Source organism: Hyaena hyaena, unplaced genomic scaffold (genome assembly GCF_003009895.1).
Source record: "Hyaena hyaena isolate Hyena2069 unplaced genomic scaffold, ASM300989v1 scaffold_16, whole genome shotgun sequence".
NCBI classification, from domain to species: domain Eukaryota; kingdom Metazoa; phylum Chordata; class Mammalia; order Carnivora; family Hyaenidae; genus Hyaena; species Hyaena hyaena.
Genome location: NW_024080650.1, coordinates 2,544,024 through 2,606,884, shown reverse-complemented (window position 1 = coordinate 2,606,884; position 62,861 = coordinate 2,544,024). Strand labels below are relative to the sequence as shown.

The 62,861-nt window shown below is 42.2% G+C and overlaps 1 long non-coding RNA gene across 1 annotated transcript; it reads right to left on the bottom strand.

The window, feature by feature from the left end:
* Window positions 1-3,454: 3,454 nt before the first annotated feature.
* Window positions 3,455-59,037, bottom strand: LOC120226340. The gene is made up of 3 exons (XR_005526999.1): window positions 58,889-59,037; window positions 58,726-58,782; window positions 3,455-3,592 (listed from the first exon to the last, which is right to left on the bottom strand). It is a non-coding gene; the product is annotated as an uncharacterized LOC120226340 (long non-coding RNA).
* Between the last annotated feature and the right edge of the window lie 3,824 nt (window positions 59,038-62,861).

Here is a 62,861-nt window from a genome sequence, read left to right as displayed (position 1 = left end):
ACTTTCTCCAACTTCCTCCTCCTGCCACCTGTCTCTAAATCGGGGCTGCCTGGTGAGCTTGTGCTGCTCCAGTAGAGTAATTAGAGAATAAATTGTTCCATTCTGTGTTGTCTTGGACCACAAACACCTGGCTGTATGTGCCAACCAGGTCTTTAGGACAGATTTTGTAAATGCCGGAGGGTGGTTGAAGCCTTTGTTCATTCACCTGTGGAGAGATTAATAATCATTGTGCTTTCAAGCCTTTGAGAAGGAAATTCTCACAGGGGGTGTAGTGGAGCAGAACTTTCTGACTCACTGAGAGTGAGTGTAATTTTATGATGAATTTTCTGGGTTAATTGATTCTTTGATGGTATATTATAGAAGTTACTTGAGCTACTTGAGACACAATGAAGAATTTATACCTATATTGTACCTATATTGACATAATTCACAAAGCAGGAGCCAGGTGTAGGAGGATTTTAGGAAGGGACTGGGTCAAGAAGCTAAGTCTCTTCTCTGATTCTCTGGGCCATTCTCTCTCTCTCTCCCCTGCCTCCTTGTATCACCCCTCTGCCCCATCCTGCAGAATGGCATTCTCTGCTTCCCTAACCCTTCCCTACACTTGCAAAGCTCCTGAGTTCACATGTGAGAGCACCAGCCTCCTGCAGACACTGACCTAGATCCTCTCTGTTCCAATACAAGATTCCAGGGAAAGAGAAGCTGATAGGTGTAGCTTGGGTCCAGCCAGCTACGAGAAGTACAAGCAAGATTTCAGGAAGATTGCTTTAGATTCTATGTCTTCCTCTCTCTCTGACCCTACCCTGAAGATGGGGGTAGTTCCCAGATAATCATGCTGTCTTAGATTGGATCCCCTGAAGGAGACTCTGAATCAAGGATTTGAGTACTAGTTTACTTAGGAGGATGTTGGGAGAACATATTCTCCCACCTCACCCTTCGTACTCCCTTTTGATCTGCTGAGGACTTCTGCCAAAGTCTCAAGCCAAAGGACAGGAAAGCCAGGCAGCCTATTGAATTTGCCCATGTTAGCCCAGCCTTCCAGGGCACAGAGCAGGGTTAAGAAGGGCACCAACTAGGGGCACCTGGGTGGCTTAGTCAGTTAAGCGTCCGACTTTCACTTAGGTCATGATCTCGTGGTTCGTGGGTTCGAGCCCTGCGTCGGGCTCTGTGCTGACTGCCAGCTCAGAGCCTGGAGCCTGTTTCGGAGTCTGTGTCTCCCTCTCTCTCTGACCCTCCCCTGCTCACGCTGTCTCTCTCTCTGTCTCCTAGAAATAAATAAAAATATTTAAAAAAAAAGAAGAAGAAGGGCACCAACTAAATTTGAAGGGGCAGATGAAGACATGATTCAGACAATTCTCTCAAGAGAATTGTGTTATTTAGGGTGCCTGGGTGGCTCAGTCGGTTAAACATCCAACTTCAGCTCAGGTCATGATTTCGAGGTTTGTGAGTTCTAGCCTCACCTTGGCTCTGTGCTGATAGCTCAGATTCTGGAGCCTGCTTTAGATTCTGTGTCTTCCTCTCTCTCTGACCCTCCCCCACTCACTTTATATCTCTCTCTCTCAAAAATAAATAAACATTAAAAATTAAAAAAAAAAAAAGAGGGTTGCCTGGGTGGCTGTCGGTTACGCATCCAACTTTGGCTGAGGTCATGATCTCACAGGTCTGTGAGTTTGAGCCCCATGTGGGCTCTGTGCTGACAGCTCAGAGCCTGGAGCCTGCTTCGGATTCTGTGTCTCCTTCTTTCTGCCTCTCTCCCACTCTGTCTCTCTCTCTCTCTCTCTCAAAAATAAACATTAAAAAAATTAAAAAAAGAATCATGTTCTTTATATACCCTAACACAGATATGAAAAACATAAACTATTCCATTCTTTAATCATAGATATTTGTAGCATTTAGCCATGTCTAATTTCATAACATTACTCATGAGACTTGAATAGTCTATTGACCCTTGGCATTTATCACTGTTTCATGCAACCTGGGGTCAGAAGTGTCAATAATTTTCTAGACAAATTTTAAGCATATTTCCATTTACATAAATATGATCCAGGTTTGTTGTAACTTAATCAGTTAAATACAATATGTTTAAATACTATATATTAAATACATTTGTCAAATATATTTATGTTATACTCCATGTGAATAGTTGTGTCCTAAGCAAGAGGAAAATTGTTTTTATAACAGTGATATCAGGGATGCCTGGATGGCTCAGTCAGTTAAGCATCTGACTCTTGATGTTGGCTCAGGTCACTATGGGCTTAGGTCATGATCTTGAGGTTCATGAGATTGAACCCCACTTCGGGCTCCACACTGAGTATGGAGCCTGTTTGGGAGTCTCTCCCTCCCACTCTCTGCCCCTCCCCCACTTATGCTCTTTCTCAAAATAAATAAACATTAAAAAAAGAACAGTAAAGGAAACAATCCATTAAACTAATAGGCAACCAACAGAATGGGAAAAGATAGTTGCAAATGACATGTCAGATAAAGGGCTAGTATCCAAAATCTATAAGGAGCTCACCAAACTCCACACCTGAAAAACAAATAATCCAGTGAAGAAATATGAACAGAAGACGATATGAACAGACATTTCTCCAAAGAGGACATCCAGATGGCATACAGACACATGAAACGATACTCAGCATCCCTCCTCATCAGGGAAATACAAATCAAAACCACACAGAGATACCACCTCAAGCCGGTCAGAGTGGCTAAAATGAGCAAATCAGAGGCCTCTAGATGCTGGCAAGGATGTGGAGAAACGGGCACCCTCCTACACTGCTGGTGGGAATGTAAACTGGCGCGGCCCCTCTGGAGAGCAGTGTGGAAGTTCCTCAAAAAACTAACAATAGAACTCCTCTATGACCCAACAATAGCACTGCTAGGAATTACTCAAGGGATACAGGAGTGCTGATGCATAGGAGCACATGGACCCCAATGTTCATAGCAGCACTCTCAACAATAGCCAAAACATGGAAAGAGCCCAAGTGTCCAACAACTGATGAATGGATCAAGAAGATGTGGTTTATCTATATAATGGAATACTACATGGCAATGAGAAAGAATGAATTCTGGCCACGTGTAGCAACATGGATGGAACTTGTGGGTGCTATGCTGAACGAAATAAGTCAGGCAGAGAAGGACAGATACCATATGTTTGCATGTATAGGAGAATTAAGAGGAACTTAATGGAGGACCATGGGGGAGAAGAAGGGGGGAAAATAGTTGGGGAGAGGGAGGGAGGAAAACCGTGAGAGACTCTTGAATGCTGAGAACAAACTGAGGACTGATGGGGGAGGGGGAGGGGAAGGGGGTGATGGGCATGGAGGAGGGCACTTGTTGGGATGAGCACTCGGTGTTATATGGAAACCAACTTGATAATAAACTATTTAAAAAATATTTCTTCATATCAAAAAAAGTAAAATAAAAAAGAACAGTAATATCAGATTTTATTATTCTCCATATCTTCCTGTGTAGCTTCTGGAAGTTACTCTCCAAGACTTCATTCGAACACCTTTCATACTGATTCAAACTCAGTCCATGAAGATTTGAAGAAACATTTCTTCCCCGAGCAGCTTTCACCAAAAGCTTCCTGTTGTTTCTGAGACAAATGATACAAGAAAAATAAGTTGTCTGTCTGTATTACTTACCTACTGCTTAGCGGTTTAAAACAAAACACGTTTATTATGTTACAGTTTGATTTTCAGAAGTCCAAAATGGATCAACAGGAATGGATTTCTTCTGGAGCCTCTAGGGAAGAATCTGTTTTCTTGCCTCTTTTAACTTCAAAAGGCTGCCTGCATTCCTTGGTTTGTGGTCCCTTCCCGCATCTTCCAGAAGCTTAGCATCTTCAACTTTCTCTCTCTTTCTCCCACCTCTTCATCCATCATCATATCTCCTTCTTGGATTCTGACCCTCCTACCTCACTCTTATAAGGACACTTGTGATTACATTGGTCCCAACCAGATAATCCAGGATAATCTCACCATCTCTAGATCTTTCACTTAATCACCTCTGCAAAGACCCTTTTGCCATGTAAGGTAACATACTCAGAGGTCTCAGGGATAAGGACATAGATATCTTTGAGGGGCCATAATTCTGCCTGCCACATTGCTATTAGGGTCATTCCCTTCATACTGCATTTTTATAAATGTCCCAAACTAATTAAGAAGGAAAACTTTTATCACTACACATTTTCAGGTGATGGTAGAAATCTAGTATTTAAGGGAGAATCTCAAGTCTACCAGAAAAATACTTTAAAAATTTTTTTAAGTTTATTTATTTTGAGAGAGAGAGGGGGGAGGGGAGGGACAGAGAGAGAAAAAATCTCAAGTCTACCAGAAAAAACCTTAAAAAAATTTTTTTTAAGTTTATTTATTTTGAGAGAGAGAAGGGAGGGGAGGGACAGAAAGAGAAGAAAATCCCAAGTATGCTCCTTGCTGTCAGCACAGAGCTGATGTGGACTTGATCTCAGGAGAACTGGGAGATCATGACCTGAGCCAAATTCAAGGGTCCCTTAACCAAATGAGCCACCTAGGCACCCCCCCCCCCCCGAGCAGAAATTTATAATACAGAAATGCAGTGGAGTGAAAGAGTGCTCTCTCCCAGAAATTTACCAGAAGTACATGCCTTTTTGGAGTTGAGATTGAACTTGGAATAATGTTGGGTGCCAGAGAAAGTAGGAGACGAAAAAGATGAAGGGGAAATGGGGGCAAAGAGACCTCTTTGGGCTACCTGCAAAGAGTGGTTGCATTGAGCCTTCTAAACACCAAATTTGGTTCTGGGAGGGAAAAAAGGATGTTAGGCATAAGCACCACATTAAACCCAAAGATTCATTTGTTAGTTTGGGATTGATTCCCCAGAGAGACTTCTTGCTTCATTGATACTTGGCTTTACCAAGGTTTTTTTTTCCCCCCAGCTTCTCCCCAAGGCTGCTGTTAATTTGATCAACCATCTTCTTTCACTCACCCTAACCCTCTTTGTTTAGTTTTAGTATATTCTTGGGTTTCAAGGAGGACTCGTGATTATCAATTATTCCCACTTTCACTATCTTGGTTTGTGTTATTTTCCATCCTCACCAGTTTACAGAGAAAAGGATACGATTACTTTTGTTCAAATTAGATTCAAGGGCCAAAGAGAACTTCATTCTCCACACTACCATATGAGAAAAGTTAAAATATATTTTAGGCCCAGTGTGGCACCTTGTATTCTCCAAATATGGCCACAATATCTCCATTCTCTCTCTTCTTAACTGGCAGTCAGTAAAACTGACATGGGAAAATGTAGCCATATTCCCTCCGTTTTAATCTGGGTGGACTTGAGACTATGGTGGAATTGACACTCTGTGTGACTTCCAAGTCTGGATCATAAAAGATAGGACAGCTTCGCCCATGTCATCTTGGGATGCTCGCTCCTAGAACCCAGCCACCTTGCGATGAGGAAGCTCAAGCAGTGACATGGAGAAGCCATGTGCTGGTGCTCCCGCCAACAACTCAGCTAAGCTCCCAGCCAGCAGCCAGTAAAGACCGCCAGACTTATAAGTCAACAGACCTTCAGACAATGTCAGCCTCAAGCTCTCAAGTCACTTCCTGCTGTTTGAGGTTTCCCAAATGAGGCCTCAGATGTCAAGGAGCAGAAACAAGATGTCTTCACTGTGCCCTCTCTTAATTCCTCACCCGTGGGATCCAGAATCATAGTAAAATGATAGTTGTTTTACGTTAAGCTTGATGCAGTCTATGTCGCAGTAAGAGTAACTGGAATATTTGGATAAATATAAATGTCAAAGGACACAGGCATTCTTGCCAGCAAACACTATAACCTTAACAAAATTCCTGAATCTTACCATTTTATTTCCTCCGGCTTGTTTCTTAAGAATAACAAATGTCTCAATCCCATTAATCTAATCCAGAACTAGCCTTTCCTTCTTCCAACACAATTCATCTTTTCCAAATTATTCATGTGGGCAGAGCTCAGTGCTCTAGAGATTTCATGAAACCTCATAGAAGCCGGAAACACATCTCATTGAAGAGGATAGACTGAATCTTTTTCTTAAAATTAATTTTTGTAAAATGTAGTCAGTAAGGCAACAACGCGGAAAGGAAACCCATTTCCTTAAGGGGCAGAGGTGGCATGGGATTGAGGGGAGAAGGCAAGAACCAGATGACAAAGGTTGAAAGTGAGATTGCAAATGATCCCCAATCAGGAAAAAAAAAATCCTATTTTTCAGTTCTTTGTGGTTCCACATTCTTAGAATATTAGTAATCCTAAATCTATTCAGATGTAGCCTTCTTTGGATCTATGTTACTAGGTTAAATCCCCCTCAAATATCTGCCCACCTTTCAAAAATATCTATACACTCAGAGTTCAGAGAGTAATTGTTTCCTAAGTGTTTTGTGAGATCAGCTATATGGAGGAAGCTATTTATCATTTCATTCAGCAAATATTTGCGTTGGCTCTGTGGACAGGAGGGATGATAAGATGAAATGATGGTGGAAATGGGCATTTGAGGTGGGGCATACATATGTTTTAATCAACCTAAAAATAAAAGCCAATGTATTCCAATGTTGACATCAAGGAATTTGCTTACTACTCTGTACAGTCATTTAAACTTCTCTTGTGTTCTTTGAAACTCTCTTTAAAAATGGGAAGTAGAGAATTAGCTTATTTAATGCCTCTTGAATAATTACATCAGGCTCTTATTCTTTTTCACATCAGCTGTTCTTTTGAAAGTTGCTGCTTTTTGATGGATAGCTCAAGAATGCCAAGGCTGGCTTGCATGTATGGATTGAGGATATAGACTGTGATTTTCATAACAGTTTGTTAACATTTGACTTCACTTAAAAACACAGCTTATGGAATGAGGAGGCTAAGAAAGCATGGATGATTGAAGTCCTCTGACATTCTCTAAACCTCAGTATTCACACTGACCGCCTCTTTACCTGAGCCTTACACCACAAATGCAATTTGTAAATTGTCTGAGTACTCTTTGACTGCCCTCCACTCCCTGAGCTGCTGCTGCTGTTATTCCACAAAAAAAAAAAAGGTGAGGCCTTTTTATGACTCGGGACATGAATAATCATCTTCATAACACACTGACATCTCTAAGAATGTTTCAGATTGTGTCATATTGGTTCTGTTCCAAGCAGGGAACATTCATTCCCTGCTTCAGAATTATTCACCCATTTAGTCCTTGTAACAATTATTAGGATTACACCTCATATTAAAGAAAAGGAAACTGAGGCATATATTGGCTAAGTAAATTGCCCAAGGTCGTAGTGAGTGGGAAAGTCAGGATTTGAACTCTGAATTCTGGCTCCAGAGTCCATGTTCTTAGCCACTACACAATGATACTAGTGAAAGTTTGTACTCCTCTTTATTTAAAAAGAAGAAACCAAAATTCCACAACAAAAATTCTAAAAGGCCAAACGGCTGATGCGTTAGTCTTGGTTCTAGACTCACCTATCCACTAATTGGCAGTCAGAAGCAAGACTTCTACACTTTTATAGTTAATTTTGACCCAAAGAGCATTAGAGCATATTGTTTTGGAGAGTCCATTCTTGGAAAGAACATGTTTATGACTAGCAGACAGCAGGATCTGGTTTGCACAACATTTCCCAGTGACACAGTCTGTTTTCAGAGGCTGCCAAGGCTTCTGAAACAAAACCTGGGACAATGGTCATACCAGAAATATGCAGAGGGCAGGAAATGGCTAACTTCTCACAAACATCTGAGGCAAACTAAAGGCTTCTTTGATCACTTATATCATTCCATCATATCTCTATTTATAAGTTCACATATCACCGTCTTTGTGGTTATGCATTTATTGCTAAGGTCAAGTGGGAGGTTCAAGGTAATCATAAGGTAAATTCAGTTCATTTATATTGTCAACATGAATTGCCTTGTTTACAACACTTTCTTTGAAAATCTCCACCTTCACACACACACACACACACAAACACACACACACACACGCATGCACAGTGTCATAGATTTGGGGAAGAAAAAGTCACAATATATTGCCATTTCGTTCATCAAGAGATGTAGGGTTGGAGGGGGTACCTCTGGCTGGTTCAGTCGGTAGAGCATGTGACTCTTTTTTTTTTTTTTTTTTTTTTTTTTAATTTTTATTTATTTCTAGGAGAGAGAGAGATACACAGCGTGAACAGGGGAGGGTCAGAGAGAGATGGAGACACAGACTCTGAAACAGGCTCCAGGCTCTGAGCTGGCTGTCAGCACAGAGCCCGATGCGGGGCTCGAACCCACGATCCGCGAGATCATGACCTAAGCGAAAGTCGGACGCCTAACCGACTAAGCCACCCAGGCGCCCCTGTAGAGCATGTGACTCTTGATCTCAGAGTCATAAGTTCAAGTCCCACTTTGGGTGTAGAGATCACTTAAAAATAAAATCTTAAAAAAAACAAACTGGGAAAGATGGAGTTAAGTTTTCCTCAAGTTTTTGGGTGACTTGAATCTGGTCTTGGCTATATAACTTGCTTTGTCCATTAAGACGCTAGCAAATGAGGGGTTCCTGGGTGGTTCAGTCAGTTAAGCTTTAGCTCAGGTCATGATCTCTATCAGGTCATGATTTCACAGTTCATGAGTTTGAGCCCAACATCGGACTCACTGCTATCAACATGGGGCCTGCTTCGGATCCTCTATCCTCTCTCCCTCTCCCCCTTCCCCACAGTCTCTCTCTCCCTCAAAATAAATAAACATTTATTTAAGATAAAAAAAGACATTAGCAAATGGAATGCAAACAGAGGCTTGAAAAAGACATTGCATTGGGGTTTAACTTGGTACTGAGGCCTCTTATGCCATTATTAGCCTTGATTAGCCTGCTAGATGATGAATGACATTTGGCTAGTTCATCCTCTCACCTCAGCTGATCTCAGACTAAGTGCCAGACATGAGAGCAAACTACCTCTCCCAACTCCTCCACCCCCAAATCAAGCAGACTCACCAACCACCAGACAACTGAGTGAGGCCGTCCTAGACCACCCAGCCCTAGTTTAACAGGCCCAGGCAAACAAAATGCCAATTTGACCAGCAAAATTGTGAGCAACTAAAATGATTGCTAATTGGAGGTAGTTTATGATATAATGCAAGTTAACTGACACCCATCCTTACATACCCATGTGGTTATGTGGGAACCTGCTTTTTTCTTAGACGGTTCTCCCTTCTTCCTCCCCTTTCTTCACTCAGCCACAGTTGATGGGCTCAAAAATGGTGACTGATCTAAATATGGCCAATTGGATTTCTTCCCTGGGATTTTTTAAACAGCATATATGAAAAAAGTACTCTCTCTCCAATAGTAGAATTTGTAAGATGTGAAACTGGGGATTTGTTCGTAGCTGTGTTTCCTAGTAGATAGACAATGCTAGTCTTCAGTGGGTAGGAATAAAGCTTACATAAAGAAGTGGAAATGAGGGATGGAGAGAAAATTCCTGGGTGACATTTAAATACTTAAGCATTCCTGATACTCCCACAGTTGGATGAGTTAACTCTTCCCTGAGTTTCATGAGCCAAAGCTTTCCACCTTCTCCCTAAGCAGTTAAAGTTGGGTTTCTATTACTAACTTCCAAAAGAATCCTAATTGATATATTCTATTCTTTTGCACATACAACTATTATTTATGCAATAAATAGATCGATGATTATTTCTTTTTTTAAAAAATAGGCTTTATGACCAATGTGGGTCTTGAATTCACAACCCTTAGATCAAGAGTTGCATGCTTTACCAACAGAGCCAGCCAAGCATCCCTTGATGATTACTTCCATGCATAGGTTGGGTAGCACTTTAAGGATTGTCTTGACTACTGCTGTATTAACAAACCACGTCCAAGTTAGGAGCTGAAAAGAACGATTTTGTCATCTCTCATGGATTTGTTGGTTGACTGGGATCAACTGGGTGGTTCTTCTGCTGGCTTCATTTGGGGACTAGTGAAGTTGGCTAGTCAGTTGGTGATTGGGGCAGAGTCATCTGAAGATTAAAGTTTCCATTAGTTGGAACAACCAAAATGACTCCTAATTTACACAAGTGACATCTCAGGCATTTCTACCTGGCCTTTATCTCCACACTGTCCACAGCTTGGCCACAGTTTCTCTCTTTCCAGCAGGATAGTTGGACTACTTACATGGTGGCCCAGGGCTTCTTGAGCATGTTCTCAGAGATTAAATTTCCTTGTGACTTAGGCTTGGAAGCCACATTCCATCACTGCCACTGCATTCTATTGGCCTATCTGTACCAGGCCAGGCACAAAGTCATTCCAGTTTCCAGGAGAGGAAATTGACTCTTATTTCTTGATGATAAGAGTGGGAAGGAGGGGCGCCTGGTAGACGTAGTCAGTGGAACATGTGACCCTTGATCTCAAGTTTCTAAGTTCAAGCCCCAAATTGGGTGTAAAGACTGCTTAAAAATAAAATCTTAAAAAAAAAAGATTTTTAAAAAACTGCAGTCATTTTAGCCTACCACAATAACTTTGGTATTTTAACAGATGTTATTTAAATTTCAGCTTCAAGGTGTGTGACATTTGGAGATTCAAGGTATAAGAAAAACTAAACTTTAAAAAAAGTTAAAGGTCAATAAAAATAATTCTCCCTACAGCCGTGAGATATGGATTTTATTCTAAAATTGGTACTTGCCTAAAAAGATCATTCAGATTTTCTATTAAATATAACTTTCCCCCAAAAGTGAGTTATATGTGTAACTGCACGTTTAATGTTGCTCCCTCACTAGACTACAAAGTTTGAGGAAGCAAGGACCACATCCCACCAGCACACTGTCTCCATGCTCTAAGAGGAGAAGCATGAAGTCTGCACCATGATAAACGCTCCTGAAATATTTCTTGGACAGATGAATGCAGTGATTCCTACCCCAAAGGTGGTTTTGCCCCTAGGGGATGATTAGAAAGGTCTGAAGACACTTTTGGTTATGACAACTGGACAGATTTCTGCTACTGGCATTTTGAGTGTAGAGGCCAGGGACGCTGGTAAATATCCTACAATGCAAGTTTAAGAGACCCTGAATGAATGGCTAGGAGGTGAAACTGATTATGTTGTCATAGCCAATCTACTGGGAGTCTACTGGGTCATAGATGTCCCCATCTTTTCTGCATGATCCCAGTTGATTACCCCTGTTTTCCATCTAATAACATGGTTCCATGGGATTAGGCCGGAGGAGTGGGGAGAGCAGCAAGGGGAGAGGAGGGAGTGGATCATAGTCAGGACTGGAAGCTCCTGCATAGCCCTTAGCAGCCACCTCCTCCAGGGGTCCTCACTGTCCTGCTGTTCCAGCCTAGGAGTGTTATCCAGAATTGGATATGTTGACCACATGATATACTGAGTATCTTACATTTGCCCCTCTGAGTCCAATCTCTGCCTTTTTCCTTTATGTCCTATGCCCTAAAAAGCTGCTAGAAGTCCTTGCAAGCTGCTTCAATGGGCCTCTTCCTTCTGATTTCCCTTTGGATTTAGCCAAGCAAGGTGATGGCAGAGGGAGAGTCAGGCTGGAGAACTTCCTGTCCTAGATTCTTCTGTGCTGGCTGCTGTGATTGCATTCTTCTGCTGGAAACCAGAGCTTCTCCCAGGAGGCTGCCACTCTTTAACTGTAACTGTGTCTGCCTGTTGATCCTTCAGGCCTGTGGGTGTGAGTGGCTTCTCACTCTTGCTAGTCTCACTGCACTGCACCATCCATTTTGGTTTCCCTTAACCTGTCCACATCTTTTTAAATAGTCTATGAAACTCTCAATTACCCTATTTGCATGTGACATCAGTTTCCTACTGAGGAATTCACTGGTTGTTGCAAGATAGCCATACGCATGTCTTTAAGGAAGACTTACCAACTACAAAGACATGTCCCTGGTCTCACCCCTCGGTTTTGATCATCTTGGACACCAACAGCCACCCCAAGCAAGCTGAGTACACCATGCTCTTTTGGATAATGAATCATCCATGGTGCTTTTCAGCTGTGAATCCCACAGTCCATCCTCCTCCCTTTCCTCACCACCCATCATTGCATCTCAACACTTTATATCCCAGGATCAACCAAAACGAAGTTTTTCCCTTTACCCAAATGCATCATGGTACTAAGGCTGGCAAGCGCCAGGGATCAGCTCCCTGATGAATTGTGACATATTGACCCTGAATGACCCATGCTTTCCTGGGTCAGCTGTCCAGCTCTGAATTCTGGCCATCTGCCTGCTGGCATGAAATGTGTTGCAGCTTTGCCAGGAATGACTGTCTATCTAGCTCGTGAGCCTCTTCCTCTCTCTGTGGCATATATATGATGTGACACTTGCTACAGTTACTTTCCAATCTGTTGTCCTTATAGATTCCCAACACAATCAGACGCTTTCTCTGGTATCTTACTATGCTATTTAAGTTTATCTGAGAAAGGAAACAAGAAAAGAACTTCTATAGCTATGTGTCTTATTTTGCTTCAGCAATTACTATTGCTGCATCAAAAAAAGCATCTCCAATTTTAGCAGTTTAAAACAATAATTGTATTCTGTTTGCAGGTACCATGGGTCAGGATTTCAGGTAGAATGGGAGTAATTTGTCTGTTGTCTCTGATGTCTGGAGTCTCAGCAGGGAGTGTGACTGGACAGCTGGGTGTGGAATGATCTGGTATTCCATTCACTCACCTGTGACCTCTGGGCCAGGCTTACTCAAAGACTGGGATCGCCAACCAAAGGGCTCACATGTGGCCTTGTTATGTGCTACCCATGGTGGCCTTGGCATTGTCAGAATTCTTACATGGCAGCCCAAGCCTCCAAGAGTGGTTTTTCCAATGGACAAGGCAGAAACTGCATAGCCTTTTATGAACCAGCCTCAGAAGTCAAACAGGAAAGGAGCCTGGGTGGCTCAGTTGGATAAACGTCCAACTCTTGGTTTTAGCTCAGGTCATGATCACAAGGTTCAAGCCCCATGTCAGGCTCTGTGCTGATGGCATGGAGCTTGCTGGGATTCTCTCTCTCCTCTTCTCTCTGCCCCACCCCTGTTTGCATGTGCTCTCTCTCTCAAAATAAATAAATAAACTTGGGAGGAAAAAGAAGTCAAACAGCATCACTTCTGTTGTGTACCATTGGTTGAAGCTGCCATAAACCACCAGCAGCACCCCATTCACAGGGAAGGTAACTGGACTGCACCTCTTGATGAGACAGTGCTGAGGTCCCACTGGGGACTGTTCAGCGAGCTTTGGAAAGTGCCATCTGCCCAAAGAACCTTAAAAGTAATTGTTTCTTTTAATCCAACAACTCTGAAAGACAAGTGGCTGTTCTCCCATTTTACAGATAAGAAAACAGAGGCAAAGAAGGTGAGGAACTTGCCCAAAGAGAAAGTGGCAGATAGGAATCGAGTCTGATCATTGAATTCTAAAGGCCACCTTAAAATATACACCATGATTGTGTGTGTGTGTGTGTGTATGTGTGTGTGTGTGTGTGTGTGTGTGTGTAAATATAAATATACACAATGTATGAATGTGTGTTTAAATTAGGATGTCTCCTGGGGGCGCCTGGGTGGCTTAGTCGGTTGAGTGTCTGACTTCGGCTCAGGTCATGATCTCACAGTTTGAGAGTTGGACAGCTCAGAGCCTGGAGCCTGCTTCCAATTCTGTCTCTCTCTCTCTCTCTCTGACCCTCCCCTGATTGCACTCTGTCTCTCTCTCTCTCAAAAATAAATAAACATTTTAAAAAATTAGGATGTCTCCTGCAAAGCAGAAGCACTTTTATAATAGTGAAATCATGTTTAGGCCTTTCCTCGACTTAAATATAGTATTAAAGATCTAGATTTTCATGTTTCCTCTGGCTTCCTTTTCATATACCTACTGGCAATTTGTATGTTTTCTTCAGAAAAATGTCTATTCAGATCCTCTGCCCATTCGTTAATCACATTGGTTTTTTGTTACTGAGTTCTTCATATATTTTAGATAATAACACCTTATCAGATATATGATTTGCAAATATTTTCTCCCATTCAGTAGGTTGTGTGTGTGTGCCTTTGCATGGTGTATGTGTGTCTGTGTACATTTAAATAGGCTTCACATCCAGTGAGGAGCTCAGTGTGGAGCCCAGTGTGGGGTTTGAACTCACGACCCTGAAATCAAGACCTGAGCTGAGGTTAAGAGTCAGATGCTCAACCAACTGAGCCACCCAGGTGGCCCATCTTTTCATTTTGTTTATAGTTTCTTTTGCTGTACAGAGGTTTTTAATTTTCATGAAATTTCTTTATGACTGAAGGCATGACTTCATTTTATGACTAAATGGCAAGGTTGATTGACAGAGTAGAAGCCGATAGCAGATTTAACCAAGTAATACTAAACTGCCTCTCATCCCAGGGGGCCACATACATATACACACACCATTTAAAAGGTGATAATATAAATATGGACAGTCATTCACGCTTATAAGGGGTGAGAAGAATCTGAGAAATTGAAACTTAAAGGCAACATATAAAGAAACAAAAATTTTTCTAACATATTAAATGTTTTTTATTTACTTTAAGAGAGAGAGAAGGAGAGTGAGAGCATGAGCTGGGGGGGGGGGGGGGGGGGGGGGGGGAAGGGCAGAGTGAAAGAGAGAGAATCCCAAGCAGGCTCTGCACTGTGAGCAGATCCTNATCATTTCAGATAGTCATCTCAAAAGGATCTACTGAATGAATCCCACTACCAGAAGCATATAAGGATATCTATGTCCCTAGAATCTGCCTCATTGTAGCCATTATCAAGCTTTTAAATCCCTCTAATCCATTGTTTTTCAGACACCATGTTTTCTAAATTTTTCTGTAAATGTTTTCTTACTGATTTTTATGAACTCTCTACACACTTAAATACCTTCTATCATATACACCAACAATATATTTCCTAAGTCTCGTGTGTCTTTCAAGCTATATGTGGCATCTTTTTCTGTATGTGAAAGTGTTCAATTCTAGTAATCACACCAGTTATTTTTCTATTTGAATCTTACATCACGTTTAAAATGTCTTTCTTTACTTCTTGATTTTTTTTAAGTTAATTTATTTATGGGGGAGGGGGTAGAGGGCGGGGGAGAGAGAGAATCCCAAGCAGGCTCTGCACTGTGAGCAGATCCTCTGCCCATTCGTGAGCAGATCATCTGCCCCAGGGTGGGGCTCAATCTCACGAACCATGAGATCATCACCTGAGCCCCAGATCAAGAGTTGGATGCTTAACTGACAGAGCCACCCAGATGCCTCTAGAAACAAATGTTTTAAAAGTCTTTGTGGAGTGAATGGTATAGGAATTCTCTCTCCCCCTGAGTGAGAGATCAGATCAAGTGGTGAAGAATTTGAGGAGCTGTGATTGCACGGATTTCCCATAGAAATCTGAATTTCTGATAATATTAAAACATGTGGAAAATCATAATATTTCCTTATATGGCATGTCCTATTTGGATTACCTATATTTCTTTTCCTTGTTATGAGAAGTGAAAGGAACAAAATTTTCGAGGTTAGTCTTTGCAGTCAACTCTGCTTTCAGTAGGCACTTAATATATGGTTGGTATCCATGTAACAACACGGATGAATCTTACAAGCATCATACTGAGAAAAAGAAACCAGACACAAAATGGCGACACACCGAGTTATTTCATTTATATAAAATTTCAGAACTGGGCGCCTGGGTGGCTCAGTCAGTTAAGCATCCGACTTCAGCTCAGGTTTGTGAGTTCGAGCTCTGCGTAGGGCTCTGTGTTGACAGCTCAGAGACTGGAACCTGCTTTCTGTGTCTCCCTCTCTCTCTGCCCCTCCTCCGCTAGCACTCTGTGTGTGTGTGTGTGTGTGTGTGTGTGTGTGTGCGTGCCCGCATGTATGTGTCTCAAAAATAAACATTTAAAAAATGTTATTAAAAGTTTTATAACAGGCACAATTAGTCAATGATGATAAAAATCAGAACTCCTTTGGTTGCAACTCTCTAACACTAGCTTTCCAACAGCAATCTGCCAGGGAGAGCATATTCTGACATTTCAAACTCCGCCTGGTTTTAGAGGCTTCTTAGTAATAGGGTTCAACTTCTTTATGGGAACACTCCCGGTTCCAGGGAAAATGCAACTGCCTGTTGTCTCTGCTGTGCTGGGTGGATATAGTGTTTCCTCTTCCAGAACCTCTTTCTGATTCTTGCAGCTCAGTCTGTCCTAATCCCTGCCTCACTTCCTCTCCAGGATAGACTTATTTCCAGAATGTCTCCACTCCAGTCTGCCGTATGAACTGGCACAGCCAGAAACTGAAAGAGCAACCGGCTGTCCCAGAACTCGGAAGTCAGGATGACCTGCAGCCCTGAATACCTATGGGTGTAGCCTTAGGTTCAAATCACTGGTTATCTGAAACATTCATTCTCTCAATCTGCATTTTCCCGAAAGCAGACCCTGAGACTGTAACAGCACTGCAGCCAGTCTTACAGGTGAGCTTGCTTCAAGTTTGTGCACCCGTTGCTTGCAGACCTAAGTCCCTTGGTCTGTAATTCCCTTATTTTGACATTTGCAGACCACTGGCCTTGAGGAGTGAACGATCAAACTTTCCCAGAAGATAAGGCCTGACTGCATTTGAAAACAGCTGTCACGGAAGCCAGCAAGTCTGTTCAGGGTCATGTCGACATACAACTAACACCCAGGCACCTGCTTCTCCTGCACTTAACCCCTCCGCCCGCCTTTCCCTGCTCCTTCCCCTGTAAAAACGTCCAGCTCCCACTGGACAGGAAAGGTGGTCTTCCTTCCCAGGTTCATGAATAAAACAACTTTCCCTTTCCCACTGTCACTTGTCTGTCAAGCGGTGATTTTGAGCAGCAAGCAGCTGAACCTCAGTGTGGAACAGGTTCTCTGCCTGGTTACAAGGTCTTGGGTGCAGGGTGTTAACTCCAGGAAGCTCAGTGAAAACAGAGAGAGAGAGAGGTGCCTGGGTGGCTCAGTCGGTTAAGCGTCTGACTTTGGCTCAGGTCATGATCTCACAGTTTGTGGGTTTCGAGCCCCACATTGAGCTCTGTGCAGACTGCTATCTCAGAGCCTGTGTCTGTGTCTGTGTCTCCCTGTCTCTCTCTCTGACCCTCCCCTGCTCATGCTGTCTCTCTCTGTCTCAGAAATAAATAAAACAATAGAAATTTAAAAAAAAAAAGAAAGCAGAGACAGAAAAGCCATGAAACAGTAAATTAATAAGCAAATCATAACTTAAGGCACACTGGGTTTGCTTCTACTGGGAACCTCCTAAGGAACTGGGTAGAACATGCCTTAAAAACAGCTCTCTGAGGGAGCTGGGAGTTTTATGCATTGCTGTGGACTAAACGTCCATATCCCCCCCAATTCACATATTGAAGCCCTAGTCCTGTGAGTGGCTATATTTGGATTTGAGACTGTATGGAAATAATTAAGGTTAAATGAAGACATAGAGGTGTTGCCCTGGTCTGATAGGCTTAGTATCCTTCTAAGAAGAGATACCAGAGCCTGCTTACCTGCTCTGTCTCTGTCTTTCTCTCTCTCTCCCTTTATGTACACTTGCTGAGGAAAGGCCATGTGAGGGCATAGGATGAAGGCAGCCATCAGCAAGTCAGAAAGAGAGCCCTTACCAGAAACTAAGCTGGCCAGAACCTTGACCTTGAACTTCCAGTGTTTGAAACTATGAGAAAACTTTTTTTTTGTTTTTTTGAAAAATTTTTTGGTTTATTTTTAAATAGACTTTCCTGTCCCTAAGTGTCTGTTTTTTAAGCCACGTACTCTGTGGTATTTTGTTATGACAGCCCAGTGCAGACTGAGACATGCACTATCTTTCATTCTCAATGATTAAGGGTTGCTCTTGAGGGCATTGAAGGTGGCTTGAGGTGGGACATTTTGTTAGAGTACACAGAACTTTCCATCCTGGCTGCCAGTGAACTCAGGTTAGCCAAGGGAATATGGAAAGGCCACACAGTATCTGCTATGCCATTGTTTCCAATCTTTGACTTAGAAACACTGCTGCATTGCCTATCCTTGCACACATGCCATTTTTCAAGTGTTAAAGAATAAACTAGGGATAAATATGTACAATCAAATGGCATGGGCATTGTAAATTGTGATTGATATGACCAAATTATTCTCCTAAAAGATCATATCAATTTATATTCCACCTGCAATGTCTGTTTCCGTAGCACCTTTCTGACACATTTTATCAGACGTCTTGATCTTGCCAGGCTGGTAGTTTGAACACAGTGTCTCATTGTGATTTTCATTTGTGAACTTCTTTTGAATCAATGTAATAGAGTATGAGACAATGGTGGGGGAAGGAAAGTTTCCAATTGCTTCATTGGCAACCTTAACTCATACATCGTTTCTTCAGCAGGGGCATGGATCCGGCCACAACCTCAAAGATTGTTGTGTCTTCGCCAGGTTGGGGCAGGAAGGAAATCTCCCTAAGCATAATCTGGTCCAGGTATCACTTGATCTTAAAGGCAGCTATGGTAACAATGGCAACAGCAACAAAGTCAGCAGAAGTAGTTTCAAAGCATCAAAGGCCTTGGTGCAGATTAAAGCCCAGGAAACACAGTGAGGGTGGGGTTGAAGAGCCATAGTACCTACTACCTGGTAGCTGTGTTTGTGAGCTAACCTAAGTTCCTCCAACCGGCTGCCAGAAGAGATGAGATCAGAGACTGAGATAAGCCATGTGTGCTGTTATCATGTACCTATATTTTTGTCTCTGCACTGGGTCCACACTTATTTTGCCAGGCTTCATCAAAGACACTATATTCTTCTAGAAGACAGACATTCTTCTAGAAGACATAACATTCAAGTGGTTGAAAAACATTATCTGTTTGGGGGTGCCTGGGTGGCTGAGTTGGTTAAGCGGCCAACTTCGGCTCAGGTCATGATTTAGTTTGAGAGTTTAAGCCCCGCGTCGGGCTGTGTGCTGACAGCTCAGAGCCTGGAGCCTGCTTCACGTTCTGTGTCTCCCTCTCTCTCTGCCCGTCCCCCTGCTCATGCTCTGTCTCTCTGTCTCTCAAAAATAAATAAACATTAAAAAAATTTTTTTAAAAAGAAAAACATTATTTGTCACCTCCACTATTCCTACAAACAAATCAGAAATGGGCCATGTGGAATGCTTGAGAGCTCATAAGGCAGTTTGCAGGGAATTTAGAAGTAGGAAAATTTGGGAGAAATGGGACATATAGACCAGGAGTTATAGCTCTATCTATATATGGATAGAGCTGTGCAGTGAGATTCCCTCACAAAAGTTCTATGCTAAAAAATTATGTGACTTTGCTTCTGATAGGTGTGGCCAGATAACTCAAGCTAACTCTTGTATTGCATACAATTTAAAATAGGTTGATATATAAATATATATTTAAATCATCGATGAGTTAACAACAGTAAAGAATTACTGAGCCAAAATCTAAAGTAAGGCAATAATCTAGAAAGGTAAGCATGGTGCTCAGAACTATTTTTGCCTCTAGGTCATTCATTGATTTGAAAGTAACAGCTATAGGACTGAGCTGTGATTTTGACAGTGTCAAAGGGTGAGAAAAACAAATGTCAAAACTCAGAGGCTGCTGAGGAAAGAAGAGCAATGTAAGTAAAAATAAACATTCAACATACAAAACAAAAATAACAATGTCATGGAAAGTCTTAAAAATATAGAATTAAAATATAAAGGAAAAAATAGTTTTAATGGGATGATGGAGATTGAAGTGTTCAAGGATTTCAGATTTGCAATAACAAAGTTAGGCTATTCAAGTTTGGTTTTATTTATTTTTTTAAAGATTTTTTAAATTTTCTTATTTGTATTTTATCTTATTTTTTTAATCTCTACACCCAGCAAAGAGCTCAAACTCATGTTCTGTTCTCTACCAGCTGAGCCAGCCGGGAGCCCTAGTTTGTTTTTGTAAAGTAAAAGCATTTTTATAGCTGTAGGGATACATACATAAAAATCAGTGAGCAAATCCAGTTTGGGTTGATTAAACATTCTTTCAAAAATGAGGGCCCTGTCTTTGACACAGACTTGTTATATATAGACTTGTCATCTTTAACATCCATTATTAGGAATATAGGGGATAAAAGACAAATAAGACATTAACAAGCAAACAAACAAGCAAAACCAGAATATCAGAATACATGATAGACCATTCACAATCACCAATGATCAACAAAAGAATAAAATACAACCGAAGCAGCCTAACAGACAAAGCCCAGACTGACCTTGAGCCCTGTTCTTTCCCCTTGATGCCAATCCTTCACTGACTTCACATTCTCTAGATTCATGTCCCCATATTAATTAAGGGATTATATTCAATTTCTCTTCAGAGACTTGTGCTATTATGAAAGTCAGTTTTTAGTGACACAAAAGGCCATAGAGAAGCCCAGAACCTCTGGGGCTTCGGGGGAGAGTTGGCTTGCCAGATATCGGTGGCATTTCTGAGCCTGCTGCCTGCTTGTTCCTGGAAGTCTGGGCAGTGTTGCCAGCCAGGGGTATCTTATGTATTCCGTCCTCCCCTCTCTGAGCCATGCTTTTTTCCATGCTGATCACATTACAGGGGTATTCTATTTTAGGCTAACCTTGAATGACTTGGGTTCTTTTGCTAATACAGAATCGAATAACTGGTTTGCTTACATTCTGATTTATCTGCTCCCATCAGGAGAGTGGATCATCAAAAGGACACCCACAACATATGGTGGGAAAGCCAGAAGAGCCAAAAGACCCCTCTGTTTTCGAGAAAGGCGGTTATGTCTCAGCCCATGTACAACAGATTGCCTGCACCCCCAAAATTTGCATGTGCTCTGATAAGGTGCACACTTCCTTTTTCAATGTACTGAGTTGACTCAGGCAAATATCATCTGGTGATGGGTAACTGCAGTTGGAAGTTGTCGGCTACTCGTGTGCTTACCATGTAAGGGAGTAGAATTCTCTAATTCCCAAACTTTCTGGAGCTTCCCTTGACAGCTTTAGGACAGTTGGCCTCACAACCTTTTCCTCTCTTTGCCTTTCACGACTGTGCTCTAAGCACTGTGTGCACATGGTGCAACCCACTTGCCCATGGTCTTCTTTTTTTGGTTTGTTTGTTTTTAATCTGTATTTATTTATTTTTGAGAGAGAGAGTTCAAGCAGAGAGAGAAAGGGAAATACACAATGTGAAGCAAGCTCCAGGCTCTGAACAGGGGCTCGAACTCATGAAGTGTGAGATCATAACCTGAGCGGAAGTTAGACGCTTAACCCACTTAGCCACCCAGGTGCCCACTGCCCACAGTCTTCTAATATCCCCTGCCAGCCCTGTTTCCCTAGGCCAAGTTCTAACACTCAGGTTGAGGGATCTCTGTGAAATTGCAGCTTGAGAAGAGGTGGGGAAGTGATTTATTTGGCAACATTTTCTGTGTGGTTCTCTTTCCCCACAGAAACCCTTCGAAATCTTTCTGGTGGGTAAAACATTTAGCCCCAAACTCTTTGGTCAAGGTGAAGTCAAAATTGTTAGAATGATGATTCAAGATTTTTTTTACTGAATTTAGGATAAAGTTAGATTTGTTCATCTTTTCTGAGAATAATTTGTTAAGCTTATTACATTGTACAAATCAGTTTAGGATTAAAAGAAGCCAGAGTACTTGGTTGGCTCAGTCGATGAAGCATGCAACTCTTGATATCAGGGTTGTGAGTTCGAGCCCCACATGGGGTATAGAGATTACTTTAAAATAAAAGCTTTAAAAAAAAAAAAAAAGAAGTCAAGAAGAGTTTGCTTGGGTAATGTGGCATTGACTTAATTCTCTTGTCACCAAATAGTACTGGTATTGCCAAATCGTTAACAATAAATTGATTCAACCATACCCTGTATAAAATCTGTATTATAATTTTGCAATAAATGCTGTGCATCCACACATGGTATATAACTAGAATTTATTATTATATAGACTATATATATATGCTGTAAGACATGATATATAATATAAAGTTGTTATGGCAGATTCATTGGTTATAAATCAACAACAGAAGAGAAAACCAGAACTCAGAGGTAACAGGATGCCAGGTCTGAAAGAGTCAATAATGTGTCAATTTCTTAAACTTTCATATTTGTTAGGCTTCCTGAGACAGGGCAGCTGGAGACGCGGATTAACCCACCAAGAATGTACCAGCATGAACTAACTGCAGGTCTTTCCAGCAAGGATGCGGCCAACAACTGTAATACCATCTTCTTTTCACTGATCAGGTAACTGATAGAGAGGTTAAGTAGATCCCCTAAGGTTTAACACCACGAGTTGGTAACAAAACCAGGAATAGAACCAAGTAGCATGTGACACTGAGTGGGGCATGCCACGTCCATCTTCTGTGAATTTGCAGCCTTGCAATATTCTGAATATGACCCTTTTTTTAACCATCTGACACCAAACAACACTATTTTAAATATCATTGACTGTATTCCCTATGCTGTACCTTTCATCCTAGTGATTTATTCATTCCATAGCTGGAGCCCATACCTCCCACACCTTACCTACTTTGCCCATCCCCCCACCCCCTCCCTTCTTGCAATCACCCATTTATTCTCTGTGTTTATGGGTCTGTTTCTGCTTTGTGTTTGTTTGTTTGTTTATTCGCTTGGGTTTTTTTGAAAAAATCTTTTTAAAGATTTATTTATTTTTGAGAGAGCAGCAGTGGGGAAGGGGCAGAGAGACAGGAGACAGAGGATCTGAAGCAGCCTCCACACTGACAGCAGTAAGCCCGACGCGGGGCTCGAACTCACAAACCATGAGATCATGACCTGAGCCGAAGCCTGATGCTCAATCAATGGAGCCACCCCTGTGCCCTGTTTTGTTTTTTAGATTCTGCATAGAAGTGAAATCCTACAGTGTTTGTCTTTCTCTGTATGACCTGTTTCACTTAGCGTAATACCATCCATGTTGTCACAAATGGCAGGATCTCATTCTTGAATATGATCCATCTTTTGCACATATTGTGAATGTTAATGTAACCCTTCATTTTTCAGAGTGTTCTTCTCCAGAGACTGCCTATTTTAAATACAGAAAAAAAAAAAAACGCATGAAACCCACAGGCAAAGGCTTTCTCGGAAGGCACAGGTCTTAGGAGTAGAAAGACTTGAGCTAAATTAGTCTTGGGCTCCCACACAAGTGTTTGTCCTGGTGAAATCAAATTTAAAGTTATGTCAGAATCAGCCCTAAAGGTTAAAGAGAGAGAGAGTGCCAACCCATTTCATTTTGTTCTCCAACAGTACAGGCAGCTTATGGTCTGAAACCCATATTGTAGGAAGGCTATATTCTAGTAGAGCCACAGTTTTTTCAAAGTCATCTCTATGCCCAGTGTGGGGCTCAAACTCATGGCCCTCAGATCAAGAGTCCAATGCTCTACCAATTGAGCCATCCCAGTGCCCCTAGGAGAGCCACAATGAAGAAAGCTGTCCCTTCCAGCTAGCATCATGGTCCATATCCTCATGTGTACCATCCTAAGCACATGTGAGTACTGATAAAGTGTGTGAGCATTCAGGTTTTTGTAAGCCAGGTCCTTGTCACTATATCCTACAGCTGAATTTGAAATCAATAAAAGAATGATATGACAGTAATAAAATGATTCCCATCTGCTCTACGATTCTATGTGTGGTACCCAAGTGTGCTCAGGGTTCAGTAGGTTGCTGCAGACTGAGATTCACAACACCCAACCCTTCTGGGCATAAGAGGGCTGAATTGCAGCCTCCACCCACCCTCTGGGGATCCTCTCTTCTTCCAAATGAGGAACCTGAAAGTAGACACCTTCTAGCTTGATTACATCCTGAGTCAACCATCTTCCTCGGGTATAATGAGAAACAAGCCAGCTAAGAAAAGTAACTGGGAGCATGAGTTTGGCAGTCAGATCTGGGTTCAAATCCAACCTCTGTCACTTACTAGCCACGAGACATTGGGCAAATTACTTAAATTTCTTCAGTGTCCTGGTTTGGATTCCCTGGAAACAGAGGTTAAGGCCCCTAAGGTGGGATAGTTGCAAGAAGTGTGGTGAAGCGGATAATTGCCTCTCCAAAGATGCCCACATGGTAATTCACAGAACCTCTCAATATACGACCTCACATGGAAGAAAAGGGACTTGGCAAATGCAACTGAATGAAGGATCTTGAGGTGGAAAGTTTATCCTGGAATATCCAGCTGGTTCCAATGTCTTCCTTCCTTATAAGAGGGACCCAGGAGGGTCAGAATCAAAACAGGAAATGTGACTTTGGAAGCAGTGGGGCCAAAAGCCAAAGAATGCAAGTGGCCTCTGTGCTGACAGCCTGGAGCCTGTTTCAGATTCTGTGTCTCCCTCTCTCTGCCCCTCCCTCACTCGCATTCTGCCTCTCTCCAAAATAAATAAACGTTTAAAAAAAGAAAGAATAGGGGCACCTGGGTGGCTTAGTCGGTTGAGCGTCCGACTTTTGCTCAGGTCATGATCTCGCCGCTCGTGGGTTCGAGCCCCACGTCGGGCTCTGTGCTGACTGCCAGCTCAGAGCCTGGAGCCTGTTCCGGATTCTGTGTCTCCCTCTCTCTCTGACCCTCCCCTGCTCATGCTGTCTCTCTCTCTCTCTCTCTCTCCTAGAAATAAATAAAACATTAAAAAAATTTTAAAAAAGAAAGAATAGCTAACACACAATATTTCCAATGAGCTGGCACTAAGTGCCTAAAGTATCTCGACTCCTTTCATTCTTAAACCAACTGTAGTATATTTGCTACATGGACTATAATTTATCTTGCCATATTAAATGTCCTTTTATACCTCTTCTTTTTTTTTTTTACAAATAGTTTATTGTCAAATTAGTTTCCACATAACACTCAGTGCTCATCCCCATAAGTGTCCTCCTCTATGCCCATCCCTCCTCCCCCCCACATCCATCAGTCTTCAGTTTTTGTCAGCATTCAAGAGTCTCTCATGGTTTGCCTCTCTCCCTTTCCCCCACCATTTCCGCCCTTCTTCTCCCCCTTGTTCCTCCGTCAAGTTCCTCCTATACCTCTTCTTTTCTATATCTTAATGATAAAAAAGCTTTAAATTAATATTATCATTATGAGTTTCCTTATGGATTCAACCAGTTCTCTTCTGGGAAAACGTGTGATGGCAGAAGCTTCCTCTCTCTGATAACCAGAGAGTGGAGGCTGATACCATTCCACTAGAATTAAAATTGGCTTCGATGCCTTTAAGTCCCTCTGACTACTAACAGATGCTTTTTATCATTTGCAGTTTGGTCTGGCTTAACACAGCCATTTAATCATTAAAGGAAGGGTTCATGCTACTTTCATGGTAGAAGGTGCAACTTGGACTAGAACCTTCCTTCCATCATCTCCAGTGATGTAGTTTCCTGATTGAAGCAACGGAAACATCAGTGGTGTGGCATTCCTGGAGTTCACTCTCTTGGCTCCCCAGGGACAGCTAGACTTGGCTTCGGGTTGTTGCAGCATAAATTTCCCCACTCAGCAGGAAAATCCACCAGAGGCTCGGGCCAGCGACTGTATTGCTGTGAATATAAAAGCACCATACATAAAACAATGAAAGGTTTTGTCTTATGGGAAAAGTCCTGGAGTTTGAAGAAGGAACTTCTGTTAACTTGCAGGTCAGTATGCTATTATATTATACCTTCTCTCTCTCCCTCTCTCTTTCTCTTTCTCCCTTTGTTTCCCACTTATTTCTAAATAGTGCTACATATAAAGGGAGGAAGGCAACTGAGCTACCATTTCATTAAGAAAAGAAGAATGATTAAAAGCAAGACTTTGAGGTGCAGATTAGGAAACTGTAAAGAGAGAAAGGTTTGTTTGACTATGAGTCTTCCTTGCAGAATTTAGACTTAAATCATGAATTCTCACCTGGCTTATTGCCCGGATCTCCTACCTGCTACCTTAGCTATCTTCCTTTCTCAGCTGCAAATTCCTCAGGGAAAGCCCCCAGTCTCCCTTATCTTTGATTCTCCCAATCCCAGCCAGGTGGCTCCAAACACATTGAGGCACTTGCTGTTTACTGAATGGGGTGACTGTATACATTCGTACATGAGTAAATAAAGGTCACATGTTATCATTGTTGAATTATTCCACGTGGTAGCTGAAAACCCAGCCCAGAGTCTGAGTGAGCTCAGGGGCCACTTGTTGTGATCCCTGAGTCCTACTCATTCCTTTCTCCAGGATTCCCCAACAACCAGCCTGACTCCGCTGACTTCATTCCCCACGGCCTTAGTCATGGCAGTGCAATTCAGCAAGTATTTTTCATGCTCTGGTGGAGACGCTGAAGAAACGTATAATGATACCCACGCCGTTACACAGTTCACAGCCTGCATGAAATTGCTCAATTCCAACACTCAAATGACACGGCCGTTGTATACTGGTCCTCTCTATGGCAATGCTGCCTTTGCAGGTAAGCCACTCCCAGAACACTAACAGGAGATACAGGCAGAACAAAGAAACAAAGACAGGTCCGGCTAAAAGGAGGAGAGCAAAACAAAGGAATGAGTACAAGTGAGACAGGAAATCCTACCATGGAAGAAATTAACCTGGAATACAAAGCGAAAGGAAAAACACTTTCTCCTTAAACCCAGAGTAAGAAAACATTTCCAATAACAGAATTACAGAAAGGATGGTGTATCTGTGATTTAAGAAGGTCATAATGAAAAGTGAAGAGGCTGCTGAGGTTTTTAGAATCCAAGAGTCTCTGATATCCTTGGGGCTAGTTCTGAGATGCTTCTAGATAAGGTCAGGATTTCTCAACTGGCCAAAGAGATCCCACCTGGCTGGGTGACCTTGGGTAATTTACCTGACCTCTCTGGGCCTCCATTTCTGCATCTATGTGTGTTACGGAGTCGTAAGGATAAATGAATCAATATCTATAAAGGTCTAGAATAAGGCCCTATAATTATTATTCATTATTTTATGTTGTCCTTGCTGCTGATGTTGTTAAACAATTCAGCAAAATAAGATTCCAGCTAATTGTTGGACCTTGTTTCACACGTATATCAAACAAGCCAAACAAATAAACAGCAAATTCGGTGACAAAGAGGCAGGGGGGAGAATTTTATCTTTGGCCCTCTAAACCATTTTATACAAGCCAACTATTTACAGGACACTTCAGTACATTATAGGGGAGGAAAAATGTTTCTTTCACCCTTTTAAGTTCTTTTCCTGAGGCCTGTGAATTAAATTGACAAAGGAGAAAAAGGTTTATCTCTTATGCATACAGGAGCCAACAGAGGAAGTAGCTGGCTGACTTATCAGATGGCTAAAGTTAAAGGCTTATGCACCTAACTTGGTAGGGAAAATGGAGGAAGAAGAGAAGCTTCTACAGGAAGAACTAGTAGATTTCTTTAGGAAAAGACAAATGAGTTTTTAGAACAAATGGTAGATAAGAAAGCTTGTGAAAACATGTGTCTGCACAGGTGTGAATAGGATTTCTGTCTCCAGAGATTTGGGGGATTTATAGTAGCCTCATTTCCTAGAAGTTGCAGTTTTTCATCAGACAAGGGAAGGACCCTACTGCAATTAATGTTAATCGTAATATCAACATTAATGGGAAGATCCGAGGAAGACCAAGTCTGAAAGTGCTTTGAAGGCTCTAAAATACTCAGCTTGAGGGCCAGGATAATTTACTGAAATGCAGATCTATTTCTGTTTTTTTGTGTGTAGCCAGCCCCTACCATCTGCAAGGTAAGAGCAGCTCTTCCTGTCTCCAGGGAAGGTTGAAGGTCACTGAGAATGGGGATGGGGGGTGGGGGCCTTTGTAAGCCCAGAGAGGCGAGAGCACACGGTAAGTGTAATGGATGGTCTGGTGCCTTGTCAAGATCCCCACTTCAGGACCAAGATACTCCCCCCCATCAGTTGCCAGGAGGGTTGGACCCTGGTGGCTTCCTTGACCAAGTCTACATGGCCTTCCTGGGGGTAGCCTGAGTCCAAAGACTGGTTATCTCAAGTCAAGACAACTCTGAAGGCCCACCCAGCTCCAGAGCTCTGAGAGGGTTTGGTTGAGGCCTGTATAGTGATAGCAGCACAGCTCAACTTCCCAATCTGCCCAAACCCTCCTCCCTTTCTCCCTCAAAGATCTTATGTTCCCCCAAAGCTCTCCTCACTGGACTTCCTCCACGCAGCTCTTCATCTTAGGGTCAGCGTCCCCGAAACTGGGAAGGAGGCTGCCAGGGGTACTAAGCATCTCAGGACCCTATTCTCATCTCTGCCAGCACTTGGGGGAGGGACGAGTTTTCATAAGAGAATAGCTGCGTGCTGCATCTCAGGGGACAGGGGTGAGATGAGAAAAGTCTTCTTGAAGTCTATGTCTCCGCCTTCTACCTCACCTTCCTCTGGTACATAGGTTGAATGATGTCAGCATTAGCTGACAAAGAATGTGTGACACCGCCCCCCCAAAAATGTCACCAGGCATTTGTTGTGTCTGGGTGAAGCCCTGGTGTCTTCCTCTGGGTTCACGCCTGCTACCTTATGTGCCTTGGAGCACACTCTTTCTGGAGTCCACTGTTCTCATGTTTCCCTTGGCTCCTAAGTAAATTCCCAGGGTTATTGCCAGAATCCAAATAAACAACCCTGACCTCAGCCTGAACTAAAGGAAAAAAAATAATTATAGCCTCAGATAACCTTTTCTCCTCCTTTATGGAACACCAACCTTTTTAGCACGTGGCCCAATAGGACTGTGTCTTAAGATATTTATATTTCCTACTCACAGGTCTTGACCTAGAGCCTCATAACCAGCCGAGAAGGACACATCAGGGATGGTGATTTATGCTGTGGTGCTGACAGATCTCACAAGTGGGAGATGGCCTGTATGACACGTGCACCAGCCAACCAGCCGGATGCCAGCCAGCCAGAACAGGTGCCCATGAACAAGCTGCACTGGACTGTCCTGGCAGGTTACCCTGCAGAGCCCTGTATCGTTGACTCTGCTCCGTAAAACCTCAGTGATAGGTGCTGTCTTAGCTGGGTTCCTCTAAAAAAACCACAGTCTGAGAGAAGGCTGTGGGTGCAGGTCGTCTGTTGAGGAGATGATCCGAGGAAGCAGGAGTGAAGCATGGGGAGAACAAGACAGGGAAGGAGGAAAAGCCAACACAAGTGTGTTAAGGAGCTAGTTACCCCTGTGGGCAGCTGAGGCTAAATACCATGGAACCGGGATCTTCTTCTTCTTCTTCTCCTTTGTTTTAAAGTTTATTATTTATCTATTTTGAGAGAGAGGGTATGTGAGCAGGGGAGAGGGGCAGAAGGAGAGAGAGAGGAAGAGAGAGAATCTTAAGCAGGCTTCGTGTTCAGCTCAGAGCCCGATGTAGGACTGGATCCTATGACCATGAGATCATGACCTGAGCCAAAATCAAGATGGAGCTTGATGCTTAATGAACTGAGCTACCCAGGCGCCCCAGACCACTGGAATCTTCTGAAGAACCGTGAACAAAGGACATCAGAAATGTTCCAGCTGTGGCATTTAACTCTTGATTCCATTACCATTAAATAAACATTGCTCCCTCCCTGAGTATTAACTCCTTTGCATTTTCAAGTTGCCTGAATTTGCCTAAGCCATCTTCCACTGTCTTAGAGAAAGCAGAGAGCTGTTTCCATGGAAACTTTATAAAGGATGCTGGCAAATCATGCAAACTTTCAAAGGTGTACTAAAATCAGGTGAGTTGAGAAGATGTGACATAGGACATCACAAACATCTGCTACAAATGCTTAATAAAGGTACAAGGACTGCCTGGGTGGCTCAGTCAATTAAGCAACTGACTTGAGCTTAGGTCATGATCTCATGGTTCCTGAGTTCAAGCCCTACATCGAGCTCTGTGCTAACAGCTCAGAGCATGGAGCCTGCTTCAGATTCTGTCTCCTTCTTTCTCTGCCCCCTCCCCCACCACCACTTGCTTGCTCTCTCTCTCTCAAAAAAAAAAAATATATATATATATAATTTTAAAAAGGTACAAATGAAGTGCACCAAGAAGGGTGCCCACACCCCTTTAAATCTTAAATTATGGGAAAGAACATATGCTTCTTGTCTTCCCAGCCTTTCTTCCTTTGGGAAGCCACCTTTCTCTTCATCTCATTGTGATTATGTTCATTCTATGTGGTATGCAGAGTAATGGACCCCAGACATATCCATGTTATAATCTCTGGAACCCATACATATGTTAGATTATGTGGCAAAGGGAAATTAAGGTTGTAGAAGGAATTAAGGTCACTGATCAGCTGACTTTAACGTGGAAGATTACCCTGGATTATCCAGTGAGCCCAATGTAATCACAAGGGTCCTTTTTTAGTATATGTGCTGCCGAAGCGAGCACACACAAGGGTCCTTTTTTAAAAAAATGTTTACTTATTTATTTTGAGAGAGAGAGAGTGCATGCATGAGCAGAGGAGGGACAGAGAGAGAATTCCAAGCAGGGTTCACACTGTCAGCACAGAGCCCAACACGGGGCTCGATCTCATGAACTGTGAGGTCATGACCTGAGCTGAAATCAAGAGTCACTGACTGAGCCACGCAGGTGCCCCCTTTATTTATTTATTTATTTATTTAAACCACAAGGGTCCTTATAGGTGGAAGAGGGAGATAGAACTTAACCAGAAAGATGACAGCATAATGTGGATGTTACTGGCTTTGAAAGTGGAGAGATTAGGCACCAGCCATGACACGCAAGTGGTGTCTAGAAGGTGGAAAAGGCAAGGCAATGGATTCTCCTTTAAAGCCTCAGAAAGGAAGGCAGCCTGACCAGCACCCTGATTTTAGCTCATGGATTCTCAGTTTAGATTTCTGACCTCCAGAACGGTAAGAGAGTAAATTTATGTTATTTCAAGGCACTAAGTTTGTGATAAATTGTTACAGCAGTGATGAGAAAATAATGCACTCTATCTGCTTTGATGAGGCCTACTGGGCCAATTTCTCACCCCATGGGTGGGATCATGACCTAGCCATCCATCTCCCAGGCCATCGTGATTCATTCAAGAAGAAGCCCATGATCTAGGCAAGACCAGGCCTCTCCCAGTGCTAATGGGAAAGATACATCCTTAACTGGCATATGCTATGACCTCCATTGTCCTTCCACTTGTAAAGACCCTTGTGATTACACATGGACCACCAAAATTGTGGCAGAAGGGGTAAAAGCCTGGAGGATGCCTGCCTGTGGGGAGGTTTCAAGAACCTAGCCTAGAAGCAATGCATGTCACATCCACTAACTTCCATTAACCGGAGCACAGTCCCATGGCTCTGCTCCACTGCAAAGGAGGCTGGGAAAAGTAGTCTGTAGGACCAACGAAGAAGAGGAAAAGAATTTCAAGAACAGCTAGGCATTTCTGTCTCATAAGCTTGCCCTGAAATCCCTCCATTTCTAATCTAACTGAAATTTATATTTATCCCTATATTCAACACGAACATAATTACTTATTTCAATATGTGTGCTCACATTCTACTTTTCCAGAAAGAGCCCATGATGACCACCTTCTTTTCAGCTCCCAAACCCAGAGTATTAGGTGTCAGTATTTTTGTTTTAAAGTGTTTATCAAGGAGGAGAGAAGGGCAGCTGTTGAGGGTAAGAGAGTGCTATCAGAAAACCCAAAAGGCATTTTTTCCACCCACACATACATTCCCCCACAGATAGCGTATCTGTTCCCAAAGAAACCTGGCTCTGACTCAGTGAGGCTCAGTGCCAGGACTAGCCACAGCTGTTGATGGGGAAGACGGACTGAGAACCACTGATGTGCATTTATCACTCGGGCATGCAAATGTGGCCAGAGCTTTTGCTTGTATGAATTTATGATCAGATAATTCTGTATATTGCCACAAGTCAGATCATGACCCTTTGAACACAGCCATGTTCAATAAAGCCAGCAATAGCTACAACTAAATACATGTCAGATTATACTTTTCACCCTCTCTTTTTGTTAAATTTTTGCATGGACTCATTGCAGGCTTGGTGAAGTGTGGGGACCTCCTTCTAAGAATAATGTTTTGAGGGGCACCTGGGTAGCTCAGTCAGTTAAGCGTCTAACTCTTCATTTCCCCTCGGGTCATCATGTCACAGTTTGTAAGACTGAGCCCCACATCGGCGCCACTCTGACAGCCTGGACCCTGCTTAGGATGCTCTCTCCCTCCCTCTCTCTGCCCTTCCCCTGTTCACTCTCTCTCTCAAAATAGATAAACTTTAAAAAAAAGAAGAATGTTTTTAAATTCATAAAACAAACTACATAAGGATACAAAGGACACCAGTAATACCGAAATGTACTTAACAAAATATTTAAAAATAAACAAACATTTGTTATACATGCTTCTTTATTAATGCATGAAATATCAAAATCTAACTGCAGATCTAGAAACCAACATTTTGGAGTTGTGATGAGTTTGCAATCTGGAAATCTCTGTGTATTTTCCTAGGGATAAAGTTGTAATCCCTGCCAATGGCACTGTGATTTGTTTCCCATATTCATCATTGAAAGAAAACACCAGTTTTAATTCAAAGTACATGAAAATAGAGATCCCTTTTTTCCTATCCAAGTTTATGGACCTTCTGAATCTTATTCAGGGACTCCTTAGGAACCATGGACTCCTAGATTCAGAAGTCCTGGATTATGGTTCCCTATTCAAAAGTAAGGCCACATTTTAAAACACAGACTACAGAGGTATCTTATTCATACCTGCTGCCCAACTTTTTGGCCTGATACCCACACTAGACCCATTTTCCCCAGCTACTCTGTTTTCCCAGGTACTCTGTCCTTGAGCACAGCCAGCTAATCAATATTCACCCTCACTCAGCACAACAAAACTAATGTTTATCATTATTGAGGGCTGACCAGGCATCAAACCCTTTTTTTCTTTTTTTAAATTATTTTTTCTTTCAATTTTTAAAATTGCAGTAAAATATACATAACATAAAAGGTACCATCTTAGCCATTTTTAAATGTACCGTTCAGTGGTACAAGTATATTCATATCATTGTGCAGCCATTACCACCATGAATCTCCACACCTTTTTTCATCTTGCAAAACTGAAACTATGTACCTATTATATAATAAGTCCCCATTATCCCTTCCCTCATCTCCTAGCAACCACCATTCTACTTTCTTTATGATTTTGACTACTCCAGATAACTCATATAAGTGGAATCATACAGTGTTTGTCTTTTCTTTTTAATGTTTATTTTGAGAGAGAGCATCTACACGCAAGTGGGGGAAGGGCAGAGAGAAAAGAGAGAGAATCCCAAGCAGGCTTCATGATCAGCATGTAGCCTGACATGAGGCCCAATCTCACCACCACAAGATCATGACCTAATTCAAAATCAAGAGTCAGACACATAACCAACTGAGCCACCCCGGAGCCCCAGTATTTGTCTTTCTTGATTGGCTTATTTCATTTTGCATAATGTCCTCAAGACTCATTCATATTGTAGAAGGTGTCAGAATTTCCTTCCTTTTTAAGGCTGAATAATGTTCCATTGTATGTATATATCACTATTTATCCATTCATCTGTCAATGGACATTGGAGTTGCTTCCACCTTTTGGCTATTGTGAATAATACTGTTATGAATATAGATATACAAATATTTCTTTCAGATCCTGCTTTCAGTCCTTTGGGATATATATCCAGAAATGGAATTGCTGGATTATATGGTAAATTCTATGTCTAATTTTTGAGGAACTGCTAAACTATTTTCCACAGTGGTTGTACCATTTTACATTCCCAACAGCAGTGCATACTGATACCAATTCCATCAGGCCCTTTCCACACCTTGCTCTTTTCTGGGTTTTTTATTGTTGTTTCTGGTGGTGATGGTGGGTTTTTTTTAATATAATAGCCATCATAAGTAGGTATGAGGTGGTATCTCATTGTGGTTTCGATATACATGTCATTAATGATTAGTGATAAAGAACATCTTTTTTTTAAGTTTATTTATTTATTTTGAGTGAGAGAAAGAGCAAGTGAGGGAGGGGTAGAGAGGGATAGGCAGAATCCCAAGCAGGCCCCACACTGTCAGAGGAGAGCCCAACACAGGGCTCAAACCCACAAACCATGAGATGATGACTTGAGTCAATATCAAGAGTTGGACACTTAACCAACTGAGCCAAGTAGGCACCCCCAATGAGCACCTTTTTATGTGCTTATTGGCCATTCATGTTTCTTCAAGGAATTTCTACTCAGGCCCTTTGTTCATTTTTATTTAGGTTGTTTAGTTTTTTGTTGTTGAATTATAGGAGCTCTTTATATATTCTAGATATTAATCTATCAGATAGATAATTTGCAAATATTTTCTCCCTTTCTGTAGGTCATCTTTTCACTTTGTTGATATATTCTTTAATGCACAAAAGCTTTAATTTTTATGGAGTTCAAATTTGTCTATTTTTGGTTTTGCTGCCTGTGTCTTTGGTGTCCTATCCAAAAAATCATTGACAAATCCAATGTCATGAAGGTTTTGTCCTATGTTTTCTTTGAAGGGTTTTATCATTTTAGCTCTTACATTTAGACCATTGATCCATTTTGAGTTAATTTTTGTGTGTGGTGTTAGGGAAGGATCTATGATACCCTTTTTAAACATTTAATTTAGTCCTTGTGACTGGGTTGTGTCCTTATGACAACCCAGTAAGGTAGGTACATAGAGAATTCTCATTGTATAGATATCACAAAGGGCAGTGAAGTCACTTGGCCAAGGAGGAATGGTGAGTGAGGAGACAGAATCAGAATTCAGCCTTGCTCATCTGACTTCAGACCCAACTCCACTAACCACTTTATGACACTCTTGTACGTGTTTTTCATGCCGCTGTGTGCATATCCATCTCCCTCTTTCGGGAACACCTTCTCTGGTCTGTGCCTGGTAAACCCTCACCCCTTGCAGCAGATACTGTAGTTGTCCCACCCATGCCCATGGGCCCCTACCGGTTCAGTTCACACCACCCAGATTTCCAGCTGCCAGCACCGGCAAGTTCCCACCTGAGCGCTTTCTGCAGTTGCTGGTGGCTGCTCTGCACACACACACGATGGGCCAGAAGTGCCAGAAATCAGTGCCTCCAGAAAAAACTCTCAGCCAATGACCACAGGAGTTGATCATCCCGTCCTAGTGTCCCTCGAATATGGCTGTTCTCAGGCATAGTCTACACGCTTTCCCTGCACCTCCTTGAAAGACTGAGCACTCTTTCCCTACAACTGTTCACTTGCTTGATAATTCATTTTTATTGACTTCTTTCCCTTCTGTGTTTCACGTTCTCATTCCTCTACTGGTATTTCCTGGGATTATCACCTAAAACAACCTCTTGCCCTAAAATCCTTGTTTCAGGGCAAGCGGGTCTGACCTAACACAGCATTCCTTCAAAGTCCTGCTGAAACTCCTCCTCCTCCAGGAAGCCTTCTCCACTGTCTTCCACAGTTGGCTGTTGCTCCCTCTGACTGTGGCCTGGGACACACTCCTTGAAGTCCATGTGGCTCAAATTGCCGTGCCATGGTCAGCTTACACACTGGGTGTAGGTTTTCTATTGCTACTGTAATGAATTACCGCACAGAAGCTTAAAACAACACCCATTTCTTATCTTACAGTTCTGTAGGCCAGAAGTCCAGGCACGGTTCAGCTGGGTGCCCTGCTAAACATCTCACAAAGCAGCACTCATGGTGCCGGTGGGACTTCGTTCCTTGCTGGAGAGCCTGGGGATCAGTTGGCGTCCAAGACCATTCGGGTTGTTGGCCAAGTTCAGTTTCTTTTGGTTGTGGAACTAGGGTCTCGGTTTCCTTTCTGGTTGTCAGCCAAGAGCCAGTCTCTGCTTCTTTGAGAGACTTCCTGTGTTTCTTACACTTTGCACGTTCCCCTCCCCGCCTCCACCCCCAGCCCAGCAAAGTAGGTCAAATCTTCCTTATAGTTTCAACATCTCCTACATTTCCTTCAACCATGTCTCTCTGATTCCAGCTGGAGAAAGTTCTGTTTATAAGGCTTTCTGTGATTAGGTTATACCCAGATGATCCAAGACAATCTTCCCATTTTTTTTTTTTTTTTTATTTCTAGGAGAGAGAGAGAGAGAGCGTGAGCAGGGGAGGGTCAGAGAGAGAGGGAGTCGCAGACTGAAACAGTCTCCAGGCTCTGAGCTGGCAGTCAGCACAGAGCCCGACGCGGGGCTCGAACCCACGAACCGCGAGATCATGACCTAAGCGAAAGTCGGACGCTTAACCGACTAAGCCACCCAGGCGCCCCGACAATCTTCCCATTTTAAGATCCTTAACCTTAATTCCATCTGCAAAGTCTCTTTTGTCATGTAATGTAACATACTTACAGGTTCCAGGAATTAGGAAGTGGACTTCTTTGGGGGCCATTCGGCTTAACCCATCAGTCTCCTCCCTTCTATCAGCTACCTATTTCTTCATAAAGAAAATTCAGAGGTTTAAACAAACAACCATTTCATGTGCTCATGATTTCATAGCTGGGGCCGGCTGAGCTGGGCATTTCTTCTGCTGCGATGCCATTGAAACTGAGCCTCAGTTTCCCAAAACAGGCAGCCATGCTGAAAAGCCTTCCCTCTCCTCCCTGCCTACCTCACCTTCCTCGCTTCCTCACTTGGACTTGCTGTGATGCCCTCCCCCAGAAAGGGCTTGAACTCAAGTCTTTATCTTAGGGCTGTTACTATCGTGGATTTAATGTTTTCCTTATTATTCCTGTCACTTCCTGGGGTTGTCTTCTTACAGTGATTCTCCCTGGTCTCAATCTACCTGTAAGAATGTCACCTTTGCAAAATGTTTTCTGTTCTTCTTAAAAATACAACCAGATCCCACTTCTGCCTTACTTGATGGCCCACGCCCCGGGTCTTCTTATGATCAAAGTCAGTCTTTCTAACTATATTTGTCCTGTTCCAGCCCTTGGTTTCCTTGCAGCTTGAGAAAAACAGTCCAATTGCCTAAATAAACTTCCTAAGACTTTCATTTCCTAAATTTCTCCACTACATTCTGTAACTTACTTTGCTTCCCCCAAACTCCTGGTCTGAGCTTGAAAAGACTGGTTGGTAGTTTCTGTTCCTTGACAAAGAGAACCTTGTTTATAGTCAGAGTTTCCTCTTCTGTTACATAAGGGTCCAGCAGCCATTTATTCCTGATGCTGTACAAGCAGTTTACATCAAGCTGTGTCTACATATAGCAACAGAACAATTGCAGAAATCTTAGGATCATAGGCCCTGAGGACAGCCAGAGTCTAAGCACAGACTGTCTTCACTGCTATGTGGAGTCCAAAAGGCAAAACAAAGTAAAACCCAAACTTATAGAAAAAGAGACCAGATTTATGGTCCCTAGAGGCAGGGATGGTGAAGTTGGGAAATTGGAGGAAGGTGGACAAAAGGCACAAATTTCTATTTATAAGATAAGTAGTAGGGATGTAATGTGCAACATGATGACAGTACTTAATACTGCAGCTGTATGATACAATAGGAAAGGTGGTGAGAGACTGAATCCTAAGAATTCTTATCAAGAGCAAAAAAAAAAAAAAACCACCCATTTTTTTGGTATCTATATGAATTGATGGATGTTAGCTAAACTTTTTTTGGTAATTATTTCATAATATATGTAAATCAAATTATTATGTTATACACCTTAAACTTATGCAGTGTTGTCTGTTAATTATATCTCCATAAAACTAGGGGAAGATAAACAAACAAAAAATACAGAATGTTGGGATTGAAGGAGCCATAATTTAAAATCCTTAAGGGCAGATGAGTGAAAATAGGTGATGCATATTAAGGAGTACACTTGCCATGATGAGCAGTGGGTGGTATATGGAAGTGTTGAATCACTGTATTGTACAACTGAAACTAATATAACACTGTATGTTAACTATATTGGAATAAAAACTTTTAAATAAATAAATAGACGTGCTTGGGTGGCTCAGTCAGTTGAGCCTCCAGTTCTTGATTTCAGCTCAGGTCATGATCCCAGGGTTCTGGGATTGAATCCTATGTACTGAGCATGGAGCTTGCTTAAGATTCTCTCTCTCCCTCTAAGTTGAGCCTCCAACTCTTGATTTCAGCTCAGGTCATGATCCCAGGGTTTTGGGATTGAGTCCTATGTTGGGCTCCATGCTGAGCATGGAGAGCTTAAGATTCTCTCTCTCTCTCTCTCTCTCTCCTCCCACCCCGTCTGTCTCTTCTACTTTCATGTGCGTGCTCTCTCTTTCTAAAAAAAAAAAATTAAATTAAAAATAAAAATAAATAAATGAATAAACATAAATAAAATCCATAAAAATAATTTTAATTAAAAAATCACCAAGAGGTGAATTAGGGTAATTAAATTATTTTCAGTGTACTTTCATGTATTTCTCAAAATTTTACAATGATCATGTTTCAACCTTATAGTCAGAGGAAAACCAAGGGGATTTCTTTTTTTTAACGATTTTACATATTTTTGAGAGAGACAGAGAGTGAGTGAGCAGGGGAAGGGCAGAGAGTGAGGGAGCACAGAATCCGAAGCAGGCTCCAGGCTCTGAGCTGTCAGCACAAAGCCCAATGCAGCCTCAAACCCATGAACCATGAGATCATGACCTGAGCTGAAGCTGGATACTTAACCAACTGAGCCACCCAAGCACCCCAGGAAAAACAAGGGGATTTCTTGAAAAGAAAATTAATTATCCAATCAGCCTGTTTAATACCTTATCTGGAAAAAAAATCCTACCAGTCAAAATCCCAGTTAATCTTAGACTGACCAACTACCTCCCTTTCTAAAGTGGTTTATCTGAGGCCATCTGGTCATTTAAGTGGCTGACTAGGGCCATCAATTCCTGGGATGACCCAATGCATTAGTCATCCTTAATGAAGAAACCTCAGAGGCTGACTCTAAGGCAAAGACTCAGAGTACTGGTGTATGTGGGAGGCAATTTCAAGCCCGGTAGGAGGATGGTGGGATAATATAGGAAAGCGGCCAATCAAGGTGAATTACCAAGGGAGCTACCACTTGGAGAGCCCGAGCTGCATCTGCAGGGGATCTCTGGGGAGCCAGAGCAGAATGTACCTTAGGGAATCCCACTGCCACTACCCATCAGTCAGGCATCCAGGGCCACTCAGGGACAGTGACAATCCCTGGGCACTCCAGCCTGTCTTGTGGGTGGGCAGGGTGGGCTCTGGCAGCTGAAAGTGGGGCCTACATAATGTCAGGGAGCATGGGTGGGCCACAACAGCAGCCCCTACAGGTGTAATATGGAGGATATCAAATTGTGAACTTGGAGGTGCATCTAGATCTCTAACTACCAAAACCATAAGCCTGCACTGGTGGTCACAGGGCTCCAGCTTCATCACCATGTGATAGGGATAGTGATTTTGACTACTGTGATTGCAAAAGGCAACAGACATTACTGAGAGGAATGCTATCATACCATTTCCCAAGTCTTGACTTTGGGTTTGGACATATGACTTACTTTAGATAACAGTATAAAGAAACGTAACAGTGTGTCAGTTCTGTGTCTAGGTCTTAAGCCATACGTGTTTTGGCTTGTCCCTCTGCCATCAGAATGAAACAAACATGTGCAAGCTAACCCATTGGTTTCAGGAGAAAGATGAGAAATACATGGAGCTGAGTCAAGTCACCCAGGTTGAGCCAGAAAAGTTTCCAGACTCGTGAGGAAACAAATAATTAGTGCTGTATGACATAAGGATGTGGGAGCTATTAGTTATACGGCAATAGCTAGCTGACACATTATGTTGGTTACAGCCGACTTTACAGCCCATATCATTCTTTATTGCACTTAGTCATCTATATGTCATATCTTTTCTAATGTACTATGATATCCCATTGCACAGGTAGTGGGGGTTTTTTCTTTTTTCTTTTTTTGCAGCTCCTAACCTCTACCTGGCACACAGTGTACATTCAATGTATACTTGTTGAATAAATGAAGACATGAAAAAATGAATAAATGGATGGACTTTTTCTTTTCTTTTCTTTTCTTTTTGGGGCATCTGGGTGGCTCAGTCGGTTAGGCATCCGGCTTCAGTTAAGATCATGATCTCACGGTTTGTGAGTTCAAGCCCCACATCAGGCTCTGTGCTGACAGCTCAGAGCCTGGATCCTGCTTCAGATTCTGTGTCTCCCTCTGTCTCTGCCTCTCTCTCTCTCTCTCTCTCTCAGAAATAAATAAGCATTAAATTTTTTTTCAAAGATTATATTTTTAAGTAATCTCTACACCCAACATAGGGCTCAAACTTAAAACCCCAAGATCAAGAGTCACATACCCCATTGGCTGACTGAGCCAGCTAGGCGCTCCTGAACGGATTTTTCTACATGGATTTTGATTTTAAAATTGTCCTTGAAGGTCCAAAAGAACTTGTTATATAGGGAGAAGGAGAGAAAGTTTATAAAACTTCTTTCAAATTTTAAACACTCTATCCATGATTATATAATTGTCTGTAAGTACACTGAAACAGTATATAAAATAATAATCATAACTAGCATAATGACTATTATAAAAACACTTTTCACATCACTTCCCGAAAAAACCAATCAGCCAACATACAACTTACCCCCAAATCAAAACAATATTTTCAGGTATTCATAAAAAAAATTTTTTTTTAATATTCATGAAGTAGGAATTCTTTATTTGAGCCTATTGGAAAAGGGATTTGATTGATCTGGATAGTTCCCTTGCTCTGAGGAAAATGTCACTCATCCAGAAAGTCTGTGTCCCTTCTCTGGGGACCAGGGCTCCTCCAGGGCAGAGAACTAAAGCACCACAAAGGGGTTGCCTTGAGGCAGCAGCAGAGGATAAAATAGTCACATGTGAGGAGACCCAGATGACAAACAGCTTGCTGTCTACCTGGGTAAGTGGGTCAGAGATATGAGAGGAATATACAGCAAAATCTTTTCTTAAATAAAACAAGTAAATAAATAAATTTCAACCTAGCACAGTCCCATTGTTATCTGTTTTATAGATGGAAAATTAAAGGTCACACTTCCCTGAAATAAACACTTGAAACTAGCCTAAAATTTTCTAAATAGTTTTGCAATCCTTTGACAGCTGTTTGCCCTTCTTTTCCAGGATGTTAAACTGGTCTCCATCCATTATTGACTTTGAAATTGAAAGCATAACGTGGATTGTTTGTTAAAGGGAAAGCTGTGATAGTGAAACTATAACGTCAAAGTGTTGACATTCCTAAAAAAAAAAAAAAGTGTTGACATTCCTGTTTTACAGTTTTAGGGAGTTAATTTCCCTTTCACATAGCTCTGTATTTAATAATTAATTTGATGGCAAGTTAAAACTAAATTATTTGGGATGAAAAAGTCACAAATCTGTGTTTTAATCAGATCATATTCTCTGGTTTGTTTGGAGGTGGTAAAATAAAAGTCAAGAATGCCAAGAGTTCTATAATTTTTTTTTAAGATTTTATTTTTGGGGTGCCTGGGTGGTTCAGTCAGTTAAGTGTCTGACTTCGGCTCCAGTCATGATCTCACCATTTGTGAGTTGGAGCCTCGGCGTCAAGCTCTGTCTGACAGCTCAGAGCCTGGAACCTACTTCAGATTCTGTGTCTCCCTCTGTTTCTGCCCCCCTTCTCTCTCTCTCTCTCTCTCTCTCTCTCCTTCTCTCAAAAATAAATAAACATTTTTAAAAAGGGTGGCGGCGGGCACCTGGGTGGCTCAGTTGGTTAAGTGTCCGACTTCAGCTCAGGTCATGATATCACAGTTCGTGGGTTCAAGCCCTGCATAGGGCTCTGTGCTGATAGCCACCTCAGAGCCTGGAGCCTGTTTCAGATTCTGTATCTCCGTCTCTCTCATTAAGGAAAAAAAAAAAAAAGGTGACGGCATCTGGGTGGCTCAATCAGTTGAGCATCTGAGCTTCAGCTCAGGTCATGATCTCGTGGTTCATGAGTTCAAGCCCCATATCAGGCCTCACTGCTGTCAGCCTGTTGGCACAGAGCCTGCTTCAGATCCTCTGTTCCCCTCTCTCAGCCCCTGCCTCCACTTGTGCTCTCCAAAGAAATAAGTAAACATTTTTCAAACAAGATTTTATTTTTTAAAGTAACGTTGCACCCAACATGGGGCTCAAACTCATAACCCTGAGATCAAGAGTTGCATGCTCTATTCACTTAGCCAGCCAGGAGCTACATAATGCCAAGAGTTACATAATGGAAACCAGTCCATTTCTCATCCCAAGCCTGAAATTCTCAGTCTCCTCCCTAGAGGCAACCATTTCTTGTTTCTAAAATATTGTCCCTAAAATATTCCATGCACACATATGCATGTTATAGCTTTAAATATTTTAAACCAACGCAAACTTTCCAACACGTGTTGTGTCATAGCACCTTTTCCCCCAAATATTCTCTTTCTTCCTTCTTAAATATATCCACTCTTTCTCATGTGAAAAAAATAATCTTGGAACTCATTTTCTAAGTGACTCGCACTTCAACACAATCCCTGGAAAGTGACAAGAAAACATGGGAATCCAAGACTGTTTTGAGTTGTTTTCTTATGGATAAATAGGTTAGCAAGTGTTCGTTCATGAAAGCACCCACATGTGCTCCAGCATTCATGAACTGTATGTTAGAAAATCCAAGGAACGCACGACGTGAGGAATTAACTGAAGGCATATTTTGTAATGGCCACGGATGGTGAACATTAGTGGCACGAACATGTGCTTCGTGGAAATAACTGCTTAGTTATGCCTTCCGTGTCACCGTTGGGGATTATAAGGTGTAACAAAGTAAACAGTGCTCTTGAAAAGGGAAATGCAAATTAAAATAACAATGAGCTATGATTTCAGAGCCATCAGGTTGGCAAGGTTTTCAAGACTAATCAACTGTGGTAAGACTGGAGGATCAGATATGGGGGCTTTCATAGTTGGTCCCTGGGAGTGAAAGTTTGAATAATAACAATAGGGGGCCTTTTTGCAATACTTAGTAATACTGATGTGTACATAATGTCAACTCAACAAACACACTCTTATGTAAATGTAACAAGCCAGGTTTTTGCATACGTGGGTTGGCCATCTGTACCTAAGCCTGTTCGTTACAGCACAGCTTGCCATGGTGAAAGGATGGGATACTCTAGAACAATTAAAATGAATGTATGGGGGCGCCTGGGTGGATTAGTCAGTTAAGCCTCCGACTTTCGCTTAGGTCATGATCTCGCGGTTCGTGGGTTCGAGCCCCGCGTCGGGCTCTGTGCTGACTGCCAGCTCAGAGCCTGGAGCCTATTTCAGAGTCTGTATCTCCCTCTCTCTCTAACCCTCCCCTGCTCACGCTGTCTCTCTCTCTCTCTCTCCTAGAAATAAATTTAAAAAAAAAACAATGAATGTATGAACCGGAGCTATATTTTTCTCAGCATGGATAAAATATCCAAACTATGGCAAATGGGAAAAAAAAGTTGCAAAAGCACACATAAAAATCAGATACCCTTTAAGTACATCTGCCAACCATACGACCAATGCTTTGTTTTGTTTTGGATACATATTCTCCACTGTCAGATCCACCTGCTAGCCTTCTCCACCATGCTCTGGCCCTGGGAGGCTTTATGGACTTCATGAGGAAGCTCTTTTTCCTGTGGCTTTAGCTGGGTTCGTCCAATTGGCAGTACCAGTTCGAGTCTGATGGGAGGAGAAGAGGGAGGCTGGGTATTAACTCTGCCCCCCTTCCCCCCCCCCCGCCTGCCCACTGCCTCCTTGTCAGGCTGCGTTTGTTCACTGGACACCACAGCTGCAGTCAGGTCGCAGGCTCCTCCTCCGGAGGCAGGCCTAGCTCGGTCTATAGGAGTACTTCCAAGCCCCTCCAAGCCTAGACATGATGATGACTCTCTTCAGCTGTTCCCCTCAGGGTGATTCACCATCCCTTTCTGAGCTTCCTCATCACACATCCATTTGCAAATGAACTTTTAGTCTACCTCAGGTAGCTCCCTCGCACGCACCTGCCCAAGTCCCGAATGAGGCACGTATTTCTGTGGGAAGATTTAGAAGTATGCCTGCTAATGTTATATACTCAGTTCAGGAGACTGGGCACCTCTGCGAAAAGGAGTGAAATTAAAGATGGGGGAGCAGAGAGGAGAACTGTAGCTGTGCTGTATTTGCCAAAATTTTTTTAGATAAATTTTTGAATAAAATTTATGTGAAATACTTAAATCAGTTAAATCTGGGAGGTTAATACATGAGTGTTGTATGATGTTTCGATTTAAATATTTCTAAAAATATTTTCCTTTAGGGGCACGTGGTAACTCGGTCAGTCAAACATCCAACTCTTGATTTTGGCTCAGGTCATGATCCCAGAATGGTGGGATCAAGCCCCGTGTTGGGCTCCAACGACATGAAGCCTGCTCAAGATTCTCTCTCTCTCTCTCTCTCCCTCTCTCTTTCTCTCTCTCTCCCTCCCCCTTTGCCCCTTCCTCTCATTCACATGTTCTCTCTCTCTTTCTGAAATTAAAAAAAAAAAATTTAAGTACTTTTTTCTTTTAATAACAGTTTTAGAAAGTGAAATGCTTCTTTATCCAGATTGACCCGATGACAGACACATTGCACTGTCCCAAGGCAGGAGCCCCAAGGCACATTGCACTTGATGGAAAGTTCTCCTTCACCCTGGGATCTCTCTTCACCAGCATTTCTTCCAAAGACTCAAGATAAATCCTGCACAGTTGGACATCCCGTCCTCTTTGCTTAGAGATTGTGAGATAGAGCAGAAGTGCAATTAAAAATAACACACAGAGTGCCTGGGTGGCTGTGGATTAAGCGTCCAACTTGGGCTCAGGTAATGATCTCACCATTGGTGGGTTCGAGCCCCATGTAGGGCTGTGTGCTGACAGCTCAGAGCCTGGAGCCTGCTTCGGATTCTGTGTCTCCCTCTCTCTCTCTGCCCCTCCTCTGCTCACACTCTGTGTCTCTCTGTCTCTCAAAAACGAATAAAAATGTTACAAAAAAATTTTTTTTAAACTAACACACATGACAAAGACAAGTTAAACTTGACTCCCCTATTCAACTCTGGAAGGCATCACCATTGGTGACCGCCAGGCTGTTCACAAGACAGATCATTGGTATCTGTTCTCTAGAAAACATTGTTAACCAATGCCTGAACTCATGTTGCTAAGGAAGTTGCTTGTATCGCCGAAACAGATACAAAACAGTATTGAACGTTGCACAATTGTTCAACTTCCTTGAGTGAACATTTGTGACTCTCTAAAACTTAGAGCTTACAATCAAAGTCTGTGTTGCCTTCCCTTAGGTACAGCTTGTTGTATGTTTCAAGGTTTTTAAATATTTGTATTGCTTTCCATGGTATTTACATAAGTTACATTTATTGCTGTGAAAAAGTAAACAACACAAGGTGGAAAGCTGACAGAACACATCCCCTTGTCTGTTCCAGCCACACCCGAGCCTCTCTCTTCCTCAGAAATACACACAGCTAGGCAAACCGTGAGAGACTCTTGAATGCTGACAAAACTGAGGACTGATGGATGTGAGGGGGAGGGGGGATGGGCATGGAGGAGGGCACTTGTGGGGAAGAGCACTGGGCGTTATGTGGAAACTAATTTGACAATAAACTATTTGTAAAAAAATAATAATAATAATAAAAAAAATAAAAAACAAAAAATACATAATGGCATTGGAAAAAAAAAAAAAGAAATACACACAGGAATAATGTGGTGTGTTTTCTCCTGGACCATTTCCCATGTGCGTGTAGGCATGAGCGTATAGAAATACTGTCTCTAATATTAAAGCTATGATACCGTTCTCGGTGTGTTACAACTTGATTTTCTCATTTAATGTGTCAGAGCTAGTAGTACTTGTTGATACATGAGACAAGTGTGATTCAAATCCCTTACTTAACTCTCATAAAAAAAAAAAAAAAAAAAAACCTTGAGAGGAGCGTACCATCATTTTCCCCATTTTGCAAACGGTGAAGTGGGAGCATAATCAGGAAACACAGCACCAGGATTTGAGTCCGGGCGGGCGGGCGGTATTAAAGCCCTCATTGGGTACCTCTGTTCTATACTGCCTTCATCTTTAAGATCTTGTCATGCTTGCCCACTTAGGTCTTCCCAAGCCTCTTTACGTGCTGCATGGTTTTCAGTAGAATGGATTAAAGATCCTTCATGTAACCACTCTCTGGTGCTGAATGTTTGCATTGTTTCCAATGTTTTGTGACTCAGGCCTCTTCTGCGTAGTATGTACGTGGGTAACCATTTCTCTGGGCTAAAATTGGAGTGCGGGGTAGGCACACTGAACATGGGACATATACCACCGATTCTCTTCAGGAAGTGCTCTGACAGTTTTCGTTCTTTATGTGTGTGTTTGTTTTTCTCATGATAAGAGCACTCTTTAATCCCCACCACCTATTTCACACATCCCCCCACTTGCCTCCCCTCTGGTGAACATCAGTTAGTTCACTATAGTTGAGAGTCTATTTCTTGGTTTCTCTCTTTCTCTTTCTTTCCTTTATTTGTTTGTTTTGTTTCTTAAATTCCACATATGAGTGAAATCACACGGTATCTGTCTTTCTCTGACTTATTTTGCTTAGCATTATACTCTCTTCTTCCAACCATGTTGTTGCAAATGGCGAGACTTTATTCCTTTCTTAGCTGAATAATATTCATACATTTATAAAATGATATATTATATATATACATACTTATGTATATGTATATATATACATATACATATACATATACATATACATATACATATACATATATGGCACATCTTTATCCATTCGTCTATCAATGGACACGGGCTGACTCCATAGACTGGCCCTTGTAAATAATGCTGCAATAAATACTTGGGTGCATATGTCCTTTCAATTCATGTTTTTGTGTTCTTTAGGTAAATACCCCATAGTGTAATTGCTAGACCATATGGTAGTTCTATTTTTAACTTTCTGAGGAAACTCTATACTGTTTTCCAAAGTGGGTGCACCTGTTTGCATTCCTACCAACAGTGCACAAGCGTTCCTTTTTCTCCACATCCTCCCCAACACTTATTGTTTCTCATGCTTTTGATTTTAGCCATCTGACAGGTGTGAGGTAGTATCTCACTGTAGTTTTTGATCTGCACATCCCTGCTGATGAGTGATGTTGAACATCTTTTCATGTGACTGTTGGCCGTCTGTATGTCTTCTTTGGAGAAATGTCAGTTCATATCTTCTGTCCATTTTTAAACTGGATTTGCTTTTTTTTTTTAACTTTTTTAATGTTTATGGTATTTCTTTTTGAAAGAAAGAGAGACAGAAACAAGCAGGGGAAGGGCAGAGGGAGAGGGAGACACAGAGTCCGAAGCAGGCTCCAGGCTCTGAGCTGTCAGCACAGAGCCTGACATGGGGCTCCAACTCATGAACTATGAGATCATGAGCGGAACCAAAGTCTGACGCTTAGCTGACTGAGCCACTCAGGTGCCCCCAAATGGACTTGTTTTGTAGGTGTTGAGTTGTATAAACAATTTATATATTTTGGATATTAACCCTTTATTGGATATGTCATTTGCAAATATCTTCTCCCATTTAGTAGGTTGTCTTTTAGTCTTATTGACTATTTCCTTTGCTGTGCAGAAGATTTTATTTTGCTCTGGTCCCAGTGATTTATTTTTGCTTTTATTTCTCTTGCCTCAGGAGACATATCTAAAAAAATATGCTATGGCAGATGTTAGAGAAATTACTGCCTGTGCTCCCTTCTAGGATTTTTATGGTTCTAGGGCTCCCATTAAAGTCTTTAATCCATTTTGAGTTTATTTTTGTGTATAGTGTAAGAAAGTGGTCCAGTGTAGGGGTGCCTGGAAGGCTCACTCAGTTGAGGGTCTAACTCTTGATTTTGGCTCACATCATGATCCCAGGGTCTGGGGATCAAGCTCCAGGTCAGGCTCAATGGAGCTTACTTAAGATTCTCTCTCTCTCCCCACCTCTGTCCCTTCTCCTGAGGTACACACCCTTGAAAGAAAGGGAGGAAGAGAGGAAGAAAGGAAGAAAGGAAGGAACAAAGATGTCCAGTTTCATTCTTTTGCATATAAGTGTGAGTTTTCCCAGGACCATTTTTTGTAGAAAGCGCTCTGACAATTTTAAAAGTACATGTCCTCATAGACACTGGGTACTATTAGCCTTTAAAAATTTTTAAGAGAATTCATGTCCTTACAGCTCTGGATATTACCAACTTTTACGATGTCCTAAACTGATAGGCAAAAATGATATTTCATTAGTAGTCTCAGCTTCTATTTCCTTGGTTTTTAGTGAAGTTAAGATCTCTTTATATGTTTATTGGACATTTTAACTTTGATTTCCCACGAATTACTGTTATCTTTTGTCCAATTTTTTATTGGTTTGTTTTCTTTTTCTTGTTGATTTGTATGAGGTACCTAAATAATTAAAAGTCTTGTTCTGCTATTCATATTACAATCTGTTCTCCCAGTCTATCTCTTGTCTTTTACTTTTATTTCTGGTGTCTTTTGACTCAAGAAGTATTTAATATTTATAAAGACAAGTTCGTCAGTCTTCTTTTTGATTTCTGAGGTTGTATTTCCCACCCCCTGCTTTTAGAAGAAAAAAAAATACATAGTAGTACATGTTTATTGCACTACAGATAAACAAAAAATAAAAGCGAAAGTCAAATATAATCCTACCCTCCAGATACAAACCAAAAAATGTTAGTGTTTTTGGTATTTCTTATTAATATTTAAATTAAATATTTTAGAGGTACATGGGTGGCTCAATCTATTAAGCACCCGACTCTTGATTTCAGCTCAGGTTATAATATCATAGTTGGCGAGTTTGAACCACACATAGGGCTCTGTGCTGATGGGAAGAGCCTGCTTGGGATTCTCTCTCTCTCCTCTGTCTCTGCCCCTCCCCTGTGCATATGTGCAAGGGTGTGCTCTCCCTCTCAAACAAATAAACCAAAAAATTTCTTAATTAAATATTTTTATTTAAAATACTTAGACGTTTTAAATTAATTTTCCTATTAATATTATAATCCTTTTTTAAAAATGAAAACCTGGGCTTATTTTTTGAAATAAAAAGGTTCTGGTGTTACTACCTTTAAATGTTTGGTAAACTGTTTTAAGACACTCAAGCCTATAGGGTAATCGTTACATACTCCGGAAAGCACTCTGGGCTGGAGAAACATAAAGGGGACATTCCAAAAACGGTTGGTAGGATTTACCTCTTTTATTTCAAGGTGAGAAGAAGATACCCAGAGGAACACAGGCAGCCCCATTTGTTGGAAAAACGCCTTTGCTTCCATTAGAACCCTCTACCCCCAAACACCTCTAGTTACCCCTTGTGCTGTAAATAGGTAGTCAAGGATCCAGGACTCCAACACTCTCTTCCTCTATCACAGGCACCATCTGAGCACTTACACCCCATATGTCATCGGGAACTGTCTGAGCCCCAAATTCTCATGAGTCTCATTTGCTGTCTCGCTCTAAGCACTAAAGAGGCTGAGAACAATTTCCATTGTTTTCAGAAGAGGCCTGCACTAACTGAGCTCCTGAGGCTGTTAGAAAAATATATGTCTTTGAAACACTAAGAGATGGGGGGCATTTTTTAGGGAGAAAATATGTTTAGAAGTATTGTTTCTCAAATCCAATCAGTGCACAAACATCATTATAGCAAGGTAAAGGAAAAAAAAAACGTTCATTGCTCCATTACCACCTGTTTTCACATTTTTGATGCCTTCCAGCAAAAGCAGTATGTTTAAAAGAACAATTTAATTTCCTTCTTCTCACCTAAGATCACTCATAGTACAGGACAAATCCTCTGCCGGTGACTTTCATTGGTGTGTGTGAAGCACTTCTGTTATAACAAACGTGTGTTCGTTTCTGTCTACGCATGTGATCTCTCTCTTTAATTCATGTAAATTGTCATTCGTTGAGAAGTCTAGGCAGAGGGGGACTGAAAATTCTATTTTCTCCAATCAAATTTTCAACCATGCTTTTTTGAATCTCCTTTTCCATTCCTGAATGATATCTACAGCACATGCTATCCGTGCCTTGATCCTACGGCTCCAACAATTCACACCAAGTGCTTTTTGATGTGAGCGCTTGGAATTTCCACCGGAGCTCACTCCGGGGAGGGAAGGGAATTAACATCACTGAAAGCAGCCCTCAACCAGTGACAGATGGGAGGTGGTGGATAAATACCTTAGCTTTCTCACTCCTCAGGTAGGACAACTGAGGTGTGTTCTTCCTATTCTTCCCCAAGTCCCAGTGGGATTGGGGGATAGGTTCCCATTTCTTTATCCATATTACTTCCCTACTCCCCTACAGGTGCTTCCTAGGATCTTCTCTGCCTCCTCCCCCCCCCCCCAAAAAAAACTACTTGCATGCATATCCTTGTGTTTTCCTCTGCTTCTAGGGGAAGCTTGCAGCAACACTCATACAATTCATTCTTGGTACTGACTGTGACTGGCTGGACCCAAGCTGAGTGGGCTTCTGACTGCCAGTTTGATTCTCTCTACAGGATTTTTCATATTGGAACTGAGAAGATACTGGTGAGTGTCTGCAAGAGGCTGCAGCTTTCACGTGTGAACTCAGGAGCTTTGTGGGGTCATAGTGGATCACAAGTGTAGAAGCAAAGAAAGCCAGACTGTGGAGTAAGGGGACAAGAAAGAGGGAGAAATAAAGGGACAGAGACAGAGAGAGACAGAGAGACAGAGAGACAGAGGATGAGTAAGAGAATCAGAGATGAGAGATGACTTCCTGTCCCAGGCTTCCTCTCTTCCTGTGGTCCTCCCACATCCAGCTCATGGTCTGTGAATTATGTCTAGATAGGTATAAGAAATCCCTCCTTTCCTCTCAAGTAGCTTAAATAACATACTAGCAGACAAAAAGTTAACACCGAAGGTCATCAGAACATTAGACCCACCCTCTCACAGAGCCGGACATCTACCTTCTAGAACTCTCCCCTCCTCACCCTCCCTCCACCCTTCCCAGTCTCATGCTCTGCTGTTGGACCCACGAGGAGAGGAGGCTCTGACCTCTGACCTCCTCCTGTGTGACTGGTTTCTTGGGAGGATTCCTTCAGGCTGGTTCTGCCGCACGTGGGTCCCACAGACTTGGTGAGCTCTGCGGAGAGGGTAATGTGGTACTTTTGGAGTATTGCATGACTTCATCTGGACCCTTTCTGCCACTGAAGACTGACTTCAGGAAGGAGCAGTCATGTCTTCCCTCAGCCCCCAGACCCCAGGCTCTCTCTGGGTGAAACATTTCCTTGTTGGACAACCACTGGGGGAGCCCCTTGGTGTAGACCTCTACCCTAAGGAGCTTGGGGGATCCCTTGAGTTTCTCTCTCAGGTAAAGGGAAACAAGGTAAGTAAAAAAGCCTCCCCATCCTCTTTTCTTGGGGCGCGCTGCACTGTGGTCATTGCTTATCTAGTACAGACAGCCTCATCAGGCCTCCCTGTTTCAGAATATTTTTTAAGCTTATTTATTTATTTTGAGAGAGTCAGAGAGAGCGTGCAAGTGGGAGAGGGGCAGAGAGACAGGGGGACAGAGATCCGAAGCAAGCTCTGTACTGACAGCAAAGAGTCCAACGCAGGGCTTGAACTCATCAACTGCAAGACCATGACCTGAGCCAATGTCAGACACCTAACTGACTGAGCCCTCCAGGCGCCCCCAGAATTTTCTATTCAAGAAGCACTACTGATCTCTAAGTTCATGAGCACTCTCAAATTCCAGGGGTCATATGCCAACTCTCCCAAGAATCACAAATGCCTAAAACTGATTCTCTGATACTCTCCCCAAACCTGTTCTCTATGATCTCTTTTCATCTCAGCTAATGGCAATTCCATCTTTTCAATTGCTTGGGCCAAAACCCTTCTTGACTCTTCTCTTTTCCCCATACCCCATATCCATCTGAGGGCAAACCTTGTCAGTTCTACCTTCAAGATATAGCCCAAATTCAACCACTTTTAACCACGTTCACTGTTATCATCATCTCTTGCCTACATTACAGTAATATTTTTCTAACACAGCTCCCGGTTTCCAGTCTGCTCCCTGTATCAGTTATCCATTGTCATCATGAAGATGAATAAGAAACAGCTACAAAACCTTAGTGACACACAACAATGAGGCATCTGGAGTTAACCGAGAATCAGCTCGGTGACTCATATTCAAGCCTGGGGGTTAGCTGGTTGGGCTGACTGCTATAACTTTATCCTCACTCTATCAGCCAAAGCAGGTAATAGGGTTAAGCCCAGAGTCAGAGTTAGAAGTCCTTTCCAAGTTCCATGGCTGAAATCAAATCAAGTGCCAAGGAAATGCCTGTCGCTTCCTGTTGGGAGGTGTGGCAACATGACATGGCAAAGGGTGTGGATGAGAAAAGAAATGCAGAACTGGGGCCTTTAATACAATCAGCCTCCCACATCTGTCTTGTGAATAGTCCAGTGACACATCACTTTTCTGCTTAAAACGCTCCCATAGTTATAAAAACTCTTAGAAAAAAAAAATCAGAGGAAAAGCTTTATGACATTGGGTTTGGTAATGACGCCAAAAACTCAGGCAACAAAAGTAAAAATAGACAAATTGGACTCCATTAAAATTAAAACCTTCTGGGAATCAAAGGATAGGATCAACAAAGTGAAAAGGCAACCATCTATGGAATGGGAGAAAATATCTGCAAATCACGTATATCTGGCAAGGCGATCATGTTCTAGAATATAGAAAGAACCCCTGCAACTTAACAATAAGAAAATAAATAACCCAACTCAAAAGTGAGCAAAGGACTTGAATAAATATTTCTCCAAAGAAAATATACAAATGGCAAACAAGAGCATGAAAAGACATCAGCAATCAAATCAAGCCACAATGAGATCCAAATCAAAGCACAATAAGATACCACCTTATACCCATTAGCATGGCTACCAAAACAAAACAAAACCCCAGAAAGTAGCAAGTGTTGGCAAGGATGTGGAGAAACTGGAACACTTATGCATTGTTAGTGGATATGTAAAGTAATACAAACTTAGAAATCAATATAGTGATTTCTAAAAAAACAAACAAACAAACAAACAAAAAGATTAAACAGAATTACCATACGGTTTAGCAATTCTACTTCTGGGTATATAGCCAAAAAACTTGAAAGCAGGGTCATGAAAAGATATTTGTACATCCATGTTCACAGCAACATCATTCACAATAGACAAAGGATGGAAGCAACCTAAATGTCCGTCAATGGATGAATAGATAAAACATGGTGTACACATACAATGGAATACTATTCTGTCTTCCAAAAGAAGGAAATTCTGGGGTGCCTGGGTGGCTCAGTCAGCTAAACTGACTCCAACTCTCGATCTTGGCTCAGGTCCTGGTCTCATGGTTTGTGAGTTCAAGACTCACATTCAGCTGCTTAGATTCTCTTGCCTTCTCTCTCTCTCTCTGCCCCTCCCCTGCTCATGTGCTCTGCTTTCTCTCTCTCTCTCTCTCTCTCAAAATAAATAAATAAACTTAAAAAAATAATAATGGAAATCTCACTATGTGCTACAAGGTAAACAAAACTTGAGGATATTAGGCTAAATGAAATAAGCCAGACACAAAAAGATAAATACTGTATGATTCCACTTCCATGAGGTACCTAGAGTAGTCAAAATTATAGAAACAAAGTAGAAGCATGGTTGCCAGAAGCTGGAGGGGAGGGCAAATGGGGACTATAGTTTCAATTTTGTAAGATCCGAGAGCTCTGGAAGTTGGTTGCTCAACAATGTGAACGTGCTTAACACTACTGAGTGGTACCCTTGAAAATAGTTACGAGGTAAATGCTATGTTATGTGCATTTTACCACAATTAAGAACAAACCCTCCTGTGCCTCTTCCTTACTTAGCCTCTTATACCATGTGTGCTGTCTCCTTCCCAATTTCTGTTCTCCCACATTTCTTCCTCACTGTTCCTGGGCTGTGGCAGTGACTCCAGAGACAGACACATGCCTGGAAGGCTCCTGCCTGGAATGCTCTTTCTCTAGATAGCTACATGGCTTACTCCTTCATCTACTTCAGGTCTTCTCAATCGTCACCTTCTCAGTGTGCCTTTCCTGGAACTCTTTATCTAAAATGTCAGCCCCTCCCTTCCCCTGCTTTGGGTGTTCCCACTCACCTCTATCTCCATCTAACATTCCATACATTTTACTTACTGTCTCCTCTTATTTTCTGTTTTCTCCAGTAGCCTTCAAGTTGGGCAGGGATTCCCTGCAGGCAGGGGTTATTGTCTGTTTTGTTTTGTTTTGTTTTTACTGCTGAATTCCAAGAGTTTAAAGTGTTGAGTCATGCATAGTAGGAACATCAAGGTTCTCCAGAGAAACAAAATATGTAGAATCTGTATATCCGCACCTATATCTGTATCTATACCGTACCTATACCATCATTTGTATCTATATGTATCTTAGTCCTTGGGGTTGCTGCAATAACAAACTACTTAGACCAGTGTCTTATAAACAACCGAAATTCATTTCTCACAGTTCTAGAGGCTGAGAAGTCCAAGATCAAGTTGCCGGCAGCTTTGGTGTCTGGAAAGAACCCACATCCTGGTTCATAGGCAGCTGTCTTCTCATTGTGTCCCAACATGGCAGCGAGGGCATGGGGAGCTTCCTGTACTCTCTTTTATAAGGACACTAACCCTATCATGAAGGTTCTACCCTCGACCTAATTACTCCCCAAAGACCCCACATCCTAAAACCACCATTTTGAGGATTAGGAGTTCAGCATATGACTTGGGGGGGGGGGGGGGAATACAAACATTCAGTCCATAACATATGTGAAGAGATTTATTGTAAGAAACTGGCTCATGTGATTATGGAGGCTGAAAAATCCCAAGACCTACAGGTGGCCAGCCAGAGACAGGAAAGCCAATGGTAGTTCCAGTGTGAGACCAAAGGCCTGAAAACCAGGAGATCCAATCATGTAAGTTCTGGTCCAAGTATGAGTTCAAAAACAGGAGAAGACCAATGTTCCTGCTCAAATACAATTAGGCAGAGAGAGAGAGCAAATTTTCTCTTATTCACCCTTTTTTTCTTTTTAATGTTTTTATTTATTTATAGAAGAGAGAGAGAGAGAGACAGCGTGAGCAGGGGAGGGTCAGAGAGAGAGGGAGACAGACTGAAACAGGCTCCAGGCTCTGAGCTGGCAGTCAGCACAGAGCCCGACACGGGGCCCGAACCCACGAACCGGGAGATCATGACCTAAGTGAAAGTCAGACGCTTAACCGACTAAGCCACCCAGGCACCCCTATTCACCCTTTTTTTCTATTCAGGTCTTCCTTTGACTGGATGAGGCCCATCCTAATGAAGACTTTACTCAGTCCCCCAATACAGATATTAATCTCATCCTAAAACATCCTCACAGACACACTCAGAATAATGTTTAACTAAATGTGGAGGCATCCAGTAAATGAGGAAGTGTAAGGAAAGCTGAGGGCAGAGCATAAGCTAACAACCCTTTCTCCCACCTTCACCCTGTGGGATATGTGTGATATTCCTCAGGCACTCCTCGCTGCCCAAGAACAAAGGAAAGGACAGTAGATGAATGGTTAAACTGATAGAGTCTCCATCAGTTTACAAATATTTTAGTAAATTACAAGAAAAAGGCAATTTTATCAATAGCCTAATCTCCAGGAACTCCCTACTGTTTTAATGATAATGCTTTCTTAGAGGGGACAACAACCTTAGCTTGACAATAGCTAGGCCCCTAGTAATCTATGAGTTTTCTTTAGCAGATGGAAATCCCTTTAAGAAACTTCCTCTTGACTTTACTTCCCCCAAACTCCATAGAATATGACCAGTCATTCTTTACAACTACAGTGCAGCTCTTCTTGCCCATGGGTCCTGCCCCTGTGCTTTAATAAAATCACCCTTTTTGCACCAAAGACATCTCAAGAATTCTTTCTTGACCGTTGGCTGTGGACCCCATCAGTCCAAAACCCCATCACTATGACTCAGTCAAACTGGCATAAAATGAACCATTACTATGCCCAAGAAATATTTGCTTATTAATGGCCTCCAGGAAGTCAGTGAATTCCAAGGGCCCTATACTGGAATGACTATACGAGCAAATACCACTAAGATGTTAGATGGTAGCACCTTAAACTGATATCCTTCTCAGAGGCATTGACATTGTAATATGGAGTTATTTCTATATTTAGAATGGAGATTATTTTTATATTTTATGTAACACATACCACTAGAATAGCTAAGATTACAAAGGCTGACAAAACCAATTGTTGGCAAGGATGTAAAGCAATTGGAACTTTCATACAATGCTGGTTGGAATGCAAAAATGGCACAACCACTTTAGAAAATAATTGGGCAGCTTTTTATACAGTTAAATGAAAACTTGCCATGGTGAAACATACCTACCTTATGATTTATATTCCCATGCCTAAATAACAACTCAAGAGAAATAAAGACATGGGTTTACACAAAAACCTGTGTGGGAATGTTTAAAGCAGCACAATTCATAAGAACTAAAAATTAGAAACAACCCAAATATCAACCAATTAGTGAATGGATAGTATGGTTTATTCTTCTTATGGACCAGTATTTAGCACTAGAAAGGAATGAACTGCCAATACAACACAGATAAATCTCAAAAGCATTATACTACGTGAATAAACCCAGACAGAAAAGAGTATACACACTATGAATCCATTTATTAGAAATTCTAGAAAAGGCAAAACTGTATAGATAGAAAACCAATCAGTGGTCAATGAAGGCCTGGGGTCAGGGAAGGGGAAATATCAGAACATTTTGGGGTAGTGGAAAAGTTCCATATCTTGACAGGAGACAGTTAAACTCTCTGTGAGAGAGTAGAGCTACATTTTACAAGGATGAGGGTGGAATCAGAATGGAGGTGTTAATTCTGAAAACTGATAGGAAAGGTTTACAGATCTGCAGAGATAGGACATCTGGATGAGATGGTTACAAGTTTGCAAAGGGTTTGGGACCCTAGGTGCTTCTCAGGAGTCTTGTCTACTCAGAGCCCCCACCTGAATGAAAGGAAAAGAGAGGGAATAAGTAGAACTCCACTTCTTCCCACAGATCAGATGACAAGATGTCTGTTCTGAGTAAATCCTGGGTGTTGTTACAATCCTAAAGGGAGTGGGGAGGGAACTGGTCACCAAAAGTCTAGGACTGGATTTCTTCATTGCTAAAGCCAATAGGGGTTGAGTCCAATTTAGTTTCATTAAGGAGTGCAGAGGAAGTTGACAGCTTTTGAGTTTGATTTTCATGGAATAAATTCATACAGATTCCTGGGAGCATAAAATCATATTAATAGAGGGCCGTTAGGGAATATCTGAAGGAAAGGACTACTAAACGTGTCTTTAGCACTGAGAGAGACGGTGTACTTTGGTGGTCTGTCATGGGAAGTATACTTTGGTGGTCTGTCATGTAGGAAATGGAAAATCAGCTTGAGGATCATGATCAAATTTGCAAAGACAGTCATTTGCCAGGCAGTTTGTTTAGCAGGTTTCTCCCAGCCCAAGTTCATCTATCTGCATGGAGGGGGACTTAGTTGGTTTGGGCTGCCATAACAAAATACCGTAGGCTGGGTGGCTTAAACAACAGAAATATCTTTTCTCAGGGTCCTCATGTCTGGAAGCCTGAGATCAGGATACCAACATGGTTATGTTCTGGTGAGAGCTCTCCTCCTGGCTTCAGGTGGCGGCCTTCTGTCGTGTCCTCCCAGGGCCTTTTCTCAGTGCTTGTGTATAGACAGAACAATCTCTCTTTCTTCCTCTTATTATAATCCTATTAGATCAGGACCAACTCTATTATATCAGGACTTCAACCTTATGACCTTACTTAAACTTAATTACCTCCCAAAACCCTATCTCTAAATACAGTCATATTAGGAGTTGGGGCATCAATTTATGCATTTGCAAGGGACACAGTTGACTCACAGCAAAGAATACACAGTCCGCCCTCACCTCAACATGGAACTTTCAATGTAACCACCATAGAATCTGTAAAGCATGGAGGTAAGGAGGGTGAAATCTACAGCTCAGAAAGAGTAGGGCTAGAGTAGTACTCAAAAAAGACTTTCTAAAGTTGGTACTCTCTTGGGACCATCAAGCCTAACTGCAGATTTTCTAAACCCTGAATCCAATCTGGTACTTCCTTGTTCAATGGCTTCCAATTGCTCTTAAGAAAATGTCCAGAGGGGTGCCTGGGTGGCTCAGTCAGTTGAGCATCCAACTTTTGATTTCAGCTCAGGTCATGATCTCAGAGGTATGAGGTTGAGCCCCCCATCAGGCTCTGCACTGAGAGTGGAGCCTGCTTAATATTCTCTCTCCCTCTCCTTCTGCCTATCCCTGCTCACACACTCTCTCTAAAATAAAAGAGAAAGAAAGAAAGAAAGAAAGAAAGAAAGAAAGAAAGAAAGAAAGAAAGAAAGAAAGAATCGTTCAGAAAGCAGATCCCAATTTTACTTCTAAGCCTCTTCTCTTGCCAACCTCTGATGCAATCCTACTGAATTTCTTTCAGGAGATGCTTTTTCACCTTCAAGCCTATGTCCATGCAGTTTCTTACACCTGGAAGATTTACCCAGCTCATACCTCATTCTCACACCCTTACCTTCAGTTTATGCCTTCTAGTTCCTCCCATCCTGAGCTCTCAGTTTAGAAGACACTTCTTCTAGGAAACTTCAAATTACCCCCACCAGAGCTGTATGTGGTTTTCATGTTTACTATATGCCATAGTAGAGAGAACAATACCATAAACTCCCTCTAACCCATCATTCAACTTCATTCAATGATGGAATAACATCAAGTATTGCATCGGCGTTCAAATTCCCTTAAATGTCTCATAAATAATTTAAATAAGTTTATTTGCTTGAATCAATATCTAGAGTTCACATTTTGCAAAATAATACTTGGATTTTTTCACTCAGTTAATATGTATAAATATGTATCGAGCGCTCATCTCTTACCATATTTGTTGAATCACGGAGTATTGTCTGTGCTCGTACACACCCCAAGCCACACACCTAGGATGCAAACTCACGGTTCACATTTATATTTGCAGAGCTAACTGCAGCCACAAACCACCAGCCACAAACCACGACTGATGTCGTCCCCTCAAAACTAACTCACCCAGATATATTGACAGACAGCCCAGATATACCATCGGTATGATCATTGTCAGCACAAACTGGCTTCATTGTAGCGCTCTTCAAGAGCTGGAAAACAGATGGTGTGCTGTAAAGGAAAAGAAGGAGAAGGCTTTGTGCTGCTGCAGTCCGCAGCTTGAGGCTCAACTGGCATAGCCTTGAAGGGCGTCTCAGGCAGCTTATAATAAACCAGATGAAATGTGTGAGTGCATCCTGTGAGACATACCGCACCAAAGGCTGGATCTAAGTTTAGGTGGATTCTAAGATCTTCCCCCTCCTAAGACTCCCTAAAAATGGCTTCTCTGTTACTTAGGAAATCTGTCTTGCTCCTGAGCACAAACACGCTTTGATTGGATTCCAACGGAAAAAGGCTTTACTGCCTGGAAGTAAAAATAGGACTCTGAGTGAGGGTGAGGAACATGGATGGGTAATGTGCAATCTGGAATGACTTTCCCTGCCTTTCAGAATATGCGTTATGCTCTTCTACCCCCATTTCTGTGTTTCGTGCTGAAAATAGAGAGGACGGGGGCTTCTCCATTGCAACTGGTGAGTGTTGGGAAGAGGGAGACACAAGCAGTGTTCCCGGCACTGCTTTGTAACACAGAACATGTCAGAGAGAGAGACGCTGGAAAACAGAGAGGAAATAGGGGAGGATTTACATTTCCATGCTGGCAGTGGATCACATTCACTCTTATTCAGGAAGCCGCTTCAGTGCCTGTTGCCATGGGAACCAGACAAGATTAAGTAGTTTATTGGATGCAGCCTCCATGGACCAACAACATCCTAAAGCTTGGTCAGGTTTCATCCTCCGTCAGGTGTTGTCAAGCTACCAGGGAGTTTTCTTCCCATTAGGTGTGTTTTTAATTTTGCCACCAGCGAACATCTCCAACATTTGAAATAAAATGGCCATGTGCCCTGAACCAGGTAACATTTTTGTCTATGTGGTCAGGGATGAAACCATTTGGCAAATTTGCCTGAAGAAGGCTGTGATGGTAAATTTTGGCTGCATTCTGCATATGATGTAAAAAAACAACTCTGTGAGATCACCAAAGCCATCCCTGATTCACAGTCTTCTCTTTCCTGACCGTGCTGGTTCAGAAAAACATTCATCAATGTAGTGACTTCTTTGTAACCTTTCCAAATTCTTCACATTCCTCATTTGTTCAAACCCCACGGTTCTCTGGTGCAAATCTGGCCAGTCATCTGGCCTCCTTACCCACCCAGTGAGGTGTAGCACCACTGGTTTCCTCCTTACATCCTGCCCTCTTAGTTACTCACAAGACCCCCACGTGAATGGGCAGCTGACACTTAGATACTGTGTATCTGGGATTCTTTCCAAAAACACTCTGCAGCAATCTGTGTAGAAATCGGCACACAGCGGACAGGAAGCAACAAGGTGAGAGCTGGGGCAATGCCGTCTAAAAGGCCTGTGTGCAGATTTGAGCTTTGCTTCTAGAAGTTAGGTGACTTGCTTCCTTTCCCACACTGCTTCATGACTACTGGAATGCACTGTCCAGATTCCTCTTCAGGCCAGAAGGGCTTATTCTCCCAGGTGCTGGAAGTGTGGTCAGCTGACAGCCCAATCTCTCTCCAGGAACTGCCTTCTTCTGACAAGAACCGGCTCCCACAAGGCCCTGCTTCCTCCCTGGACATCCCACAAACAATATCTGGTTTCTATAACCAGGGGTGAAGGTAAGGGTGGTGTGAGGACCCCACCCCTATTCCCACTTACCTTATTCCAACTCAAGATACCTCTGAAGGGTCGGCCCAGCACCAGAGCTCCCTGTAGAGTTGGCCAAAGTCCTTGTTGAGATGTTGCAGTCTGGCTTCTCCTGCTCAACCCTGCTTCTTTCTCTTCCCTTCCAAGTCGCTGCTCACAAGGATACCCCCCAATGTACGTGTACATCTCAGAATCTGCTTCTAGGATAAAAATCTGCAGCAACCCTAAACTTGCTTTGAGAAGTTCTCTCTCTTACTTTTACAGTGCAGTTTTGGAGTAATTTCTTTTATACTCAGCCTTGGGTTTCAGGCTTTTAGAAAAGCCCATCTGCTCCTCCATCTCCAGGCCACGTTGATGTCTGAATTAGGACAATGAAACAGTGAGAAGAGGTCTGAGGAAGACTTCCGAAAATGACCCTTTCCTAATTTTCTGGAAGATCTGCCAGAAAAGATCTTCTATGTCAATAGCTGTGGACATGGAAGTATGCTCCTTTGAGTTGTTGACAGGCATCTAACAATAATGAGGGATGCCTGGGTGGCTCAGTCAGTTAAGCGTCCATCTTCAGTTCAGGTCACTATCTCGTGGTTCACGGGTTTGAGCCCCACATAGGGCTCTGTGCTTACAGCTCAGAGCCTGGATCCTACTGCAGATTCTGTGTCACTGCCCCTCTCTCGCTCGTGCTCTTTCTTTCTCTCTCAAAAATAAACCTTTAAATAAGTAAGTAAGTAAATATATAAATAAATAAATAAAACAAAATAAAGTGAAGATGATGAGAGATACTTGCCGAGATTACAGCCAGCATGGGAAAGTGGAAGCAAAAAATAATCACAAGATTAAAACCACTGGCTCAACCCACATCTACACCAGTCACCAGAGCATTTCTCAACCTACAAACCAATTAATTCACTCTATTGACTGAGTCCATTTCAAGTTCCCCAACTATAAAATGGCATCAATGAGTGTAGAACCTTATTCATGAGGATGTTTTGGAGAATAAGTTATCAATGTACCCAGCACATTGGAAGTGTCCCATTGATTTTAGTGATTCATATGGATTTCAAAACCCATCACTAATTTGCTTGATGGAAGCATGGGTTTTTCAAAGGTACAAAGGTCTTTACTGGACAATATTTGGGGGGCTTTCCTTCAACCTATAGTTAGGCTTAATGGGGAGCTAAGATTTTCAATTTTTACACTGTGGCATTTTTAAAAACTGAAATCTCATACATACATACCGTGAATACATATATTCATCATAATCCCCAGAATGTTCTATGCACTTGCTGTGTGCCAAGTACTATGCTTATCACTTCCCTTTTAGGTTATATGTGTGTACCTGTGCTATGTTTGAATTCACTGGCACCTCCCAACAACCCTGTGGCCTATACACTATTATTGTCATTTGTAGTCTTTTTGGGAAACTTCTCGAATGTATTTCCATAGCACAGAGAACAGTGGAATTTGATGAGTATGACTCTTCACTCTGAATAATAGACACCATGAATGCAGTTTTGGGGGTCACAAGACTATAAAAAGCAGGAACTAGCATATATGTAGCAGAAATAACATAAAGTAATAGCTGAGTGTGTGTGTGCGTTTCTGAGCTTTAGCTGGGTCTCTGTGAGGCTGAGAACAGTTGTTGAGGAATGTAACCACTCAGTCACAGACCTCTTTCATATTCCAAACAGGCCTGTAAAAGCCATCTGAAAGGGGGAAGGGGAAAGGAAGGCAGATTAGGGAAAGGAAGGAATGCGGCCTTATATAGAAATGTGGAGTTTTATATTCCCCGGGGGGAGAGAACTATGCCAATTATGGGGTATGTAGGAAAATCTTTTATTTCCTCATTTGGGGTTTAGAGTAAAGATTTCCATCTGTCCTTGGGAGACCGTGTGTGTGTTTGTGTATGTACGAGGCTTTAGCATCCTGACGCGCAATGAGTGAATAAAGAGATTTCTCTGCAACTACCTGGTAGGGAGATTCGGAGTTCAGGGTTAGGACTTAGGGATCCATGTCCCTATGGGACTCTTGGAAGGGATTTGGGACACCAATACCTTCAAGAACCATCCTGACACCCAGGTCCCCAAGGTGTTGACCCAGACCAAATACATCAGCCTTGGGGACATGAAACACACAGGGAGGGACACTGATGAGGACCCATCAGGGGCAGGGCTGGGTTTGAATGAGCGAAAGAGCTATGTGTGGCAGTGAAAGGGAGTCTTTCACAGAAGGTAGAAGA